General features: G+C 37.2%; 1 protein-coding gene across 1 annotated transcript; it reads right to left on the reverse strand.

Moving 5' to 3' along the window:
* Window positions 1-23,096: 23,096 nt before the first annotated feature.
* Window positions 23,097-36,202, reverse strand: LOC141673045 (uncharacterized). Its single transcript, XM_074479775.1, has 17 exons — window positions 35,814-36,202; window positions 35,669-35,711; window positions 34,664-34,785; window positions 33,533-33,640; window positions 32,127-32,268; window positions 31,921-32,012; window positions 31,230-31,323; window positions 30,618-31,104; window positions 30,212-30,354; window positions 27,895-28,229; window positions 26,699-26,866; window positions 24,989-25,279; window positions 24,472-24,885; window positions 24,349-24,393; window positions 24,175-24,260; window positions 23,893-23,977; window positions 23,097-23,719 (listed from the first exon to the last, which is right to left on the reverse strand). The coding sequence occupies exons 1-17, from the start codon at window positions 35,988-35,990 to the stop codon at window positions 23,645-23,647; spliced, it is 2,907 nt and encodes a 968-aa protein (XP_074335876.1). The 5' UTR covers window positions 35,991-36,202; the 3' UTR covers window positions 23,097-23,644.
* Between the last annotated feature and the right edge of the window lie 35,887 nt (window positions 36,203-72,089).

The raw sequence follows: 72,089 nt of genomic DNA on the forward strand, positions 1-72,089 counted from the left end.
GTAGCTGAAAGATGTTATAGCCAGGCTCTGGTAATGGCTGAGACCCATCAAGACAACAAGAGAAAGGATGTCGTGCTCCGGAAACAGCAAAGTATTAAGAAACATCGCCAACAATCAAGGGATGACGGGAGAAAAGAAGTTCAGGTCATAGAGACCCTCTCAGATCCAAAAGCAACCAAACAAGGCTCAGAAGAGCAAAAAAGCAACCAAGTCACAGAAGGGATTGAATTGTGCCTAGGCATTGACCAAACCAACCCTACTGTGCAAGCAACCAACCCAGAAATGACTGAAGAAAGAAACAATAAAGAGATGACAGCCCAGGCTCAGATTTATATGAAAAAGAACACAGAGGCTCGGATCCAGAAGATGGTATCAGATACGGATCAATCCAAGATAGAGGCCGTTGTTGAAACAGAAACAATTCTGATCAGTACAAGCGATCCTACAAAAAAGATAAAGATAGGATCCGGGCTCGAGGCTAATTTCAGAAAAGACCTGATTTCGCTACTCCAAGGGTACTCTGACATATTTGCTTGGACACCAAGAGACATGCCCGGATTGGATGAATCCATAGCGATGCATAGCTTGGACGTCAACCCAGAGAGGAAGCCAATCAAGCAAAAGAGAAGAAATTTTGCCCCGGAAAGGCAGAAAGCAATCGATGAAGAAATTGAGAAGCTATTGAAAGCGGGAATAATATGCGAAGTCAAGTACCCGGAATGGCTGGCAAATATAGTGATGGTGAAAAAAGCAAACGGAAAATGGAGAATGTGTATCGATTACACAGACCTGAACAGCGCATGCCCCAAAGACCCCTACCCCTTGCCAAACATTGATCAATTGATCGATGCGACTTCTGGGCACGTGATGCTAAGTTTCATGGACGCCTACTCGGGGTACAACCAGATCAAGATGAATCCCAGAGACATTCTAAAGACAGCCTTCATCACCCACAGGGCGGTCTATGCCTATATAATGTTGCCATTCGGATTGACTAATGCGGGAACAACATATCAAAGGGCAATGAATAAAATTTTCAAGGACCAGATTGGAAGGAACCTGGAATCATATGTCGATGACATGATTGCAAAGTCCACAAGCATCCCCGGGCACATAGGAGACCTGAGAGAATGCTTCGACAACCTGAGAAAGTACTCACACAGGCTCAATCCAGAAAAATGCACATTCGGAGTAGGGGCAGGAAAATTTCTTGGATTCATGATAAGCAACCGAGGAATTGAAGCCAACCCAGAAAAGATAAAGGTAATCCAAGAGATGAAGGTCCCCAGAACGTAAAAAGATGTGCAGAAGCTAGCAGGGTCACTGGCTACACTAAGAAGATTCATCTCCAAGCTAGCTGAAAGATGCCTACCCTTCTTTGACCTGTTAAAAGGAGCAACCAACAAGAGAGAAGTTAATTGGAGCCCGGAATGCCAAAGCGCATTTGAAGAAATCAAAAGGTACCTTTCTCAACCCCCTGTGTTAACAAAAGCTCAACCCGGGGAACCCCTATCCCTTTACCTGTCAGCAGGGGCCCTGACAGTTGGAGCAGCCTTGATCAGGGAAGAGAATGGCAAACAGCAACCAGTTTATTATGTGAGCCAAGTGCTAAAAGATGCAGAGACCCGGTACCCGAGGCTAGAAAAGTTTGCTTTTGCCTTAGTCACAGCATCCAGAAAACTCAGACACTACTTCCAGGGAAGGGAGATACGAATTGTAATAAATCAACCATTAAGGAAGATAATACACAAGCCAGATGTCTCAGGGAGGTTGGTAAATTGGGCAGTTGAGCTAAGTCAGTTCAACCTAACTTTCATTCCTAGAACAACAATCAAAGCCCAGGCTCTAGCTGATTTCATCATAGAATGCAATTTCCCAGAAGAAGAGCCCGTGCCCATGTGCATTGACCCTGAGAGAAACACAGATCAAGAAACAGAAGCCTGGCTCTCAACGTTGATGGTTCTTCAACCAATGAAAGATCAGGAGCCGGGCTCATCCTAAAGAGCCCAGAAGGGTTCACAATCCAAACATCAATCTCCTTTGCATTCTCAGCAACAAACAACCAAGCAGAGTACGAGGCCTTGATTGCAGGAATGAAGCTAGCAAGAACACTCGGGATCCAGAATCTCAAAATCTACAGCGACTCCCAGATCGTCGTAAAACAAACAAATGGCGAGTACATAGTCAATGATCCAGTTCTAGCCAAGTACCAGGCTCTGGTCCAAAGCTACATCACCTCGATACCAAAAATACAAGTCATCCAAATCTGCAGAGAGGAAAATTCAGAAGCTGATACACTATCTAAGCTTGTTCAAAATTCATCAGACCTGGATTGCTCTGTCTACTTCGAAGAATTGCAGAAACCAAGCACAGAGTCTGAGGAAGTTATGGAAATAGACAACAGTCCAAATTGGATGACCCCATTCATTAACTACTTGGAGAAGGGAGAGCTCCCGGAGGACAAGGGAAAGGCGCAAAGGTTAAAGGCAAAAGCTTCAAAATTCTTCATAGAAAAGGGAATACTCTATCGTCGGACCTTCTCCTCCCCAATACTCAAGTGCATAGGCCCAGGAGAGGCACAGTACTGCCTCATGGAAGTTCACGAAGGAATCTGCGGGGACCACATGTCCGCAAAAGCACTAGCTCACAAAATCATAAGGCAGGGGTACTACTGGCCTACTATCCATCAGGATTCAATAGACTTTGTGAAACAATGTAAGGAATGCCAACTCTTCAGCAATGTGATACGGATGAGCCCAGTCCTACCTTCTTCAGTCTTGTCACCAATCCCATTTGCTGTATGGGGGATTGATATCATGGGACCCTTTCCAAGGGCCAGAGGAGACCTCGGGTACTTACTAGTCTCAATTGATTATATGATAAAATGGGTAGAGGCAAAGGCAATGAGAACAATAAACCAACAAGACTACATCAAGTTCATGGACAACATATTGATGAGGTTTGGGATCCCGAGGGTACTGGTCTCAGATAATGGTCCGCAGTTCGTTGATTCAGAATTCGAATCCTACCTTCAAGAAAGGGGCATCCGGCACAAGAAGTCATCAGTAGCCTACCCTCAAGGAAACGACCAAGTTGAAGTAACAAACCGAATACTTCTCAGGGGGATAGAGAAGAGACTCAGGGAAAGCAAAACCAAATGGCCAGAAGAATTGCCTAATGTACTTTGGGCATACAGAACAAGCCCCAGAACAAGCACAGGAGAAACCCCCTTCAAGCTGGCTTATGGAACTGAAGCCATGCTACCAATTGAAGTAGGATCCCCCTCCCATCGAGCAATAAACTTTGATGAGATAACAAATGAGGAGGGGCTCAGAACGAATATTGAGCTAATTGACGAAGTCCGAGACCAGGCAGTGGCAAGAATGGAAAAATATAAGCAGAAAACAAGAGAGCACTTCAGCAAGAAGTCCCGGGTCAAAAACTTTCAAGTTGGAGACCTGGTCCTTCGAGACACGGAAGCTTCAGACCCCATCAACACTGGAAAGCTAATGCCAAAGTGGGAAGGCCCATACAAAGTCAAGGAAGTTCTAAGGCCAGGAACATACAAGCTCATGAACATGGATGAGTCTGAAGTACCGAATACATGGCATGGACTCAGGCTCAGAAAGTTTTACCAGTAGAAAAAGCAATCAAACGCAACCAGAACTTGTAGCCTATGGCAAGCAACCAATCTATGATCATATATTTTGTATGAAAAAATTTGCAAATCAATGAAAAGAATTTTCCTTTATTAGAAAGTTATTACTTTTAAATTACCAGTTATGGAAGCAAAAAATAACCCGGGTACCTTATCATACCCGGGTTAGAAGCAAAAAACGAAAGCAACCACTATTTACTTAGAAAAATTCTAAGTAAATAGAGCAATCACCAATCCGGGTTAGACATACCCGGATTGAAAGCAAATTTAAAAGCAAAATACAACCCGGATTAGCATTCAAATCCAGGTTGCAAAAAACCATTATGTACTTAAATTTTCCAAGTACATAAAGCAAAAAAGCAAACATCAACCCGGGTGGGTCATATACCCGGATTGAAAGCAAATTTAAAAGCAAAAAATAACCCGGATTAGCATTCAAATCCAGGTTGCAAACAACCATTATGTACTTAAATTTTCCAAGTACATAAAACAAAAAAGCAAACATCAACCCGGGTGGGTCATATACCCGAATTGAAAGTAAATTTAAAAGCAAAAAATAACCCGGATTAGCATTCAAATCCAGGTTGCAAACAACCATTATGTACTTAAATTTTCCAAGTACATAAAGCAAAAAAGCAAACATCAATCCGGGTTAGACATACCCGGATTGAAAGCAAATTTAAAAGCAAAAAACAACCCGGATTAGCATTCAAATCCAGGTTGCAAACAACCATTATGTACTTAAATTTTCAAGTACATAAAGCAAAAAATTAAACATCAACCCGGACACGGTTCCATACCCGGACCATCCCTGATATGAACCCAATCCGGATTAAGGGCCATAACCAGGATCCAGATTGCTCAAAAAAAACACAGATCGAAGAAAAGCAAATATTTTCTACAACGAAATAAGAGTTTAAAACACAATCCGGATTGCCATCAACCCGGAACGAATCCAAATATTACACAAGGTCCAAATAAAAGTACGACAAATGGGAAATCCTAGAAAATGAAATTACATGGGCTGGGCTCGAGAAGCTTAGCAAAGCTGATCCGGATCTAGAGAAAACTGGGGCTCGGGCCATCGTAGGGTTCCGGTTCCCCTTTGACCCTGCTCAACTGCAGCCTTTGCAGCAAGGAACTCCTGGATGAAGCTCTCCCAGGACGCCAACGGGTCGGTCTTGATGTGCCGCTCAGCACGACCCAGGACCTGCGCACCTCGGGAACCCCGGCCTGAGCGACCTCGAAGTCATAAACATCACTAGTCTTGAACTCAGCAATGATAGCCTCCTTGTTCAGATTTTCTTTAGCAGCAAGCTCGGCCTTGAGCCTCTCCACTTCCTTGGCCAGCCCCTCAGCCCGGGTCTCGGAATCCTTCAGCTTCTCATTCAACCCGGCCTCCACCACACGGAACCCCTCCCGGGCCTCCTCCAGCTCACCCCTCAGGGAATCGGAAAGCATCTTCTCAACTTTAGTCCGGTTGTTGGCCTCCTTGAGCTCAGTGAAAGCAACATCGGAGCAAATGGATATTGCACTCCCAAGCTGAGAAATAAAAAAAACACATGCTATTAGCAAAGCACAAAGTAAATTAGGGGACATAATCCGGAACTAAGAGCATAAAAATTCAGAAATTACCGACCCCCATTGACCTGTGACCCTCTTCAAGCCAGCAGCCATATTGTAGCCCTCAACCTCCTCCCAATCTTCTTCGGAGGGGATACTGGACATGAACCCGGCTAGGTCGATTAGAGTTTTGGTGCCTATCTTCACGGCCTCTCCGTCGGGCCCTCGGCCTTCCGAATCACATATAACCTGGTCGGAAACCACAGCCTTGCCCCGGGGTGGCTTCTTTGGAACAGATTTTCTTTTCTTACTCGGGAGGCCATCACCGCCCGGAATCTCCTTAACCTCGGGCTCAGACTCGTGGCCCGGATCCGGGATATTCTGAGGGACGGAGGACTCGACCCCTCCCTCAATATCTGCGGAACCAGATCCAGGACCAGGGGCTCCCTTGCTTGTCTTAAAGTCCAGCCCGAGGGTGTTGAAAGCAGCAGCATATGCAGAAGAAGACATGATTTTCAGGAAATTGCGGTTGAAATGAGGCAGACTTGTGGAAATGAAACAAAGGGAGATTAAATACCGGATTGAAACTTATGCAAACAGAAAACCAAACTGGACTTTGATCCGGATCATCAAGCTGGATGAAAGAGATCCGGATCAGAGGCAAAATATATTCTAACAGATTAAAAGCAAACTGGACCTTGATCCGGATCATCAAGCTGGGTGAAGGAGATCCGGACCAAAGGCGAAAAACTTATGCAAACAAGTTACAAGCAAACTGGACCTTGATCCGGATCAACAAGCTGAGAGAAAGAGATCCGGATCGAGGGCAAGCATCTTATCCACAATCAGAAAGAAAAAAGGAAAACTTACAGCCTAGATTAAAAAGCAGCTTATGGTTCATAAATGTGTCCCGAGTCGGCTGGAACTCGAGAGATTCACAGAAACATCTAATCTGGGTAACAGCCCGGTCTTCGAGCACAGCCGGGTTAAACTTAGTTTGAACCCCCTCAGTAGTAAAGTAAGGGAGATAGGCCAAGTCATATCCCTTCAGAAGGATTATCTCCCCATTCCAGTACTTCAAAGAAGACTGGTGCATTATGGGCTTAGCTCTACCCGGGCCGTAACCACACTCCGAGGCCCGGAACCTGATCTCATAAAAAAGGTTTCTGACTCGACTTGGAGAGATAAAAAATCTGATGAAAAAGCTTCAAGGTGGGCAAGAATCCGGATTTGTTGCAGCAAGCGATAAACCATGTCATCGACTTTATCCCATTCGGGGTGATTTGCATCGGGGATATCCTGTACACGTGCTTACAGAGGTGCTTGATAAACATATGGCACCGGGGGCTCCACCCGGATCTGAGATGTTCCATCCAGACCGGGACAAAACCATCTTCTGGCCGGTGATAGATCCTCTCATGGGGTTCTGGCCATCTCCACTCAATATCTGGAGTCAACTTGAAAGCAGCCCGGACCGCCTCATTCGTCTCACCCGGATCAGCCTCAGAAAACGAGTCCTTCAACTGGTAGTGATCCCGGCTTATAGGGAACGCAGCGAACATCCTCTCAAGAGCTTCCTGGTTATATACCCCGGGGTGACCGTCAGGCTGTCTATCATATCTAACCCGGCTATAATAGACCTCATTTTCGATCTCGGTTGGTTTCTCAACAAAGTGATACTTGACATCTATCCAGTACCCCTCGGGCGTGAAGGGAACTGAGCCCACAGGCATTTTCTTATACCTGAACTTTGAGATTATCTCGGCGGAAACAGAAGCTTTCTTAGCCATCACTACCCGGATCTGTTCTCTACCAGATGAATCCGGGTCACTCTCCTCTCCAGAAAAGTTTGGGTAGCAGTTATAGACTTTTCTAGCCCGCTCCTTGATCCAGACCATATACCTATTAAAATGAAGGTCAGTTAGCCCGGTCCCTACATATTTTAATTGTTTCACTAAGAGGTCCGGATCAAGTGTGTTATGTTAGTATTAGCATAACCTAATGATCCGGACCACCAATGCAAGTCCAACCCGGAAAAACATCAACGATCCGGATCATGCTAACTATAAGCCAAAAAATATCAAGAATTATAAACCCGGATCCTGGTGGCAAGCACCCCGATCCGGATCCAAAGAAAGAAAAAACAACTTAAAAAACACAAGTCATATAATCCTAACAAAACACCCCCACCCCCCAGGATCCGGATCCTATACACTCAACCCGGATCAAAATCAAAACCCTAACCCACAAACAGTTAACCCAAGAATCAAACAGCGAAATCCGCCCTTTTTACCTATACACACATATGTTTCAGCCAAGAACACGAAAAACACAAACAAAAAACCCAGGAAAACCGAACCCGAAAACTCAGTTTTCGCACAAAAATACAACAAAGACAAGCAAAAATAAACACATCTAAACAAAAAGCAGCCATACCAACCACAAGAAAGACTAAAACACTAATTGTTACCATGGATTCGAAGGAAAAGAAACAAAATTGAAGCATGCAAATTTGGAAATTCTTGAAAAAACTCGAAGATAAAGCAGAAGAAATCGAACAAGGGAAGAATCAACTTACGAGTTACAAAGGAGACGGCGGCACAACAGCGGAAAGATCCAAAAACAAGAGCGGCCCTTCAAGAAACTTTTAGAGAGAAAGAGAGACTGTTTGTTTTCTTTTTAATGGAGAATAAAGAATGAAAATAAGAAGAGAAAAAGAAAGGAGGATGCGGCTTTCATAGGGGAAGGGTGAGAGAAACCACCCCTGCCACGTGGCAGCCAGGGGTTGGTTATCCCAGCAGTTACAAAAAAAAAGAGACAAATATGTATATTAATATATACACATAAAGCACATTTATATCAAGTCATCATTATGGCCCGATTATCTAGCAAAGTAACTGCCCAAAATTCAAATTCGAAGGGGGGAAAATGAGCAAAACCGTTTAAATTCCCAAACCTTTCGAATTCCACAGCCCAGGAACCGGATCAATAACAATAGTCCGGATCATTGTCAACAGTTTCATGTTTGAAACAATTCTACCCTAATCCGGATTGGTATCCACTACACCAGATCCGGATTGGGGGGCAACCAGGAGCAGAAATTTTCCTAAGGCACCAACCATTCTACCTTAATCCGGATTTGCATCTACTACACCAGATTCGGATTAGGGGGCAACCAGGAGCAGAAATTTCCCTAATCATCAACCATTCTACCTTAATCCGGAGCAGAAATTTTTCTAGAAGCAGCAACTATTCTACTTTAATCCGGATTGGCATCTACTATACCAGTTCCGGATTGGGGGGCAACCAGGAGCAGAAATTTTTCTAGAAGCAGCAACTATTCTACCTTAATCCGGATTGGCATCTACTACACCATCCGGATTGGGGGGCAACCAGGAGCCGAAATTTTTCTAAGGCATCAACCATCCTACCTTAATCCGGATTGGAATCTACTACACCAGATCCGGATCGGGGGGCAACCAGGAGCAGAAATTTTTCTCCCAAGCCAACCATGTAATCCTACTCTACTCCCTCATCCAGAAAATCCACATAAGGGAGTGGGGGACAAATGATAGGGTATAAGAGACCCGGCTAGGATGTAACCTGGATCTAAAGGACACCAGGCTCGATCGATGGTCCGAGACTCCCCTCTCCCAGAACAATCAAATCGAGAGACCAGGCCCGACCCCATCACATTACCCTGATCCGGATCCGACAGGGAGCCCGGACCTAATGCCTACCCGGATCCGAATCCGGACTCAGACTGCCATGAGCGGGGTCCCAGCAAACACATGCACATCCTACAACCCGCCAAGGAGGGGTACGTGGGCACGTGCCTATGACAGCTATCAACAACCAACACCCCAGAAAAGCACGGCGGGTGTCAGAGGCCATTAGGACACTCTGGAGGTGGTCCTCCCCTGGACACGTGTAAGCAATCAGCCCAAGCCAGGCGTCCTCCGCTCCCAAGATCCAACGGCCCAGATTTAGAGGTAACTACCCCTAAACCCTACCTTGGGGCTATATATACCCCCAAGACTGAAGGGTTTAGGGGTTGGAAAATATTCACACTCACACACTCTCATACATTTAAAAACACATAGCAGCCATCACATATAAACATCCATACACACACACACACATCAGCCTTTACATTACTTACATAAACCTTCTTCTTCTCCAAAGCCTACTCTCATTCTCACACCGGAGGCGCCGTGGGAGCCAAACCCCCCTTCCGGTGTTGTTTTGCAGGCGCCCAACCAGCAGCTACACCCCACCCCCGCACAGAAGGTCCAGGAACGCCGTCGGACGGAGCCGCCCACTCACCGGAGTTATCACCGGTAGTTTTTAACGTTTGAAATAGAGAGTTCAATACGTATTTTAAAGCTCTTATCTAGTATATTTTTATAATTTATTTTAAGATTTGTTTTTAATAAAAATTTGAATATTTAATTTTTATTTAAAAAAAGTGTTTAAAATAATTTAAGTAACTATACTAAATAAAAATTTTAAAATTGTTGAACTGTATTTTAAATGTTAAGAGTGTATCAAACAGTGATCCAAGTTCTGTATTTTTTATGATGTATGTGATAGGCTGATAGCTTATGATAACTCCGGTGAGCGGGCGGCTCCGTCCGACGGCGTTCCTGGACCTTCTGTGCGGGGGTGAGGTGTAGCTGCTGGTTGGGCGCCTGCAAAACAACACCGGAAGGGGGGTTTGGCTCCCACGGCACCTCCGGTGTGAGAATGAGAGCAGGCTTTGGAGAAGAAGAAGGTTTATGTAAGTAATGTAAAGGCTGCTGTGTGTGTGTGTATGGATGTTTATATGTGATGGCTGCTATGTGTTTTTGAATGTATGAGAGTGTGTGAGTGTGGATATTTTCCAACCCCTAAACCCTTCAGTCTTGGGGGTATATATAGCCCCAAGGTAGGGTTTAGGGGTAGTTACCTCTAAATCTGGGTCGTTGGATCTTGGGAGCGGAGGACGCCTAGCTTGGGCGGATTGCTTACACGTGTCCAGGGGAGGACCACCTCCAGAGTGTCCTAACGGCCTCTGACACGCGCCGTGCTTTTCTGGAGTGTTGGTTGTTGATAGCTGTCATAGTCACGTGCCCACGTACCCCTCCTTGGCGGGTTGTAGGATGTGCATGTGTTTGCTGGGACCCCGCTCATGGCAGTCTGAGTCCGGATCCGGATCCGGGTAGGCATTAGGTCCGGGCTCCCTGTCAGATCCGGATCCGGGTAATGTGATGGGGCCGGGCCTGGTCTCTCCATTTGATTGTTCTGGGAGAGGGGGGTCTCGGACCATCGATCGAGCCCGGTGTCCTTTAGATCCAGGTTACATCCTAGCCGGGTTTCTTATACCCTATCATTTGCCCCCACTCCCTTATGCGGATTTTCTGGATGAGGGAGTAGAGTAGGATTACATGGTTAGCTTGGGAGAAAAATTTGTGCTCCTGGTTGCCCCCCAATCCGGATTTGGTGTAGTAGATTCCAATCCGGATTAAGGTAGGATGGTTGATGCCTTAGAAAAATTTTTGCTCCTGGTTGCCCCCCAATCCGGATCTGGTGTAGTAGATGCCAATCCGGATTAAGGTAGAATAATTGCTGCTTCTAGAAAAATTTCTACTCCTGGTTGCCCCCCAATCCGGAACTGGTATAGTAGATGCCAATCCGGATTAAGGTAGAATAGTTGTTGCTTCTAGAAAAATTTATGCTCCTGGTTGCCCCCCAATCCGGAACTGGTATAGTAGATGCCAATCCGGATTAAGGTAGAATGGTTGATGTCTTAGAAAAATTTCTGCTCCTGGTTGTCCCCCAATCCGGATCTGGTGTAGTAGATGCCAATCCGGATTAAGGTAGAATGATTGATGCCTTAGGAAAATTTCTGCTCCTGGTTGCCCCCCAATCCGGATCTGGTGTAGTGGATACCAATCCGGATTAGGGTAGAATTATTTCAAACATGAAACTGTTGACAATGATCTGGACTATTGTTATTGATCCGGTTCCTGGGCTGTAGAATTCGAAAGGTTTGGGAATTTAAACGGTTTTGCTCATTTTCCCCCTTCAAATTTGAATTTTGGGCAGTTACTTTGCTTGATAATCGGGCCATAATGATGACTTGATATAAATGTGCTTTATGTGTATATATTAATATACATATTTGTCTCTTTTTTTTTGTAACTGCTGGGATAACCAACCCCTGGCTGCCACGTGGCAGGGGTGGTTTCTCTCCCCCTTCCCCTATAAAAGCCGCAGCCTCCTTTCTTTTTCTCTTCTTATTTTCATTCTTTATTCTCCATTAAAAAGAAAACAAACAGTCTCTCTTTCTCTCTAAAAGTTTCTTGAAGGGCCGCTCTTGTTTTTGGATCTTTCCGCTGTTGTGCCGCCGTCTCCTTTGTAACTCGTAAGTTGATTCTTCCCTTGTTCGATTTCTTCTGCTTTATCTTCGAGTTTTTTCAAGAATTTCCAAATTTGCATGCTGCAATTTTGTTTCTTTTCCTTCGAATCCATGATAACAATTAGTGTTTTAGTCTTTCTTGTGGTTGGTATGGCTGCTTTTTGTTTAGATGTGTTTATTTTTGCTTGTCTTTGTTGTATTTTTGTGCGAAAACTGAGTTTTCAGGTTCGGTTTTCCTGGGTTTTTTATTTGTGTTCTTCGTGTTCTTGGCTGAAACATATGTGTGTATAGGTAAAAAGGGCGGATTTCGCTGTTTGATTCTTGGGTTAACTGTTTGTGGGTTAGGGTTTTGATTTTGATCCGGTTTGAGGGTATAGGATCCGGATCCTGGGGGGTGGGGGTGTTTTGTTAGGATTATATGACTTGTGTTGTTTAAGCTGTTTTTTGTTTCTTTGGATCCGGATCGGGGTGCTTGCCACCGGGATCCGGGTTTATAATTCTTGATATTTTTTGGCTTATAGTTAGCATGATCCGGATCGTTGATGTTTTTTCGGGTTGGACTTGCATTGGTGGTCCGGATCATTAGGTTATGCTAATACTAACATAACACACTTGATCCGGACCTCTTAGTGAAACAATTAAAATATGTAGGGACCGGGCTAACTGACCTTCATTTTAATAGGTATATGGTCTGGATCAAGGAGCGGGCTAGAAAAGTCTATAACTGCTACCCAAACTTTTCTGGAGAGGAGAGTGACCCGGATTCATCTGGTAGAGAACAGATCCGGGTAGTGATGGCTAAGAAAGCTTCTGTTTCCGCCGAGATAATCTCAAAGTTCAGGTATAAGAAAATGCCTGTGGGCTCAGTTCCCTTCACGCCCGAGGGGTACTGGATAGATGTCAAGTATCACTTTGTTGAGAAACCAACCGAGATCGAAAATGAGGTCTATTATAGCCGGGTTAGATATGATAGACAGCCTGACGGTCACCCCGGGGTATATAACCAGGAAGCTCTTGAGAGGATGTTCGCTGCGTTCCCTATAAGCCGGGATCACTACCAGTTGAAGGACTCATTTTCTGAGGCTGATCTGGGTGAGATGAATGAGGCGGTCCGGGTTGCTTTCCAGTTGACTCCAGATATTGAGTGAAGATGTCAAAACCCCATGAGAGGATCTATCACCGGCCAGAAGATGGTTTTGTCCCGGTCTGGATGGAACATCTCAGATCCGGGTGGAGCCCCCGGTGCCATATGTTTATCAAGCACATCTGTAAGCACGTGTACAGGATATCCCCGATGCAAATCACCCCGAATGGGATAAAGTCGATGACATGGTTCATCGCTTGCTGCAACAAATCCGGAATCTTGCCCACCTTGAAGCTTTTTCATCAAATTTTTTATCTCTCCAAGTCGAGTCAGAAACCTTTTTTATGAGACTCGGAGTGTGGTTACGGCCCGGGTAGAGCTAAGCCCATAATGCACTAGTCTTCTTTGAAGTACTGGAATGGGGAGATAATCCTTATGACTTGGCCTATCTCCCTTACTTTACTACTGAGGGGGTTCAAACTAAGTTTAACCCGGCTGTGCTCGAAGACCGAGCTGTTACCCAGATTAGATGTTTCTGTGAATCTCTCGAGTTCCAGCCGACTCGGGACACATTTATGAACCATAAGCTGCTTTTTAATCTAGGCTGTAAGTTTTCCTTTTTTCTTTCTGATTGTGGATAAGATGCTTGCCCTCGATCCGGATCTCTTTCGCTCAGCTTGATGATCCGGATCAAGGTCCACTTTGCTTGTAACTTGTTTGCATAAGTTTTTCGCCTTTGGTCCGGATCTCCTTCACCCAGCTTGATGATCCGGATCAAGGTCCAGTTTGCTTTTAATCTGGTAGAATATATTTTGCCTCTGATCTGGATCTCTTTCATCCAGCTTGATGATCCGGATCAAAGTCCAGTTTGGTTTTCTGTTTGCATAAGTTTCAATCCGGTATTTAATCTCCCTTTGTTTCATTTCCACAGGTCTGCCTCATTTCAACCGCAATTTCCTGAAAATCATGTCTTCTTCTGCATATGCTGCTGCTTTCAATACCCTCGGGCTGGCCTTTAAGACAAGCAAGGGAGCCCCTGGTCCCGGATCTGGTTCCGCAGATATTGAGGGAGGGGCCGAGTCCTCCGTCCCTCAGAACATCCCGGATCCGGGCCACGAGTCTGAGCCCGAGGTTCAGGAGATTTCGGGCGGTGATGGCCCCCCGAGTAAGAAAAGAAAATCTGTTCCGAACAAGCCACCCTGGGGCAAGGCTGTGGTTTCCAACCGGGTTATATGTGATTCGGAAGGCCGAGGGCCCGACGGAGAGGCCGTGAAGATAGGCACCAAAACTCTAATCGACCTAGCCGGGTTCATGTCCAGTATCCCCTCCGAAGAAGATTGGGAAGAGGTTGAGGGCTACAATATGGCTGCTGCCTTGAAGAGGGTCACAAGTCAATGGGGGCAGGTAATTTCTGAATTTTTATGCTCTTAGTTCCGGATTATGTCCCCTAATTTACTTTGTGCTTTGCTAATAGCATGTGTTTTTTTTGTTTCTCAGCTTGGGAGTGCAATATCCATTTGCTCCGATGTTGCTTTCACTGAGCTCAAGGAGGCCAACAACCGGACTAAAGCTGAGAAGATGCTTTCCAATTCCCTGAGGGGTGAGCTGGAGGAGGCCCGAGAGGGGTTCCGTGTGGTGGAGGCCGGGTTGAATGAGAAGCTGAAGGATTCCGAGACCCGGGCTGAGGGGCTGGCCAAGGAAGTGGAGAGGCTCAAGGCCGAGCTTGCTGCTAAAGAAAATCTGAACAAGGAGGCTATCATTGCCGAGTTCAAGGCTAATGATGTTTATGACTTTGAGGTCGCTCAGGTCGGGGTTCCCGAGGTGCGCAGGTCCTGGGTCGTTGCTGAGCGGCACATCAAGACCGACCCGTTGGCGTCCTGGGAGAGCTTCATCCAGGAGTTCTTTGCTGCAAAGGCTGCAGTTGAGCAGGGTCAAGGGGAACCGGAACCCTACGATGGCCCGAGCCCCAGCTTTCTCTAGATCCGGATCAGCTTTGCTAAGCTTCTCGGGCCCAGCCCATGTAATTTCATTTTCTAGGATTTCCCATTTGTCGTACTTTTATTTGGACCTTGTGTAATATTTGGATTCGTTCCGGATTGATGGCAATCAGGATTGTGTTTTAAACTCTTATTTCGTTGTAGAAAATATTTGCTTTTCTTCGATCTGTTTTTTTTTTAGCAATCCGGATCCTGGTTATGGCCCTTAATCCGGATTGGGTTCATATCAGGGATGGTCCGGGTATGGAACCGTGTCCGGGTTGATGTTTAATTTTTTGCTTTATGTACTTGAAAATTTAAGTACATAATGGTTGTTTGCAACCTGGATTTGAATGCTAATCCGGGTTATTTTTTGCTTTTAAATTTGCTTTCAATCCGGGTATGTCTAACCCGGATTGATGTTTGGTTTTTTGCTTTATGTACTTGGAAAATTTAAGTACATAATGGTTGTTTGCAACCTGGATTTGAATGCTAATCCGGGTTGTTTTTTGCTTTTAAATTTGCTTTCAATCCGGGTATATGACCCACCCCGGTTGATGTTTGCTTTTTTGTTTTATGTACTTGGAAAATTTAAGTACATAATGGTTGTTTGCAACCTGGATTTGAATGCTAATCCGGGTTGTTTTTTGCTTTTAAATTTGCTTTCAATCTGGGTATATGACCCACCCGGGTTGATGTTTGCTTTTTTTGCTTTATGTACTTGGAAAATTTAAGTACATAATGGTTTTTTGCAACCTGGATTTGAATGCTAATCCGGGTTGTTTTTTGCTTTTAAATTTGCTTTCAATCCGGGTATGTCTAACCCGGATTGGTGATTGCTCTATTTACTTAGAATTTTTCTAAGCAAATAGTGGTTGCTTTCGTTTTTTGCTTCTAACCCAGGTATGAGAAGGTACCCGGGTTGTTTTTTGCTTCCATAACAGGTAATTTAAAAGTAATAACTTTCTAATAAAGGAAAATTCTTTTCATTGATTTGCAAATTTTTTCATACAAAATATAGGATCATAGATTGGTTGCTTGCCATAGGCTACAAGTTCTGGTTGCTTTTGGTTGCTTTTTCTACTGGTAAAACTTTCTGAGCCTGAGTCCATGCCATGTATTCGGTACTTCAGACTCATCCATGTTCATGAGCTTGTATGTTCCTGGCCTTAGAACTTCCTTGACTTTGTATGGGCCTTCCCACTTTGGCATTAGCTTTCCAGTGTTGGTGGGGTCTGATGCTTCCGTGTCTCGAAGGACCAGGTCTCCAACTTGAAAGTTTTTGACCCGGGACTTCTTGTTGAAGTGCTCTCTTGTTTTCTGCTTATATTTTTCCATTCTTGCCACTGCCTGGTCTCGGACTTCGTCAATTAGCTCAATATTCGTTCTGAGCCCCTCCTCATTTGTTATCTCATCAAAGTTGATTGCTCGATGGGAGGGGGATCCTACTTCAATTGGTAGCATGGCTTCAGTTCCATAAGCCAGCTTGAAAGGGGTTTCTCCTGTATTTGTTCCGGGGCTTGTTCTGTATGCCCAAAGTACATTATGCAATTCTTCTGGCCATTTGGTTTTGCTTTCCCTGAGTCTCTTCTCTATCCCCCTGAGAAGTATTCGGTTTGTTACTTCAACTTGGCCGTTTCCTTGAGGGTAGTCTATTGATGACTTCTTGTGCCGGATGCCCCTTTCTTGAAGGTAGGATTCGAATTCTGAAACAACGAACTGCGGACCATTATCTGAGACCAATACCCTCGGGATCCCAAACCTCATCAATATGTTGTCCATGAACTTGATGCAGTCTTGTTGGTTTATTGTTCTCATTGCCTTTGCCTCTACCCATTTTGTCATATAATCAATTGAGACTAGTAAGTACCTGAGGTCTCCTCGGGCCCTGGGAAAGGGTCCCATGATATCAATCCCCCATACAGCAAATGGGATTGGTGACAAGACTGAAGAAGGTAGGACTGGGCTCATCCGTGTCACATTGCTGAAGAGTTGGCATTCCTTGCATTTTTTCACAAAGTCTATTGAATCCTGATGGATAGTAGGCCAGTAGTACCCCTGCCTTATGATTTTGTGAGCTAGTGCTTTTGCGGACATGTGGTCCCCGCAGATTCCTTCGTGAACTTCCATGAGGCAGTACTGTGCCTCTCTGGGCCTATGCACTTGAGTATTGGGGATGAGAAGGTCCGACGATAGAGTATTCCCTTTTCTATGAAGAATTTTGAAGCTTTTGCCTTTAACCTTTGCGCCTTCCCCTTGTCCTCCGAGAGCTCTCCCTTCTCCAAGTAGTTAATGAATGGGGTCATCCAATTTGGACTGTTGTCTATTTCCATAACTTCCTCAGACTCTGTGTTTGGTTTCTGCAATTCTTCGAAGTAGACGGAGCAATCCAGGTCTGATGAATTTTGAACAAGCTTAGATAGTGTATCAGCTTCTGAATTTTCCTCTCTGCAGATTTGGATGACTTGTATTTTTGGTATCGAGGCGAGGTAGCTTTGGACCAGAGCCTGGTACTTGGCTAGAACTGGATCCTTGGCTATGTACTCGCCATTTGTTTGTTTTACGACGATCTGGGAGTCGCTGTAGATTTTGAGATTCTGGATCCCGAGTGTTCTTGCTAGCTTCAATCCTGCAATCAAGGCCTCGTACTCTGCTTGGTTGTTTGTTGCTGAGAATGCAAAGGAGATTGATGTTTGGATTGTGAACCCTTCTGGGCTCTTTAGGATGAGCCCGGCTCCTGATCTTTCATTGGTTGAAGAACCATCAACGTTGAGAGCCCAGGCTTCTGTTTTTTGATCTGTGTTTCTCTCAGGGTCAATGCACATGGGCACGGGCTCTTCTTCTGGGAAATTGCATTCTATGATGAAATCAGCTAGAGCCTGGGCTTTGATTGTTGTTCTAGGAATGAAAGTTAGGTTGAACTGACTTAGCTCAACTGCCCAATTTACCAACCTCCCTGAGACATCTGGCTTGTGTATTATCTTCCTTAATGGTCGATTTGTTACAACTCGTATCTCCCTTCCCTGGAAGTAGTGTCTGAGTTTTCTGGATGCTGTGACTAAGGCAAAAGCAAACTTTTCTAGCCTCGGGTACCGGGTCTCTGCATCTTTTAGCACTTGGCTCACATAATAAACTGGTTGTTGTTTGCCATTCTCTTCCCTGATCAAGGCTGCTCCAACTGCCAGGGCCCCTGCTGACAGGTAAAGGGATAGGGGTTCCCCGGGTTGAGCTTTTGTTAACACAGGGGGTTGAGAAAGGTACCTTTTGATTTCTTCAAATGCGCTTTGGCATTCCGGGCTCCAATTAACTTCTCTCTTGTCGGTTGCTCCTTTTAACAGGTCAAAGAAGGGTAGACATCTTTCAGCTAGCTTGGAGATGAATCTTCTTAGTGCAGCCAGTGACCCTTCTAGCTTCTGCACATCTTTTTGCGTTCTGGGGGTCTTCATCTCTTGGATTGCCTTTATCTTTTCTGGGTTGGCTTCAATTCCTCGATTGCTTATCATGAATCCAAGAAATTTTCCTGCCCCTACTCCGAATGTGCATTTTTCTGGATTGAGCCTGAGTGAGTACTTTCTCAGGTTGTCGAAGCATTCTCTCAGGTCTCCTATGTGCTCGGGGATGCTTGTGGACTTTGCAATCATGTCATCGACATATGATTCCAGGTTCCTTCCAATCTGGTCCTTGAAAATTTTATTCATTGCCCTTTGATATGTTGTTCCCGCATTAGTCAATCCGAACGGCAGCATTATATAGGCATAGACCGCCATGTGGGTGATGAAGGCTGTCTTTAGAATGTCTCTGCGATTCATCTTGATCTGGTTGTACCCCGAGTAGGCGTCCATGAAACTTAGCATCACGTGCCCAGAAGTCGCATCGATCAATTGATCAATGTTTGGCAAGGGGTAGGGGTCTTTGGGGCATGCGCTGTTCAGGTCTGTGTAATCGATACACATTCTCCATTTTCTGTTTGCTTTTTTCACCATCACTACATTTGCCAGCCATTCCGGGTACTTGACTTCGCATATTATTCCCGCTTTCAATAGCTTCTCAATTTCTTCATCGATTGCTTTCTGCCTTTCCGGGGCAAAATTTCTTCTCTTTTGCTTGATTGGCTTCCTCTCTGGGTTGACGTCCAAGTTATGCGTCGCTATGGATTCATCCAATCCGGGCATGTCTCTTGGTGTCCAAGCAAATATGTCAGAGTACTCTTGGAGTAGCGAAATCAGGTCTTTTCTGAAATTAGCCTCGAGCCCGGATCCTATCTTTATCTTTTTTGTAGGATCGCTTGTACTGATCAGAATTGTTTCTGTTTCAACAGCGGCCTCTATCTTGGATTGATCCGTATCTGATACCATCTTCTGGATCCGAGCCTCTGTGTTCTTTTTCATATAAATCTGAGCCTGGGCTGTCATCTCTTTATTGTTTCTTTCTTCAGTCATTTCTGGGTTGGTTGCTTGCACAGTAGGGTTGGTTTGGTCAATGCCTAGGCCCAATTTAATCCCTTCTGTGACTTGGTTGCTTTTTTGCTCTTCTGAGCCTTGTTTGGTTGCTTTTGGATCTGAGAGGGTCTCTATGACCTGAACTTCTTTTCTCCCGTCATCCCTTGATTGTTGGCGATGTTTCTTAATACTTTGCTGTTTCCGGAGCATGACAGCCTTTCTCTTGTTGTCTTGATGGGTCTCAGTCATTACCAGAGTCTGGCTATAACATCTTTCAGCTACCTCATAGTCTCCCTTGATTTCTCCTACCCCGGTTGGGGTTGGGAACTTGATTTTCAAATGTGATATGGAGGTGATTGCTTGGATCCTGGTCAAGGCTGAGCGCCCGATTATGCCGTTGTAAGATGAGGGAGTATTGATCACGTAGAACTTAATCACATGGGTAACTTGGTTTGGGGCCGATCCAAATATCACTGGCAAGTACAAAGTTCCTTGGATCGGGACCAAGTTGTTCCCGAACCCATACAGAGGGTCCTCTCGGCATTCATTTGAGCGCACGCTCCCTAGCTTCATCCGGTCCACAGTATGCTTGAAGAGTATGTTTACTGAAGATCCATTATTAATCAGCATCCTTCTCACTTCATTGTCAAAGATATCAAGTGTTACCACCAAGGCTTCGTTGTGATTTGGGTTGACCCCTTCATAATCCTTGCTGCTGAATGAGATCATCATCTCCGGGTAGGATTGGATTGAGAATACCTCATCTCCTGAGCCCGGGCTCCTAGGGGGAGAGTGTGAGCCTCCTAGGACCACATTTACCACATTCTTACCTTTTTTTTGCCTTTCCTCTCTCTGATTTTTCTCTCTTGAGATGTATTGATTCAGGTTGCCTTTCTTGACTTGATCTTCAATGAAGTATTTTAAAGAGAGACAATTTTCAGTCTTGTGCCCATGGGTTTCATGATAGTCGCACTGCCTGTTGTAAGGCCTGCTCTCTAGGGGAGTCTGCATTGACTTTGGAGGATAGTAGAATGGCTTTCCCTTGATCTCCTTCAGTATGTCTTCCCGGGTCCTGTTTAGTTGTGTCCACTCTGGCTCTTGCCTAGGCTCCCTTTGTTGCCTAGGGGGACCGGGATCACTTTTGGACTCTGTTTTAGGGCCCAATCTTTGGAATATTGGGGTATTTTGTACAACATTTGTTTGTTGGGTTTGGTTGCTTTGTTTGAACTTTTTCTCCTGATGGTAACCCCCTTTCGGTCGGTCATCAGAAGATTTGTTCCTGTTTCCTCCATTCCGAGTTATTCTCATTGCCTGAAGAACATCCGTTTCTTTTATGAACCGGGCTGCCATAGAATAAGCAACGGCCAGGCTTTGGGGTTCCTTGTTTATCAACTCCACAATATATCTCTCGTTGTGTTCTGGATCCAGGTTTCTTCGAAATATGCTTAGAGCCTCCCTTTCATCGAGATTCGAAACTTTGTTGATGGCTTCTTGGAACCTCCGCATATAGGCTGACAGTGCTTCGTTATCATACTGGCGAATTGTCTCCAGGTGGCACATGTGCATTTCATGTGTTTTGTTGGCTCTGAATCTTTTAAGGAAGGCTCCTCTGAATTCTTTCCAGGAGTGGATGCTTCTTGATGGGATTCTGTTGAACCATCTTTGAGCCCCCCCTTTGAGGGTCGAAGCGAAGAATCTGGATCTCGTCAAGTCATTGTAGTAGTATATCTGAGCTATCTGTTCGAAATAGTTGAGGTGCTCTTCCGGATCCCCCAGCCCATCGAAAGAATCGAAGTTGTAGTGTTTGAGATTTTTCTGTCGAGGGATGGCTTCTAGGGAGTGGCTGAAGGGCGTGAGGGTCTCCCCAACTTCCACCCCGGATTCTTTCTCCATTTTTCTCTGGAGCTCGTAAATCATGTCCTTGAGATCTTTCTGACCCTCCTCTTCGTCATCAGAAATAAGTTCGGGGGTAGGGTCCCTCCGAGTTCTTTTGCCTCTTGCTTTAGCTAGGAGCCTCTCCTCCTCCAGTTGCATTATTTTCTGAATTTTTTGCTCCAGCTTTTCCTCCTCTTCTTTTCTTATCTTTTCTCTGATTTCTTCTAACTTTTTCTTTCTGGTTGCTTCTGTCTCCTTCTTACTAGACTCTTTTTGATTCTTTTTTGCCTTAGCCCCAATTCGGTCGAAGACAGATCTCCTGGATTGCTGAGAGTCCCCAGACTCTTCTTGCTCATCATCTTGTTCAAATTCCATCTGAGCCCGGGCTTGTTCATCTCTGTAGAGCCTGATTGCTTCAGCGAGTTCATGGCTTGTTAAATTAGCCATATGCTCCTCTGCAACTGGAACATTGGTGTACTTGTACTGATTTAGCTTTATGACATTTCTAGCATCCCTGATCGGGGTATGCTGTGTCAGTGGTTGCTCCTGGAAGGTCTCCCTGTCTCCTCCAGGTTCTTGAACTTGAGAGGGGTCTTGATCCTGAATATGGGTACTGGCGGAGGGCCTACCAGCTGTACTTTTTCCTACTCTTGCCATCACCACAAATGTACAAACAACTGACCAAGATTTGAGGCTACAAATGTGGATCTGAGGTTGCTTTTTTGAAGATTACAAAAAAATTCCAGAATAACAGCAAGCAAATTTTCTGGGTTTTGCTAACAACAATACTAAACAAGAACAGCAGGCTCTTGAACACAAAAGAAAATATGCAAGCTAAAACAGTTCTCGGTTTTAAAATCACCAAGACTATCAAACCTCAGGCTTCAAGATTACCAAGATTATCAAACCCTAAACAACTAAAACTTAACAAACAAGAGCGGGCTCACACAAACTTGGCCTAAAGCAACAAGCTCATACAAACGTGGCTAAAATGAAAACTCATATTCAAGAAAGGGTTTGGTTGTTTATGTTCTTACAGGTTTGAAAGTGGACTCTCTCAAGAGTTTGCTGATGAAGATGGATCCAGGGGCACCGAGACCCAAGGATGGAGCCCCCTCCTTCTAGCGCCAAATGATAACTCCGGTGAGCGGGCGGCTCCGTCCGACGGCGTTCCTGGACCTTCTGTGCGGGGGTGGGGTGTAGCTGCTGGTTGGGCGCCTGCAAAACAACACCGGAAGGGGGATTTGGCTCCCACGGCGCCTCCGGTGCGAGAATGAGAGCAGGCTTTGGAAAAGAAGAAGGTTTATGTAAGTAATGTAAAGGCTGCTGTGTGTGTGTATGGATGTTTATATGTGATGGCTGCTATGTGTTTTTGAATGTATGAGAGTGTGTGAGTGTGAATATTTTCCAACCCCTAAACCCTTCAGTCTTGGGGGTATATATAGCCTCAAGGTACGGTTTAGGGGTAGTTACCTCTAAATCTGGGTCGTTGGATCTTGGGAGCGGAGGACGCCTGGCTTGGGCGGATTGCTTACACGTGCCCAGGGGAGGACCACCTCCAGAGTGTCCTAACGGCCTCTGACACGCGCCGTACTTTTCTGGAGTGTTGGTTGTTAATAGCTGTCATAGTCACGTGCCCACGTACCCCTCCTTGGCGGGTTGTAGGATGTGCATGTGTTTGCTAGGACCCCGCTCATGACAGTCTGAGTCCGGATCCGGATCCGGGTAGGTATTAGGTCCGGGCTCCCTGTCGGATCCGGATCCGGGTAATGTGATGGGGTCGGGCCTGGTCTCTCCATTTGATTGTTCTGGGACTGGGAGAGGGGGGTCTCGGACCATCGATCGAGTCTGGTGTCCTTTAGATCCTAGTTACATCCTAGCCAGGTCTCTTATACCCTATCAACCGGAACATAGGGAGTAGATAAATGCAAGAATTTAAAAGAAAAAAAAAAACGAAACACAACCCAGCTTCGAATTGTTGTGTTCCTTGAAAAAGTATAAGGTGTCAAGTAAATACGACTACTGTTGGGGATGGGCAAATTATAAAAAAAATCGAAACATAAGCTATTGTTTACCCTGCAAACTGCAAAGCACATGTTTTATAAACCTTTCGGGAAAATAATATTTAAAAAGAATTAGCTTGTGAGAAATTTCTAGTGCATAAATAAAGCACGTTAAATGAAATGGGCTAGTAGCGAAACTAAACTATTATATTTGTTTGTTTGTCCCGTGTTTTTTATTTACTATCTCAAATAAAACTGGCAGAGTTCATGTGAAACAAAAACATGTTGACATTAGTATGCAGACTTGCCAAGTGCTGAAGCATATATCTGTCAGCCCTCTGAACTAGTAAAGGGAAAAACCTGCCTTGTTTTTGAAGCTTTGGTCTCGTCACTTTCATAAGCCCTTTCTTCCATCTTCCTCCCACTGCTGCCCTTGCATGGTTTTACACATCTTCCTATATTTTTAAGACAGTAATGAAAAATTCAAGTCTAACTGATCGGGTCTTTAAAATATACTTGATAACCAAGCTCTTTTCCTTTTTCTCCACCCCCCACCCCCCTCTCCCGGCGCCCACCTCTTTTCTATTTGTCGCCTGGTATCCCTTTTCTGTTCTGCAAATTATGTAGTGGCAAGTGAAGTCAATCTTCACATTGAACTACGTGTTCGGACTCTATCTATAATCATTTGTCTTCCAGATAAATCTTCTTCATACCCAACAACCTGCAATTGAACACGCAAGATAATGAGACTTGACGCACTCTTGTCTTTCGTTTTATGTTACTCGTACTGTGTAACTTTTCTGTTGAATCTTGAATGATTTTGAGTGGTGTTGTGATCATCTTGACATCATTAAAATTTAAATGAAATTGACAATTTTAGGTAATAAAGAAAACCTGGGACTCTGTTTGGGTTTCACTGAAACCATCAAAAATGCTTTTTTCTTGAAAGGAAACGCAATTGTCCTCCTTTTTGTCCGTCCTGAAGCACATTGATAAGAACTTAATAAAAGACAAAACATAACAGATGAGCTTAATTTTTTACTTAAATAACGACACACCCAAGAATAATTCTTAGCTTATACTGCACAAGAAAGCCCAGATTCTGCCAAATTTTATAGTAAATTATGACAGTATATGAACTGTTGACAAGAGTTATAGAAAAGCCTAGAACAAAACCTGTGTATCCAGTTCTTAGACAATGTAAAACCAGATTGCAGATCAGCATGATCTTGACCCAGGATTACGCAATCAGATGAGAAAAGCTGTTGTAACAATTAAGAAATGACATTGCTGCAAACATCAACCATATAAGAAAACAGGTAAAATATTATCAAGTGGATAGAAGGATACACTTTTAACGCATCCAGTTCTCCCAGGTGACTTCTGATCAGGAATCTATAACCAAAAGTCAAAAGACATGAGAAGTATTTATGGTCAAACAATGTCATCGGGCGCAATAGGTTTTGTTATTACCTTGCTCGTTTCCTCCAGCAAATCCTCGATAGCTGCAGCAACATCAGGAACTGCAAAAGACACTTCAACGGGTTTTTCTGTTGGGAAGCTCTCCTTAGTATTAATCTCACATATAGGATTAATCGGGCTTTTGGTTCTAGGCAATATACTATTACAGCGGTCTTTATCAGAAACTTTTGCCCTTTTCTTGGCACGACGTGTGTGATCTGCCTCTGCCTTGTCACTTGTGCCACCAGTAAGTTCAGTCCGTAAGCATTTTAGGTCTAGTGACTGGCTTGTCAGCTGGGAGGAACTGTCTCCAGACACCATTTTAACTGCCTGCGTAGGATACTGGCTCACGGTGCACACTCCTGCCTCACGGTCTTCAGACATAACTTCATTTGGACAAAATGAAACTGGGGCAACAACTTTATTCTGTCCATAAATAAAAAGTATGCGTACTGCATAAATGAATCAAATGCTAGGACAGGCAGGACTAAATGTATATTTAACGAAAACAGAAAGATGGAGAACTGACCTGTTTGACACACTCATAAATCCACTCGCAGGTAACTGGAAGTATCCCCCATTTGCAAGCAGCCTCATACTTTGGGCCACTGGTGAACTTACAGAGTAAATGAGTAACTTTTTTAGTCAATTTTTCTGCAAATTTGGCTCCTAGAGTGAAGCATAGATTTCTTAGTAGTAATCTGTCTTTCTCATCATATTGTGAGATGCAGAAATGAAAGCTTTGGAATCCAGGTAATGGAATCTGACAGGGCAGTGGAGAATAGAGAATGTGACTGCCGATATCAAGAAGCTGTCCATCCTTCAATGACAGTATAACAATCATATATTTAGCATACCATATGAGAGATATATTCAAATAACATGGCAAGGATGGAAAAATGTATGTTCCCACTATATGTCTTTCTCCCTCAGGTTGATATAAAGATACTACCACACCTTCCAAATGTATTTAAAAACATTATATACAATACATTCAGCGACATCTCTTTAAAGTTGGTTCACTGAACTTGTTGTTTATGTTGTTATAAGATTTTTCCTGGTGAACAGTAATAAAGATAACCTAAAACGAAAAGGCCTGCCGGCGTGCATCCAGTATGCTTCGTGAGCACCAGGAAAAATGGATAGGTGAAACATTAGATTGTTACATAACATATCCCAACACAACTCAACTTTTGCAATAAAAAACAACATTGTTTGTTACCATAAAACTCTAAAAGGCCTTTAAATTTTTTTTACTATTTATAGTAAAGAATCGTGGGGAAAGAACATTCTTTTGTAAACAAAATATAACTAATTATAACATTTAGTAATATCATCATTATTATTACTATATTATTCTTATTATTATTACTATTATTATTATTATTATTATTATTATTATTATTATTATTACTATCATCATCATCATAATCATTGATGCAGGGCAGGATGTTAAACAAATATAATAAGCATGGAATAAAACAATTCCCAAGAATAATTATCAATATTATTCCCAGTAAAAATGTATAATCAAATCTTAGTAATATGTGGGGGGATTACATCACTTATATGGAGAATAAAACCCTAGTATCAAACCTAATGGACGAAGGCCCGTAAACAATTGGGCTTCTTTAAAATTAACCTCAATTATTAATAAAATACTGGCCCCACATTTAAAACATATAAAAAAAATTAAATTTTCTCTCTAGTAAATACATACTCCCTCCGTCCCACTGGATTGTTTACGTTACTTTTCGGCACGCTTTTCAATACTCGTTTAAAGTATACTTTCATAACATTTTTAAAAAAAAAAATTCTGAAAAAAAGTTTCATTTTTAAACTTTTATTCAAAAAAAATTAAGAAAAAACATAATGAAACTATACTTTATTGAAGTCTCGAAATACGTGCAAACAGTGTACGTAAACTATCCAGCGGGACGGAGGGAGTATAAACTAACTAATAACATATATATCAATTCTCCATTTCTGTTCCTCATCAATCATCATTATTACAATAATTATAATAATTTTATAACAATAACAATAATCATAATCATTATAATAATTACAAAAACAAAAACTATAATAATAATTTTATTATTATTAAAAAATATAATAATAAATAAATAGTAATTAAATAGTAAAAGGCTATACAATGTTTACATGGGACAGATAGATAGTTCTAAATAATGTTAATAAATATTGAATGACAAAATAAGGAACTGATCTTCGCAAATACCTCTAAACAGGACTTTATCCAGTGGGTAGATACAGTAGTGCTTCCTGTAACGTGAACTTTATGGCACATTGCACCATGACACTCAACAATGAAGTGCACATACATTTCATCCTGGCAGCTTACCACCTCTCCACCCCCGTCAATGATCCACTGAACGATTTGAGGTCTCTGAGCACATAAAACAATTCAAATCTCTTTATAAAACTGAATGGAAGTAAAAAAAGTAAACAAAAAAATAACCACAGTAATTTAAAAGATCATGAAGTACAGTTGCAATGGAACGCAAATATAGCTATTAACATAAAAATTCCAGAATTATCTTCAAAATACTCTCCAAATGTTTTTAGAATTATGGAAGAATGCCAGTCCACAACCGAAGCTTAGATGCTATTACAAAATTCTTACTAATATTAAGAGGAAAGAGTAAAATGGTGGTTTTCGTTGTTCCTACGAAGCGAGGTGATGCATCTATCATACTGCTGAAGCATAACTTTGCTTCGATCTAACGTATTTAGATATTTCATCTTACCAAATTTAAATTTTGTTCTCCAAATTTTAGACAATCCTTTAGCTTAAAGCCTTTACAGGTTTACTTTCTTATATCCCTTGTTATCTTAGTAGGAGTTGGAAGCCACAAGCCTGCTAGGAGTTTAAGATGTAGATTCATGAATGACACTTCTTTTGTCACATTTTATTGCTAAGAAGATAAAGTTTTTGAAAAACACATATATCCCAGATGAAGATCTTAGCATGACAGATAACTAATAAAAGAAATGGACTTGGTCTGTGGTGTAATGAGTCGAGAGTAGGCAATTCTTTAGAATAATTAATGTGTCATCAGCCCCCGGAAAAATTGAATGAAACATTATTAACAATTATATGATATTGACTGAAAACTACCTAGCACATGTATCTGCTCAATATCAAGGTTACAAAAGCTGCACTTAAGCATACGCACATACTTGAATACATATTTGTATATTCCAGCCAATATTTTCTGTGAAGTACAAAGAATTTAAAATTATTAAGTGATACAAAAATTATCATCTGCCTATGTATAAAAGTTAAGGTTTCATCATTTACTGCAGAATTACGGATTTCTTTTTCACTGCATGGTAGGGATTAAACTTTACTAGAGGCTCTACTACCGTATGAAAGCAAAAGTACTCCACAACAAGCTACTAACTAAAGCTTACCCTCTCTTCAGGAAAGTATCTTGAAAACTGAAATAGCTTCGATTTAAAAACTGCTGATTTTGCATCTTGACTTTCATGGCTAGATCCGCACTGAATTTTTCTAGAGCTCTTGTGATTACTTTTACGGGCAGAAGTTTGGCATTGAGTGTTGTCTCTGCAATCAGAAGAAACAGAAGTATCCATATTTATGATAAACTCTGGTGCTCTACTCTTGTCAGACAGTACTGCAGGTCCGGGATTCAAATGTTGTTGAACTTGATCATCGGGGAAGATAGACTTTCCTTCTTTCAGCACTGTTTCGGACCTCGCAGATTGCTTATTGGAAGATACAAGATCTATAAATGAGTGATGCAGTTGATGACATTTTAGAAAGTTTCACATGTTAAATTGAGATGCTGAAAGGTAAAATGGTTAGAGCTACCCAAGAAACTTGAATTATAAAAAGATTAACAAAGTTAATATCAGAATAATGAATTTAATTGTAGAAAAGGATTAAAATGTATGTCATGACTTAACAATTTTTTTCAAGCATAATATTAATGTTATCCAAACATTTCTTTTAGGACTTCTTTTAAAATGGAGCAACATTACATATATTCCAATTCAATGTCAGTTCACGGAACCAATTCAGTAACATAGTAAACTACAGGTTTGGGGGATGCTGCTTGAAAACTTTTGCAGAGGATAACAGTTAATGATCTCTGATATTTCCAAAGCACCAGAGTCATCAATTTTATGTTATCAAAATCATATTTAAAAAAATGTGATAATTGAGCATAAAATGCTAGGTTAACAAATTGTCACAATTATATGAATATACTACTGAATATAGAGAAAGAAGGCAGAGAAAGATAATGAGCACAAGAGTGCAGTGAACTGTGTGTATTGTCTATTCTACTACTTTGCTCCAGTTTCTGATATGCCGTGTTATACAAGAAGGAAGTCTAAGTCTCTTTAAATAGACAAACTTAGTTTCTCTTTCAAGCCTGCTACAGTAACTTACTTGGTGGTTACTCTTGCTACAGTAATTATGATGTCAACATAGTGACATCATCTTACTTATGTCATCTCCTAGCTAATATTTAACATGCCTCCTCACTCGAAATCCCATCGTGGGATGAAAGACCTACCTTGGGATTAAAGAGTGAAACACTAGGAGCCCGTGAGCATAACCCGAGTGTCCAACTAGACCCATTTTAGGATTTGAAACCCATCTTAGGAATTGACCCATCTTGAGATTTACTCATCTTGGAGTTAAAGATCCATCTTGAGATTGCCAATCTTGGGATTGTCCTATCTTGGTTTATATAATTGAGAATTTTGGGATACCGGGACTTGAACTTTCGACCACACGGTATATTTTAGGCCATGTTTAAATATAGGAGCTGCCTTCACTTCAGTAGATAGCCACCTTATTTTTGGGGTTCCCGAACCCTTTTACCACTTCCATGAATTTTTTTTGTCACCTGATTCTGCATGGCAGAATTGGCGGATGAAGATCCTGGAGAACGAATCTCCATTCGAGTTAATAGCTGGCTGGTATATTTGAATACCTTGATTTGGATTCTGTTATAAGGATTTTGTTTGGTAAAAAAACAGAGTCACCAAGTTTCCCGTGAGAAACTTGTTATCTTGCAGATTCCCTCACTGATATCTCTTTACAAATAGACCCGCACTGATACCATGTCACAATTATATGTATATACGACTGAATATGGACAAAGAAGGCAGAGAAAGATAATGAACATAAGAGTGCAGTGAACTGTGTGTATTGTCTATTCTACTACTTCTCCTGCAATTTCTGATATGCCGTGTTATACAAGAAGGAAGTCTAAGTCTCTTTATATAGATAAACTTAGTTTCTCTTTCAAGCCTGCTTCAGTTTCTTACTTGGTGGCTACTCTTGCTACAGTAATTATGATGTCACCATAGTGACATCATCTTACTTATGTCATCTCCTAGCTAATATTTAACACATATTGATAATTGTGTACTTAATGGTTGTAAGCAATGAAAAGTTTGAGTCCATTGAGCTTAAATTACCAACAGTATGTAAGGGTACCATGTTGGGTCCACAAGTAACGACAAGTGATTTTCCAGGTCATTAAGAAAATTTCATAATCCTGAGTAAAACAAGGTCAAGAGGGGATATACACTGGCCCTAGTGTACATTATAGAACTTTACTTTTCCTACTAGAGACTACTTATACATGTGAGAAAAATTTTCGTGTTTTTAAAAGAATGTGTCCAGATATACTTTAGTAACTTATAAATAAAAAATAGCCACATACTAAGGTTCGGGATATGGTCAACATACCTTTTGGAATAAGCAAATCATAACCAGTGTGCCTCCGTAGTACAGGAACTTCTTTCTTCTCACGATCACATTCTTCAAGCCATGTGGTTTTAACAACAGATATAACACCAGCAGCTGCATGGCCCCTTGCTTCCTTTTTCTCACTGTAAAATATATATGATCTTGTAAGAATAAAATTGTTATGTGAATCGTCCATAATACTACCCTGATCAGTGATCATATGAAATGGGGCACATAAAGTATCAACTAAACAACTTAAAGTAGATATGTTAACCATAGATACATATACTATAAACTTTGTTATCTCGCAGTTTATAAGTTTCCTTGAATATACTGGCAGAACAAAAATGAATATCGAAAAATCCTTTAATCAAGGATTATATAGTATATACTTGAAAGAACTTACATTTCCGAGGGAGTTCCAACAACTATGTGCGTCAATTTTTCATTTAGTGACATATAGCGAGAACCTCCACCTCTGCGGATCATGCTGACTAACTTACGCATTTCTGAAGCTTCAAACCCAACAAGAGAAATCCTACAATCTGATAAGTACAAATCATTGTCATCTTTTTGAGAGTCATCTGCAACACAGCCATCAAAATTTGTATCACCGTCAGGGAGCATAGCAGGTTCTCCAGCATCCTCCTTTTTAACATTGACAGGGTCGTCAGGGAATTTTGAAGACATATTCTGTGAGAGAGTAGCTTCGACATCCGAACCCACCAGGCCACTATATGTAGGAGTTCTTAAGTTTGTATCTGTGTCAAGGGAAGACAAGCTGCATATAGAAGGTTTGCCAAGCTTGTCTTGGCTATGCTGTACCTTCAAGGAAAACTTAGAAGTACTGGTAGTAGTAGCCTGAACAGCATATGTTTCCTCGCTAAGACATGCTAATGGCCAAAGAAAGATATCCTGTCAGAAAGCATGCTAAAAACCTCCCACTGGAAGTAGAAAATCATTGATATCTTAACATTCATACACCATAAATTATAGCTAGAATTTATTGCGGCAGTACCTTTTCTAGAAACAGACTGGTCAAACCATTTTCTGGTAACAATATGAACGTGGCCCCATCTCTTGGCAACTTTGTATTTGTCACCTTCAGGAACGTATTAACAGTCAAGGAATTTAATTATGCCTACTTTAGTTTTTGAAAAAAAAAATTGAAACTTTGAAGATGTGACTGCAACCAAATGAGAGGACTTCAAAATGAAGAAGCTACCTCATTATATAAGCACATCACACAGCATTTAACACAAACAAAATTGATTGATAAAACCATTAAATAAAAGAGCATATTGCAAAATGTAATGACCTGGAAGGCTGGAAGAAAACCATCAGCTATGTTATTTTATGAAACAAAAGCTGAATGCATTAGAAAATTGCATACAGGACATTAACTTTGTCTTTAGCCTAATTATTTTCCTGTCAACCATTAAATTTTTGAGAAAGTTGGAAAAATCGATACTTCGGTATGCCAAACAAGCCCCATATCCTGAGAGGGAAAATTGAGGCAGGGAATAGCAACTAAAGATGACATTTAAGCAGACAGGAACAATGGTAGCCTACACTTTGAACATTTAAAAGTGACATTTCAGTGAAGACAATAACTAACAAGTGAATTACACATATTATAACTGTGTACAAGATAGAAACACATATAAATTCATAGTCCTGTATCTTTAAGCAAATCATTTGTAGGATATATCACAGACTAGGTGTGTGCACTTCTTGTTCAGTTCAGCAGAATATGTGCCACCATTTTGATTGACTAACTTCTCCATCTCCTTCCGCTCATCTGAGTAAAACGCACATGTTAGTTTAATAATCGGTGGCATGCTCATGTAGTCATGCAGAGACGAAAGACTGCGAATAATAATATATAAGATTAACTTATTCGCTATTTGACAACCTGCAGGAACTTTAGTGACGCATATTATTAATCCTGAGAATGGAAGAACCCTGAATGAATCCTGTGGAACAACGCGATGCTGTTTCCAACATTGATATAGCCAACTTATAGTAACAATCGGCTTGAGAGTCTTTACAGCCCACTGCAATTATCAAGACAAAAAAATAAAATTCATCACGAGCAGTTTTAGACGTATATTCTATAAAAGAAGAGAGTACTAAAACAAAAACTGAAAAGAGCTACGAGACTAGCAGATGTATATTGGCTCTGGATAAGTTATGATACCAAACACTAACATTACAAGTATGGAGACAGGTGATAACTGTCAAATTAAGGGTAGTGAATCATAAGGTTTTTTAAGAACAAAAAAAATTCAGGAATGCATTGAATATACCACTATATATATATTTTTATAATTGAAGAGGTCAGTTTGGACGGAGGGCATAGACATAAGAAATTTACGAACAGAATGACTTTTGAAACTAAACGAGCAACATCGAGTGGCAGATAATTACACAATGAATAAAAAGGAAAAAGGATCAATGTAATGAATTGACTTCAAAATGATAAATCAATCTATTCATGTGAAGCAAAAAAAAAGGCACACCACATCCATAGTTGGTATTTAAAGAGACATGAAAATAGAGCAGGTATCTGCTCCACAGACGATAGGGACGCTCAAGTTTCATCCACCTTCTACTCAATGCCCCCCCACCCCACCTTCCCATTTTTTATGTATATTATAATAATGGATTGGGGCTCCTGCGAGCCTCGCAGTTTGCTTCATATCACAAAAAAAAGGGTAATATGTGCAAGGCATGTGTTTCCATAATGTCTAATTTTTAAAACATACCAAGCATAAACAAGGACAAATGTTCTATTGATAAAGGATCTAAGCCTTCTAGAGATAATATTAATCTAAAGAAATTGAGATCAAGAGGAATATTGACCGAGAAACTGTAGAACAACCAATACGAGAGAACTCTTAATTGTCAAATATCGAGCAGGGTTGCATTATCAAAATATTATTATTACTTCACGTAAAATGGTAATAGGTTCTTTCACGAGCCATGATGAACTCAAGAAACCTCAGCCGTGGACACCTCTATATATTCTCATGAAAGTTTGTGTAACAGACAATGATATCATGAGGGGAGGGGGACAATTTATTGTTACAGCAACATATTGGCATTGACTAAAGTACAATTCAATCGGATGAAAGTGTAAGTTGATGCTGACATTGAACTAAAAGAAGAAGGAAAGGTTTACATCTATCTATGCCATTAGTAAGAAAGACATCAAAAGTAAATATCAAAAAGTGATGCTTTAGGTGGAAAGGGGTAACCGGGTAGGGTATGGAAATCAATAAATGAAATTTTGTCGCTGCAAGAGATAGAATTTGAAACCTTGTATTTTGCAGCTAGGACACTCTTTACAATTACAAAGCTAACATCTAATGATGCTTTCATGTGCAGCACACCTCCCATTGCTGTCACCAATTTACCAATCTCATTCTGCAAGGAAAATTATAACATGACACATTAGAAAGCAAGATCTGGAAAAGGGTAAAAGGTGGTGGAAACTGAAGAATGCCTATACTTGGAAATAAAAAGAATAAAAATAACATAAAAACACATTGATATTATTAAACGTGTCAAGAATCTGTGTGAAACACCAAAAATTTGGGTATGAAAAACATTAATGATGAGCCCTCAAACATGCAAGAAGCACAAGTTTAGAAATCAAATAAAACATGTGACTGCCCTAGACTTCTACTAATCAATTAAGCTCAACTTGCGACTTTATTTTTTTTTTATTTCTCTTGACATGGAATTTGGTATATGGTAGAATTAGTAATGAGGTTAATAGTTAACTTACTGCACCATTTTTTCCATATAATGACAAAATTACGGACATAATTGTATATTGAATCTCTAGCTATACTTCAGAGCTGTGCATAAAATGAATTTTAATCTGTTTCACTTCTCTAGAAATATCTAAAAGATAATATCCTGACTATATAAAAGCAAATTGGGTCGTATAAATGAAGTTGTAGCTTTTGCAGCGTAAACTAACTGTTAATCAGTTGACAACTTTAAGTTAAATAAATTCCATTACACACCAAGAGTTTGATCTCAGTATCTGGGGCTTTTGCGCTAAAAAGCCAAGCCAATTTCCAATTGAACCTTTATGTGGAGATAATCTAGAAATAATTGGATAAAGGTGGTATCAAATAGGAAATTAATTATATATCTAAGTATAAAGTCATCAAGCAAATCTAGTTACCAACATAAGTCCACTTAAAATGGAAAAAAAATAAGTTTTTGATAATTAAATATAATTATTATTTTAAAAAACAAGCATGTAACTGGTAAAAGGCAGAATTAAACAATTTAATCAATTAGTATATACTGGCCTTTGTTTATAGAAAGAGTTTTGGGAACACAAGAATATAGCTTGATGCAATGTTCGTGTGTGTGATGATAGATCTGAGAAATAGTTCCCAAAAATGTAAAACAACTAAACAAGCATAATACCTTCTCCTTCAAGTCAAAACCAGATGCTAGTACTTTGACCCCATCTAGTGCGAGACAACAAGTGTACCCTTGTTTAGGCAGCACCCGACGTTCTTTTGCACATGAAAGTACACATTGAGGACCTAGGCGGAGGTAAAAGAACTCAATAATAAGTAACTGAGTATAGCAACATCTCTCTGACTCGATTCTTAAACCATTAAACAATGTCGTTGCAAACTAAGAACTCTGTAATATCTCAACCACCTAGTTACATAACACATAACAAACTAAACTACTCCTACATTTCCGATAAACAAACAACTATAGCCTCACCAATTAGCAATCGAATTATTGAGAGGCCTTGTCTTGAACATTGTAGATTTCAAATAAATATCTAATATTGTAAAATTGCAATCCTCAAAATATATGTAAACCGCTCATAATTTAAGTAGTCATTAAGCAGGGGTACAAGTTCATACAAATTTGGAGATACTTAATTTATGATGCCTAATTATACTATCGAATTACACTAATAAGAAGCTCAAAAAAACTAACGTCAACTCCAAAAAAAAAAAGGGGAACAATCATTAACAACATTATACCTAACAAATTATATCCTTTACGTCGAAAAGATCATCAAACTTCTCCTACAAACTAAGAACTCTGAAATATTCCAAACACCTCATTACATGATACATAACAATTAACATATCAAACTACTCCTACATTTCCGATAAACAAATAGCTATAGCCTCAACAATTAGCAATCGCATCATTTAGAGGCCTTGTCTTGAACATTATATATTTCAAATAAATATCTAATATTGCTTGCAATCCTCAAAATATACATAAACCGCTTATAATTTGTGTAGTCATTGAGCAGCAGAACTTCATTTACAAGTTCATACAAATTAGGAAATATTAAATTTATTATGCGTAATTATACTATTGAATTACACTAATATGAAGCTAAAAAAAACTAACGCTGACTCGAAAAAAAAGAGCAATCACTAACTGCATACATACCTAGCAAATTACATCCCTTACTTCGAAGATCATCGAACTTCTCCTACAATCCAAAAAATCAGAATCACAGTCAATTCAACTTAAACGGAATCAATGACAATGTACATACATAAACAACATTTAAAAATATCAAACAGGTCTATACATGATCATTAGATGAGATAACATGATAATCATTGGCTCCGTTACGCGACGGATCGCAACAAAGGAAGATATCAGCTCCGTTTTGCTTAAGAGCATCGTGAAGCGTGTCGAAAAGCTCAGGCGGAACTAAGTTCCGCGACATGAACACGTTTGTTCCTTTGAATGTTTTGGTCATCATTTTTGTGGCTGTTTGAGATGAGTTTTGTGTGGTAAAGGTTGGTTAAGTGTCCATTTGAGAAATGATTTGATGTAATTGGAGGAGTGTTGTGTGTGAGTGGTGAATTGTTAGTTGGATTGGTTTTGATTTGGGGGGTTTTAGTGAGTTGAATTGGGGGAGTGGGGAGATTTGGGTGAATTAGGGTTTTTTTTTTGTTTGGAAATTTAGGCGGGAAGGTTTCTGGGGTTTTATCACGGTTAATTATAAATACGCAAGGGAGTTATTCATTACAAAACTGAATTAAATGAATCACTCATTTAAAATTTTGTATCAAAAATATCAATTTATCGTTAGTTGAAATTCTTAAAAATATTATATGCTGAGTTTTACACATTTTTTATAAATGATATTAATCCAAATGAAAGGTTTCGAGTTCTATTATTTTAGATAATATTGTTAGATTTTTAAAATTTTATCAACTCTTTATTTTTAATTTTTTGATTGTTTTATTTGATTTACAAAAAATAGTAGATAAATTTTTAGAAATCTAAAAATATTATCTAAAATACTAGGACTCGAAATCTTTCATTTGGATATAATGTCATTCATAAAAATGTGTGAAACTTAATATATAATACTTTTAAGAATTTCGACTAACGATAAAATAATATTTTTTATACAAATTTTCAAATAAGTGACTCATTTGAGTCAGTTTTGTGATCAGAGACTCGATTGATATATTTGGACACAATAAGTGATTTACTTGATAATTAACCCTTTTTTATTACTACTAATCGTGGTTATTGACGCGGCGTAGGGATAAATTTTAAGGGGGCTCGTCCTACAAATTTTGAAGTCTTAGGCGAATTTTTTTGCAAATATCATTCTTCCATCACTTTCAATTAATTTAGTATATAAATACGCTTTTTTAACTTCAATGTTACCTCTCTGAAGATTTCTCAACTTAAAAAAATAAAATTTCTACTGAGCGACACTATGTTGTTATATTACCCGCTTAAACCAAAACTACAATCTACCGGATTATACACTAACAAGCATCACGTAATACTAAGAACAGTGAATATAGTGATATACAATACGCTAATTAGTAATGAAAAAGAGAGATCCAAAACTTCTAATATACAATTTAGGTTTACTACTTGTGTTATTTTAAAATATATATATATATATATATTATAAAAACTCACGGAGGGCCGGTGCACACTCTAGCCACCCCTTACCTCCATCTCTGATTGTGGTTCAAAAAAATTACTGATTTTACTCATTAATCACCTGAATAATTATTATAAAGTACTATGTCGATTAATCAATGCTTGTTTTTCCTAAATTAATATTTATAAAGCTTAATAAATTAAATATTGTTGCATTTTATAAATATATCTTATCTATATTCAGATTAATCACCTATTATCGATTAATCACCTATTATTCGAGTGATAACTATAATTTGTCTCTATCAACTAATTTTGATTCTTGTCTAAGACCGCTAATAACCATCTTTTATGTTACATCTCGTATGTTGCGAGGGTCCTGCTAATATTGATATAGTAAGGCCTGCTTTTTTATTTTTTAAAACTTGTAAAATTTATTTCTCGTGCCATCTTTAATACTTTTAAATATATTAATTTTAAAAATTATACTCGTGTTTTTTATCCTAATTGATGAATATTATGGAAAAATAATAAATGGTTTATGCTTTAATTATTGCAATAATACTAAAATAAACATTATCATTATAAGCTGCTTAAAATGAGGTAGGTAGGATAAGATTACCGCATACTATGCTCGTATCCTAAAGAATAAGGGGTGTCGGCCCTAATTATCACTTTGGGCTAAAAAATGGTCCAAAATGTCATTTCTAGAAATAATGACCCATAATGTCACATGACCACGGCACTTCGCTCAGTGTTTTGATGTAACGCTACTTCGTCAATCGTTTTACCTGTTTTTCATTTTTTTAAGTTAGACTAGCAAAGCGCTACACGAAAATACGTTTGCAAACGCGACATAAACAAACGTTTACAGTGATTTTTTTATTAATTAAAAAAAGGGTTAAACGCTAGGCGACGTAGCGTCTTCTCTAAAACGCGACATAAACTATCGTTTAGGTTATTTTTTAAAATTTCAAATATCGTAAAACGCTACACGAAATTCCGTTTTATGTGCTTTTCTGGCAAAAAAAAGAGTAAAACGCTAGACGAAATTCCGTTAAATCAAAACGCGTTTTTATAATCCTTTTCATTGTTTTTTCTGAAAAATGAAAAAAATAAGGTAACATGTCAGACGACATAACGTCCAGTCCTAAACGCCGGTGCATATAGCATTTTGTTCCTTAAATCATATAAGCTACCGCTCTTTTCCTTAGCTATTGTAAGTTTAAAAAAAATACAAAAAAAACTATGAAAAATTGGTAAAATTTTCCTAATTTCCGAATTTAAAACACTACAGTTAACTTAACAATAGTAAAACGCACATACACAAAAAATTGATTAATAAAAATCTCCAAATTCAACAAATTGATTCAACAAGTTCCACTAATAAATGTTTAAGAATGCAATATAACATTAATTTAACTCCTCATTTTTCCCTTCGGTGCTTGGAAATCCGTCGCATTCTTGTACCTCGTGGACTTTTTTATTCTCTTCTCTTTCTAATCATCTTAGCCATGGATCACATTTGGAAAGTTAATACTCGTCGGCCAACGCACATATCCTTTGCTCGGAATGGGTTCTAATACACTGTTATAAACCATCGATACATTCTATAATCTGTATATTTTATCAACCGACGTTTCAAGGCTCAACTTCAAATTCGCGCAACAAACAATGACATGTGAACAAGGAATACAATTAGTTTTTCATTTCCCACAAGAACATAAATACTTGTGAATCCTAATGATATGCATATTACCTCCTTTTTGGTCAATTTCCTAGTGACTACTTCAAATAACAAAGAATTTCGATCATAGAAGTTGACACTATGACCCCTAGCACGAACAATCGACCGACTCAATATCTTGCTTGCATGATTAGTAAACACTCGACCTTTAGATTACTTGGTTACAATTTCCAACCGCCTTTTATCAAAATACTCAATTGTCTTCAAATAGAGTGTTTCAAGAATTGCGTTGTTTCAACTTTCCGCATGATTGGTGGTCATCATGCCAAAATGTTTCCCTTCATCATGTGCTAAAGACCATTTATTCAATGGTTTATCCTCAAATCATTCGGTCGCCCGGGGCTCCTTAATCAATAGTTGGTCCCATATAAAATTAAACTTCTTCTCTTGCATTTGAGAAGCCAACTCAACTACCTTATTCTTCAATCCCTATCTCCTATGTGCATTAGCAAAATTTGTAGCGAAGTGTCTAATGCAGAATCTATGGTGGTCAAGAGGCTCTAATCATCCTATCTGTTGCATAGCTTCTATAATCCTGATATGTCTAGCAGAGATGAAAAATCCCATGTCTCCTACCTGCCACAAGCATCCTCAATATATCCACAAACCACTCCCAACTAGACACGTTCTCTGCTTCGATAATAGCAAATGCCAAGGGAATAATATGACTGAAGTCATCCACTGTCACAACACTCAATAGTACACCAAGGTATGGACCATAAAGGTGAGTTTCATCCATATGTATGACAGACATACAATACTCAAATCTATCAATGCATGGCTTCAAAGCAGAATATCCTTTTGAATGTCACATCCTATTACAAATATAGACACAAATTACTCAATAACTACAAAATATTATAAAAAAATGAAAAAGCATATAAACATAAATACGAGACTATTATCAAAACAGAAGAATACCCATAAGCTCTAACGATCTTCCATCTCATCCTTCTTAAAAATCCAATCAACCTTGGTTTCCACATTAAAACATTGTAACACTTCCATAAAAAATGGAGGTCTTCATATGATCCTTCCCAAGATCCATATTTTTGATCCATTGTTAGCTTTTTGGCATCTTTAATCTTTTTTCTTCCCGGTTGATAACCAAAAACACTTTTCACCGTCGTTATTAACACTTTTTCCTTAACTGTGGGATCGACTATGATTTGATCATTAACTAGTTCAAGAATATCATGAGATGCCAAATTAGGATGGTCTTGGATAACAGTGGTGCGCAAACATGTGTGTGGTCCCGTAATTACCATAATTTGAAATTTTCCAAGTGATTTTCACAAACTAGCATTTAAACTCCATTCACAACCACTATCCTTATTCTTACAAACCACATTCCAATACACCGGACTTGATCTAATCAACTTAATCTTTTGATGATTTGGGATATGAAACTCTTTAACCATATGCATCAACACATCTTTTGAATCAAATATCATCCCCTCCCTCAACTCCATCGGCTCCGATGTCTCCTCCCGTGTAATCAAATCCGACTCAACAACATCATAAACATCAAAACCTCTACTACTACTTGTATCACCACCAATATACATACTACCAGTAGTTTTCCAATCAAAACCCCTACTCCTACCCCTCTCGGAAACTCTCGAACTAATTTCCACAACTCTCGAACTAGTTTCAATCAATTGACAACTTGAATTTTTTTGTAAATAAATTTCAACAAAGAAAGGAAGTCCACTTTAAGCAATAACTCCAAACATCATCTCAACATCATCATCAGCAACCGAGATAAAACCAAATTGCATATCGTTGAAATTTTTCCATCGATAACACAACTTAAAATCATACAAACTCCTATTAATTTTCAATTTCAAAAACAATACATCACGCAAATTATTAAAATTCATACTAGGATCGAGTTTTAGTTGCTTAAAAATGGGTTTAGCATATATGTAACCCTTGAATTGAGTTTGTCGTATATTACTATATGTTTAAATTGTGACGGCCTCAAATTCCGGGGTCTAAAACTCTGGGGTCTAGAGTTTAACGTCATAAATACTAACAAAACATAAATATATAACCATTAAACTGAAATTATATATACAACCACAATAACTATGACCCCCTGACCAAGATCTTGCCAAGTTTAAGTATGAAATTAGGTTATACAAAACATTACACTAATTAGACTTAGGATAATCCCGATATAGGACTACCTAGAACAAAACTACATCTGATATACAACTCAACAGAGCCTAACATCCAACCTATCTAGACTACTGAACCCACCTCATATGATCCAAACAAAAGAAGAAACTGCACTCGGCCCTGAGTGCGACCAACGGTGGTCTTCCTAGCAGGAACGCGGTTTCTAGGCATCTGAAAAGGATAAATATAGAAATTTGAAAAAATGAGCCAATGAACGCTCAACGGTACCAGATATACAAATAAACAGAATATATAGATTTCTTTCTAAACAGTTATAAGAATAAAATATTTGAAATCATCAAGAACCGGAGAACCACCATACACTAGCATGCTCTTTTAAAACGTAACACAATACGTAGATTAATGAATTCCAGAGTTTTAATTTAGCATGTTATTTTCCACTTGAATAAACTAACTTTAAACATTTTAGAAATTTGAATTAATCAGATTTATTGGACGTTCAAACAGGTGAAGATAGCTGATCAATCTATCAATCACCGGATAGCTCGACTGGCTATCCTAGAATATATATGTTCCGAAACTTAAAGACTAGCTAGGTCTTTATCAACGCTGGACTAATAGGTTAAAAAATGTGCACAACCGACTTAGCCTCTTACGCCACCAACATGCTAGGCCGTTAACGAATAACGGACTTCTTACGCAACTCCAATAGAATATCTCTTTCCTATTATTCCAGTTCTAAAGTTTTGATTTAATTATACCCATCTCTTAAAAATTTTAACGACATAGGTTAAAAGAATTTTATTCCAAATTTAACTTTTTATCATAAAATTTAGTAATGACGGATTACTAAATATTTTATGAATGAAAAACACAATTTAGATATATGTATCACTACAAGTTACTCTCCCCTAAAATATTATTAAAATAATCAGAAATTTCTGAATAAGGGGATACGCAACTTAAATCATATTGATCAAGTATGAATACATTAATCAAACAGTTCATCCATATATATATTCCAAAATATTAAACCATGAAAGATATGGTCAGAGATACTTTCCTTCATGTGCTAAGGTACAAGGACACAAGATTAATCCTAGTTTGACTTTGAATTTGCCTGGAACCTACATAATCGAAATACCATAGATTAGATATTCGATTATGCTAGACATATCCTCGCTATTTAATTCTACCCGCTAAAATAGAGGTGAGGCTATAACAATAAATCACGTATCGGATTTTTATAACGATCTCACGTAAAACGAGTATTTTTAGAATAACAATACGATAACAAATACATATATATTTGAGTAAATACAATTTCCCGAAAAAATTGAAATACTGAATTTAGAATGTTCAAATTTTGAATAACACTCGACTAATACTTATATTATTTATTTATTCCAAGTCAACCAATATAACTTCAATTATTCAATTTCCGATACATATAAAATTAAGTTATTATGAAATGTTTTATTTGCATAGAACCACACCAATACAATAAAACGTATGATCGGTTCGTATAAACTGGGTTTTCGGTTTTCGGGACCTCCCGCGCATCATGGCAACGGTGACCGGAATGATACCTGGCACAGAACCGGCATCAACAATTCACAACAACAATAATTTCTCTAATCATATTCTAACCCAACAACAACAACCAAATTTTAGAATTTAATATCGATATACTAATTTTAACTCGAATCTTGTACTACAATATTGCATAAATAATATAGAGGCTCACGAATAATCATAACCATAAATTTGTCAGCTCAACGATTTTATCGCCGACGATAGCATAACTATGACGGTGTCCATGGGTTTCCGACCGGAGTTTTGCCATTAATTTTAAAAACCCCGAGTAATTCAATAATCAACAATTCTAATAATCACATAAATTAATCAGTCGAATCATATAACCAATACAAACAATACCCAACAGTTAACACCAACAATCAACAACAGTCACCACCGTACAAAACACACACGCACAGCCTTGCCGGAAAATACCGGCGGCTAGGAATAAAACAAACAGGGGCGGCGGGGAGATTGTTATCGAGGAGAGGGAGAAGCACGGAGGAGAAGGGGATGGTGAAGAGGGAATTGAGAGGGAGAGATATAGAACGAAAGAGAAAACGCGAGGGAGAGAAGAGACAGGGAGAAGAGAGAGTGAGAGAGAGGAGAGAGAAGCGAGAGAGATGAGAGAAAGAGGGATTAAGAGAGACTGCGAGAGTCTTTTTTTAGAATAAAAGAAATACCCGCAGAGACACGTATGCACCCCTGGATGTGCCACGTGTCCCCCTTCTGCAAGTCTAATCCTGTCTCACGATTTTATATTTTAACGATACGATTTGTGAACGATAATAAGACGAAATATTTTCAAAATAATTTTAAAATTTATAAAATATTTGAAAAATAATAAAATGAAATTTTCAAAATTTTAAAATCATTTTGAATTTAACACTAAATTAGCAAATAATTAAAATCAGAAAATAATTTGGAATTGAATACTTGACGAAATATTATTTTCTAAATTTTATAAATTCCTATAAATAATTTGTTAGGAATATGTTGTATGCTTGATGATATTTTATCAAAACACCTTAGTAGATTTAATTAAGTGTATTTGTAGTTTTCAACGAATAATCTTATTTTGTCATCCGTTGAAAGAGTAGTTTATGTTTAAATAAGTTTTTGTAGCACATTCATGTGTACTGTAATGCCTTAGAAAACTAGAAATTGTAGGATATTCTAAGTAATATTGACTACAAGAATGATATGTAAAATAGGTTGGCTAATTGTATATATTAGATGCCTTATAATTTTGCATAAGTGAAATTGAGTCAACTGCTATGGAAATACTTTTAACGGATATTTCTACAAGGCTTCGACGGATGACCCAAGTCTCATTCAATGGATGATCCAACAGAGTCTCGACGGATGATCCAACAGAGTCTCGACGAATAACAAATTCAAATAGGAGTTGATAGTGACTTGATAGTCACATGGGTTGATTGTATACAAAAGGAATGTGGCAGCCTGTTAGCAGGATTTTGAGAACAAAGAAGCATTTCCATTTTCATGCTAACTTGAAGAAATACATAGATGCTGGATGGAGAAATATGTAACTTGGTGATAGATAAACCAAGAGTAGCAAGTAGAAAAAATATCGATCGAAAGAACTAAGAAATAGATAAGGCATAACCTGTTAAGAATTTTTTACTTCTCTCTTAAAAAATTTACTTGTAAGCAGTTGTGTACATTCTTGCATCACACAGAATTGAATCAATATATATCTCTGGTGGAAAGTTCAATCCACCAGAAAGTTTTAAATCTTTGTGTTTCGTAACTTTGTGTTTTGAATACATTCATATTTCATTCCGCCCCCTTGCATATTCAAACACTGATATATTTTGATAAAGTAGTTTCTTAAATTTCGGAAAGAAACCTATAATTACATTCAACCCCCCTTCTGTAATTCCATTGTTAGATTGTTTGGGAATAACATAATTATTGCAATTATGAAGCGATAAAAATAGTTTAAAAAACATTCATAGTTATGAAAATTGCACTTTGATATTTCTATTAAAATGTAAAACTTTGAAAGAATTTTATCCACTGATTAATATATTGTTATGAATTAAGTATGAAGAATATTTTGAAGAATAGTTATTGTTTTGAATTAAGTATGAATATTTTTTTAAGAATAATTTGCAATTTATCTTTGTTTTGTTAGTAGGTGTTATTCGTGAGCCTCTACATTATTTATGCAATATTGTAGTACAAGATTTTATCGCCGACGATAGCATAACTATGACGGTGTCCATGGGTTTCCGACCGGAGTTTTGCCATTAATTTTAAAAACCCCGAGTAATTCAATAATCAACAATTCTAATAATCACATAAATTAATCAGTCGAATCATATAACCAATACAAACAACACCCAACAGTTAACACCAACAATCAACAACAGTCACCACCGTACAAAACACACACGCACAGCCTTGCCGGAAAATACCGGCGGCTAGGAATAAAACAAACAGGGGCGGCGGGGAGATTGTTATCGAGGAGAGGGAGAAGCACGGAGGAGAAGGGGATGGTGAAGAGGGAATTGAGAGGGAGAGATATAGAACGAAAGAGAGAACGCGAGGGAGAGAAGAGACAGGGAGAAGAGAGAGTGAGAGAGAGGAGAGAGAAGCGAGAGAGATGAGAGAAGGAGGGATTAAGAGAGACTGCGAGAGTCTTTTTTTAGAATAAAAGAAATACCCGCAGAGACACGTATGCACCCCTGGATGTGCCACGTGTCCCCCTTCTGCAAGTTTAATCCTGTCTCACGATTTTATATTTTAACGATACGATTTGTGAACGATAATAAGATGAAATATTTTCAAAATAATTTTAAAATTTACAAAATATTTGAAAAATAATAAAATGAAATTTTCAAAATTTTAAAATCATTTTGAATTTAACACTAAATTAGCAAATAATTAAAATCAGAAAATAATTTGGAATTGAATACTTGACGAAATATTATTTTCTAAATTTTATAAATTCCTATAAATAATTTGTTAGGAATATGTTGTATGCTTGATGATATTTTATCAAAATACCTTAGTAGATTTAATTAAGTGTATTTGTAGTTTTCAACGAATAATCTTATTTTGTCATCCGTTGAAAGAGTAGTTTATGTTTAAATAAGTTTTTGTAGCACATTCATGTGTACTGTAATGCCTTAGAAAACTAGAAATTGTAGGATATTCTAAGTAATGTTGACTACAAGAATGATATGTTAAATAGGTTGGCTAATTGTATATATTAGATGCCTTATAATTTTGCATAAGTGAAATTGAGTCAACTGCTATGGAAATACTTTCAACGGATATTTCTACAAGGCTTCGACGGATGACCCAAGTCTCATTCAATGGATGATCCAACAGAGTCTCGACGGATGATCCAACAGAGTCTCGAAGGATAACAAATTCAAATAGGAGTTGATAGTGACTTGATAGTCACATGGGTTGATTGTATACAAAAGGAATGTGGCAGCCTGTTAGCAGGATTTTGAGAACAAAGAAGCATTTCCATTTTCATGCTAACTTGAAGAAATACATAGATGCTGGATGGAGAAATGTGTAACTTGGTGATATATAAACCAAGAGTAGCAAGTAGAAAAAATATCGATCGAAAGAACTAAGAAATAGATAAGGCATAACCTGTTAAGAATTTTTTACTTCTCTCTTAAAAAATTTACTTGTAAGCAGTTGTGTGCATTCTTGCATCACACAGAATTGAATCAATATATATCTCTGGTGGAAAGTTCAATCCACCAGAAAGTTTTAAATCTTTGTGTTTCGTAACTTTGTGTTTTGAATACATTCATATTTCATTCCGCCCCCTTGCATATTCAAACACTGATATATTTTGATAAAGTAGTTTCTTAAATTTCGGAAAGAAACCTATAATTACATTCAACCCCCTTCTGTAATTCCATTGTTAGATTGTTTGGGAATAACATAATTATTGCAATTATGAAGCGATAAAAATAGTTTAAAAAACATTCATAGTTATGAAAATTGCACTTTGATATTTCTATTGAAATGTAAAACTTTGAAAGAATTTTATCCACTGATTAATATATTGTTATGAATTAAGTATGAAGAATATTTTGAAGAATAGTTATTGTTTTGAATTAAGTATGAATATTTTTTTAAGAATAATTTGCAATTTATCTTTGTTTTGTTAGTAGGTGTTAGTACTGTTAGGGTTAGTTGCAGTGGTATAAAGTTTAAAACATAAACTTTTGTTTTATCTTCTCTTTTCTAAAAGTTATTAATAAAATTCTTTATCTTTTTTTAAAGTTGTTTTGTGCTAACTTTTTTTTTGTAATCTTAATTTGTTTACTTTAGGTTAACACTAGTTAAAAGATTTTAAATGCACTTTATAAAATAATCATGTTTTACCTCTAAATATTTATTTTAATATTTTTATATAATAATATTTTATTATGTGACAAAGAATAACTAAATATATAAAATTTATGTAAAATAATTGTATAAAATAATAAAAAATTTATGTTTTTTTCAATAATTATGTAAAATAGTTGTATACAATAATTATAAAATATACAATAATAATGCATGTTGTTTTTTCTTGCATTTGCATACTTTATTGACATGTGATTATAATTATTTTCAGCTTTACAGTGGAGGGAGGAGAATAATTTGACGTAAGTATTTAAGTATGTCAGCATATCTTAAACTCAAATTTATTATATATATTAATTCTACTGTTTATATTATTCTTTAAAATTGCATGATATATATTTTGATTTTACTTCAAGCAATTTGGAGGATGTTGCTAGAAACATTTGTCAGATAAGTTGGGAAAACAAATAATATTGGCATAGTCATTATGAATTCTAAATGAGAGAAATGCAATGGATAGGGAGATGCTTATGTCTATTTTGGATCTGAAAGATCGTAAAGTTATCGTCAAAACAAGAACAAAAGCAGTGAACCTCAAGTTAAAAAGTGTACAAAGTGGGACAAAAAGATGTCAAAGTCCTTTTCGTCTTAGAGGAAAATAAATTTATTGTGGAATGTGGAGATTGTTTGTAATTGACGGGAATCAAAAATAATTTGTCTGTGTACAACGTTGGTCGTTCAATAATGAGCAGGTTGTCTGAGAATGAGAAAATTATAACAAAAGAAATGACAAGAGCTTATGTGCCTCCGTCTCAGATTTTGATTTCCATAAAGAATGAAAATAAGGACAATTTGACAACAATGAAGCAGATGTACAACTACAGGCAGAAGATTAAAAAGGAATGTTAGATATATTTGATAATATCATGACTAATGTGATTTATGTTTAGTTTTCAGATCTTACTTAAACAGGAAAAATCAGTATTTAACTGAAATCAGCACTTATACTGAAGTCAGAACTTAAGTCGTCAGTACTTAAGGTTTATGAGATATTTATCAGAAGATAATATCAGGACTTAAAGGAAATGTTCAGATAAGGAAGGCAGCTGATTTACAGGAAGAGAAGATCGAGACAAACATAAGAAGAGATATGCATGAAGAAGGAATTCTATGAAGAATAGAATACTTGGAAGAAAAGATATCTGATTGATATATTTTAGGAAGCAGAATTATATTCCATATCAATTAGCGATTATCTTGTAACTGTGTAGTATATAAACACAGATATAGGATTTACACTATAAGTGTTATCATTATCGAGAAGATTATTCATTGTAACCCTAACAGCTCTCGTGATATTTGTTCATTACTGAGAGATGACAGTTTCATACTGTAACATAGTTTATTGTTTTCAATAAAGTTTGTTTTCTGTTACTTGAGTTATTAAAGTTCGATTTAATTGTGCTATACACTGTATTCACCCCCCTCTACAGTGTGTGTGTGACCTAACAAGTGGTATCAGAGCCTATCTGTTAACACACAAACAGTTTAAGATCCAAAAACAATCATGTCTGAAGTAAAAACTCCAACTAAGCCCACCAAAACTGAAGAACCTCCAAAGACACAAATCCAAAGCCGATATGAGACAATTAGAGTTCCCATATTGAGACCATCTGAATATCCCATATGGAAGGTGAGGATGACCATGTTTTTGGAAGCTACAGATCCAGAATATCTCGATAGAATTAAGGAAGGACCTCACAAACCAACCATGCTCGCAGTTGCAGTTGCAGGTGAAGCAGCAAAGTCTGTACCAAAGGAGAAGAGTGATTACACTGCTGAAGATATCACATCAATTGCTAAGGATGCTAAGGTATGACACTTACTGCATAGTGCCATTGATAATGTAATGTCAAACAGGGTAATAAACTGCAAGACTGCAAAGGAGATATGGGATGCCTTGGAAACAAGATGTCAGGGAACTGATACGATTAAGAAGAACAGAAAGACAATACTTACTCAAGAGTATGAACACTTTGACTCAAAGGCTAATGAGTCATTGACTGATTTATATGATAGATTTGTCAAACTCTTGAATGATTTGTCACTGGTTGATAAGGAGTATGATCTTGAAGACTCAAACCTTAAATTCCTGTTGGCTCCTCCTGAAAGCTGGGATTTGAAGGCAACAACAATAAGAGACAGCTATAATCTTGATGAAATTTATGGGATGCTCAAGACTCATGAACTTGAGATGGAACAAAGAAGCAAGATGAAAGGAGGAAAGTCAAGAACAGTTGCTCTTAAGGCTGAAGAAGAATCCCCCAAGGAAGCTACCTCAAAGAAAGGCAAGGGTAAAGCTCTCTTCACAAAGTCTGATACTGAGTCATCAAATTCTGATAGTGATGATGACTCAGAATCTGAAAGCTTGCCTGAGACGGATGCTTATGAAGAGATGATGAAGCTGTGTGCTCTTATGGTGAAAAGAATCACGAAGATTGCATACAGAAAGTTCAGGAAGGGAAAGAAGTTTTCCAGGAAAGGTGCAAGTTCTGATAAGAAGAATTTCAGAAAATCTGAGGGCAGAGGAGGAAAGTCTGACAGAGGAGATTATACAAATGTCAAATGCTACAACTGTGGTGAGAAAGGCCACATATTTCCTGATTGCAAGAAAGTAAAGAGTGACAAAGGCAAGGCTCTTGTCACAAAGAACAAAAGCTGGACAGACACCTCAGATTCTGAAAGTGAGGAAAATTATGCCTTAATGGCAAATGCTGATATGGCAAGTGCTGAAAGCAGTTCTGAAGCTGTTGAGTTGAAGGTACCTCAAACTACTTATGCCTTTCATACTGATGATATTAATGGGTTGAGAAGATATCTTAAAACCATGTTCATTAGCTATAGAGATCAAACTTTAACATGTGAAAGATTAACTTCTGAAAATCTTATTTGCAAAAAGAGGAATGATTATTTAGAAAAAGAGTTAGTCATGTTCCATCAAACTCAGAAAGATAGAGATGATGCTTTCTATGTTAGAGATGAAGTGCTTAAAATGAATGAATCTCTAAAAGCTGAGTTAGAAAAGGAAAGAGAGATTATCAGGACTTGGACTAACTCTGGCAGAATAACTCAAAATTTGTTAAGTAGTGAAAACTGGAAAGAGGGCTTAGGTTATGGAGAGGATAAGAATTATAAAGGAACTATATATATTAAGCCTATAGTTGTCAAACAAAAGTCAAAGTTAATACCTATTAAGTTTGTAGCTGTAAAGTCTGATACTGAGAAATCAGATGTTAAAAAGGAATTAGCTTCTGACAAACTAAAACAGGAAAAGACAACTGAAGTAAACGTAGGCTTAATGACAAAGAAGCAGCTTAATCATAAGCTAAAAGATGTTAAGAATGCAAACAAGATAAAATCACCTAGGAAAAATAGGAATGGAAAGGAAGGTGTGAATTAAAGCAATGATTATAATCCTATTCATGATACTCCTAGAAAAACATGTCATAACTATGGAAGTTCTAACCATCTGGCTTCTTTTTGCAGGAAGAATAAGAACATAAACTCCTTACCTTCAAAGTCAGGAGTTAAGAGTCAGTCTGTTTGATATAAGCCACAAAATCCTTATTTTCATTGTGGTAGTTTATGGCATTCCATTTATACTTGTAAGGAATATCATAGTTTGTACTATGATTATTATCAAATGAAACCTTCTTTAAAGAAAGTTAGCATTGTTCCTTCTAGTGTAAGTTCTGATTCAAAGTCTGATAGTGTAAATTCTGATAAGAAAAATATTAACATAAACTCTGATGCTAAATCCGCTGCAAATGTTAACAAACTTAATAAGGCCAAAGGATCCAAGCAAATCTGGGTCCTTAAAACTAATCATTAGTGGTCTTTGTGATTGCAGGGCAACAGGAAAAACATCCTAGTTCTGGACAGTGGATGTTCAGGACATATGACTGGAAACAAAGCCCTGCTATCAGACTTTGTGGAGAAGGCTGGCCCAAGTGTTTCTTATGGAGATGGCAACATTGGAAAAACATTGGGATATGGCAATATCAATCTCGGGAATGTCATCATTAAAGAAGTAGCTCTGGTCTCGGGACTTAAACACAATATGCTGAGTATCAGTCAAATCTGTGACAGAGGTTATCATGTGGATTTCTATGAAGAACACTGTGAAGTTGTAAGTAAATCTACAGGCAAAGTTGTTCTGAAAGGATACAGGCGTGGTAACATTTATGAAGCCAAACTTTCAACAAGTACTGATGGTTCTGCAATCTGTCTGATAAGTAGAGCATCAATTGAAGAAAGCTGGAATTAGCACAAGAAACTCTCTCATTTAAATTTCAACAATATAAATGAACTAGTCAAGAAAGATCTTGTGAGAGGACTGCCAAAGTCAGTATTTACTCCTGATGGCCTTTGTGATTCTTGTCAGAAGGCTAAACAAAGGAAATCCTCATTCAAGAGCAAGACTGAATCATCAATTCTTGAGCCTTATCACCTACTACATGTTGATCTATTTGGTCCAGTAAATGTCATGTCTATTGCAAAGAAGAAATATGCTATGGTCATAGTGGATGAGTTCACCAGATACACATGGGTGTATTTCTTGCACACAAAAAGTGATACATCTAACTTGATTGATCATGTCAGGCAACTGGATAAATTGGTCAAAGATTCTGTGAAAATAATAAGAAGTGATAATGGTACTGAGTTCAAGAATTTGATAATGGAAGAGTTCTGCAAAAACCATGGAATCAAGCAGGAATTTTCTGCTCCTGGAACTCCACAGCAAAATGGAGTTGTTGAAAGAAAGAATAGAATTCTCATTGAACAGCTGCACGTACAATGCTTGATGAAGCAAAGCTTCCAACCTATTTCTGGGCTGAAGCTGTGCAGACTGCTTGTTTTACTCAAAATGCTACACTAATTGACAAGCATGGAAAGACACCATATGAGATGGTGAAGAAAAAGAAGCCAAATCTGAAGTATTTTCAGGTATTTGGATGCAAGTGTTTTGTTCTTAAGACTCATCCTGAACAGCTATCCAAATTTGATCTAAAAGCTGATGAAGGAATCTTTGTTGGATATCCACTTTCCACAAAAGCCTTCAGAGTCTATAACTTGAGAAAAAGAGTGGTCATGGAATCTATCAATGTCTCTTTTGATGATAAGAAGATTACTGGAATTGAAGATTTTAATGATCATGATCAGCTGAGATTTGAAAATGAAGACTTAAATTCTGATACTGAAAATCCTGACAGTCTAAATTCTGATACCGCAAACTCTGATGGATTAAACTCTGATGTTATTGAAACTGTGGTGACTACGCCAAAAGAAGATGCACCTATGCAGGGGGAGCATACTCAAGATACAACCACATCTCAAGAAGCATCAGAACATAAATCTGGCTCTTCAAGTTCTGATTCGTCAAGCTCTGATAAGCCAAGTTCTGATAATTCTGAAAACTTAAATTCTGAATAATCCAACTCAGAGAGCATAGTTTCAAGGGGAGCATCAGAAAATGTTGATGAAGATAGCATGGATCACGGGGGAGCATCCAGTTCTAGAGAAAACCTTCCATCTGCAAGGAAGAGAACTAAATCACATACACCTGACTTAATAATTGGAAATCCTGATGCAGGTGTCAGAACTAGAACAGCTACTTCAAGTGAATGTCTTTACAATTCTTTTCTCTCTCAGACTGAACCAAAGAAAATGGAAGAAGCTCTTCAAGATGCTGATTGGGTGCAAGCAATGCAGGAAGAGTTAAATGAATTTGAAAGAAACAAAGTCTGGACCCTAGTGCCAAGACCAAAGAACAAATCTGTTGTTGGTACAAAGTGGGTATTCAGAAACAAAAATGATAGTGATGGCATAATTACAAGAAATAAGGCAAGGTTGGTTGCAAAAGGATATTCTCAACAGGAGGGAATTGACTATGATGAAACATTTGCACCAGTTGCTAGATTGGAAGCCATAAGGATATTTTTGGCTTATGCTGCTCACAAAAAGTTTACTGTCTTTCAAATGGATGTGAAAAGTGCTTTTCTCAATGGAGAATTGGAGGAGGAAGTATATGTTGAACAACCTCCAGGCCTTGTAGATTCCAAATATCCTAATCATGTCTACAGGCTTGATAAAGCACTTTATGGCCTTAAGCAAGCTCCAAGAGCATGGTATGAGACTTTAGCTCAGTTTCTTCTGGAAAGTGGATTTAACAGAGGAACTATAGACAAAACACTGTTCTACCTTAACCATGGAAAGGACTTACTTCTGGTTCAGATATATGTTGATGATATCATCTTTGGTTCTACAAATAACAGACTTTGCAAGAAGTTTGCCAAACTGATGCAATCAAGATATCAAATGAGTATGATGGGGGAACTCAACTATTTTCTGGGCCTTCAAGTCAAGCAGAATGAAGAAGGCACTTTTATTTGTCAAACCAAGTATACCAGAAATTTGCTGAAGAAATTTAGAATGCAAGATTGTTCAAGTGCATCCACTCCCATGGCCACTGCAACAAAACTAGATAAGGATACTGGTAAATCAATAGATATCACTAATTACAGAGGTATGATTGGCTCTCTACTCTATCTAACTGCTAGTAGACCTGATATCATGTATGTTACCTGTCTATGTGCAAGATTTCAAGCAGATCCAAGAGAACCTCACTTAACAGCTGTGAAAAGAATTTTCAAGTATCTTAAGGGAACAACTGATCAGGGATTGTGGTATCCCAGAGAATCAGATTTTAAATTAATAGGTTACTCAGATGCAGATTTTGCAGGTTGCAAAATTGACAGGGAAAACATAAGTGGAAGCTGCCAATTTCTTGGAGGCAGATTGGTTTCTTGGTTTAGGAAGAAACAAAAGTCAATTTCCACATCAACTGCAGAAGCAGAGTACATTGCTGCAGAAAGCTGTTGTGCACAGATTCTTTGGATGAAGAATCAGTTACTGGATAATGGGTTAACATATTTTAAAATCCCTATATACTGTGATAATTAAAGTGCTATTGCTATGACAGGTAATCCAGTTCAACACTCAATGACAAAATACATCAGCATTAGGTATCACTTCATAAGGGAACATATGGATGAAGGTACAGTGGAATTGCATTTTGTTCCAACAGATCAACAACTAGCACATATCTTTACAAAACCACTGTGTGAAGCTACTTTTACAAGATTGGTAAATGAACTTGGAATGGTTTCAGGTTCTTTCTCTAAATCTGCTTAGTTTTTGTTCTGATGCATCAAACTTTATGATCAGTATTTACAGAAATTACTCTCTTTGTGTATTCTGCGCTTAATTGAAAATTGCCTAAGTACTGATTGTTGTCTGATGTGTATTTCTAAACTCTGATAGTGACATGACTGTTTATATGCCTATTCAATCCTATGAGGATAACTGTGCTAGATCCTGACCTAGTAGTCTTCAATATACTAGAGATCCCATATTAGAAGTAGTTATTTATGTGGAAATCCATTGACATAAGCAAATTCTGATATTGAGCTTAGTTAAGTTTACTTTGTCTATCTTATTACTAAGTCAAAAACTAGAAGAATGCTTCTCATCTGTTAAGTTCTGATGTTAGTAAATCTGTTGAATGTAGTAAGTGCTGATAAACCTCACTTATCAAAAGAAAAAGAAAAGAAAAAGAAATAAAAATCAGGTACTCCTTTGAGGTCTAGAGTAAAAATATGGAAGGGACGACCCAAGTGCATTGCTGATATTAAGTAATATGCATCAGAAAATCAAATAATTACTTTTCTTGGTGGCTTTTCACACTCTATGATTACTGGAGAAATACTTTGTTAATAGCATAAATTCTGATAAGCAGTCGTGACTCACTTACACTGAGAAGCCACAGTAAAATGGAATTTCAAAAGATGCATAAAATAAGCATAAAACATTTGAGGTGGACTCATGCATGAACTTATTCAATAGTAGGCTTCAGGATAATGACAGATTTTAAGTAAAGTTTTAGTTATGCCTTATTTCTAAGATGTACTGCAGTGAATCAGACCTTACTCTTTGTCTGATATTTTGCTTAATGCACACACTTACACTCCATATGAATAATGAAAATTACTGTGGTGATCAATGTTGTTTTAGATGAACAGTTTATGTGTCAGATTGCATAAATTCTGAGGACAAGTTCTGATGGAAGTTATGATTAATAAGTTCTGAAGAACCGAACTCAAAATTTGTGTGAAGAATCACAAAGATAGGCATTCGTTTTTCGAGTTAAGAAATCATGTTCTGATGACTGTTAAGTTCTGATATAAGTCTAAGTGCTATTATTAAATTCTAATCCTCTACTTGACTGTTAAGTTCTGATATAAGTCTAAGTGCTATTATTAAATTCTAATCCTCTACTTGACTTATTTATGGTTAAAATCTGAAACAGTCCTATTTTTACTCCGAATATGAACGGGTAAGATATTAACAGTCAATACAATTAGGGTTAGTAGAAAATGTACATGCACAGTAATTTTTTTTTACTTGTTTGTTGTGCGCATTAAACCCTGTTTTACTTTTCCAATGACTATTTTTCTTCTTCCCAGTCTAGGGAGACGAGGTAGAATTATTTCTACCTGTCAGTATTAAATTTCCTTGCGTCTCCTGGCATTCTCTTGCCTATATAAACCAACACCTCAAATCAGTCTACACATCATTTCTTTTCTCACATACTCACTCTTCTTTCCTTCATACCACCACAAACATGGTCAACTACAATATATTTTTGAACTATGAGACCTTCAACATGGAGCTGAGCTGTGAGGACTGGCAGCAGGAATGGCACATAACTGTCATTCCTGATGAGATTTGGGACTCAGTTCCCCAGGAGGTTCTCACACACCTCCTGTTCTTTTACATGGACTACCATCGCCATCTGGAGCGATTGGAGGAAGAAAGGTTGGAAGCTCTCCGCCAACAAGAGCGAATAATTCGACTCGCTATTCTTTTTGTAGAGAGTCGGAAGAAGAAATAATTTGTTTTCTTCTTCCTGTTTTTCTTCATCGTCAGCCTTGTCCGGCATCTTAGCCAAGGACAAAGGCTGTTGATGTTAGGTTTAGAAGCTTAGGACAATCTTGTAATGCTCTGATGTAATTTCAATTTCATGGATGTATTCTCTTAATATATTAATGGAATTTCTTATTTTTGCAAGATTCTGTTTCTGAGATGTTTGCAATTTTGCTGCACTGTCAAATCCTGATATATCCATATTCTGATGACCATTTTTAATTTTTGATTTAAATTAAGTTCTGATTTTAAAATATCAGTACTTGTTTACTTGATTTTTTTTTTGTCATTCTCACACTTGATTTTTTTTGCAGTAAAAATAATTAAATGAGTGGGAACAGTTTAAATTTAGAATTAAAACTGACTTACCTCAATTAATGGGATTACTGGGTAAGTGGAACGGTTTTTCCTTGAAAAACTGCATGTGATAAGTAATGATTACTGTTTTCCCGTGCCCATAAACTATTCTTTATTGCTGCATGTCTGACAGGTGTCCAACGATTATTTTTTTTAACCAAGTATAAGTAAGATAGAGAGAAGATTATACAATCTTTTATTTACTTTTACAGTTTATCTCTCTTTCTTTGCTTTTACTCTCTCTCTCATCTCCCGAAGTTGGTTTTTCATACAGACATTTCATCAAACACCTTACAGGCAATCTTAATTTTCAATTTTTCTCATAGTACCTAAGGATTTGATCATCGATGGGGCTAAGTTCGTTCCCAACAACTATGCTGCAATTCTAAATCATGATGAAGCGCCGTCTGAGTTACATTTTGTGCAAGATCTTCTTGCACACAGTGAAATTGGGTATGCATTGACCCAGCCTTCAGTCTTTTAAGCCAACAAGTTCTGACATTTTGGCGGACTGGGCATTTTGATAATGGTGGTACAACTGGTACTCCCAGCATTGTTTTTGAAGTGGATGATTTTGAACATGTGATAACTCCTGGAACAGTTCAAAAGGCTTTACATTTACCAGAAGGCTGCATTTTCTCAACACCGGATGAACCAGCTCTACAGCAGCCCATGGCCAGTTTGGGGTAACACCCCCAAATCCGGGGTCGGGGATCCGGGTTGTCATGAGTTGCATTTCCCTTAATAACACACAATCTTAATAAACAATCAACTACTCCGTACTGTGACCCCACAATAAACACACACACCATAAGTTATAGTCTCAGAGATGAATATCCAAAAATAACACGAGTCATTTTATTCCACCATTATTTGCCATTACACCTTAAAAGGGTTTCTGAATAAATTTATATTTTCCTTGCCATTATTACAATTCATAAATATACATAAGTCTGGTACATCAAGAGTTGAAAGCCTAGCCTATTGGTAGATCCTACCTCAGCTACAATGGCATCAACGCCTACAGGAAACTGCGGAACGTTTCCTATCCGCTCGCGAATTGGGAGCTTGATCCTGTTCATCTTGTCTATCTGATGTTGTGTGATGAAAGAAGAAAGCAAGGGTGAGCAACAAGCCCACCAAAATAATATGTATAATAATTTACAATATATGAGCATTCTCATAGTACTCCTGAAAGTCTTGGTCAAAAGAAATGAACCAAGTTTGATATCTTAATGCGATGAAGTCGCAAAATATTCAGTATATATACATATATACTTTTCAAAATCTTGGAAGTCCTCTTCCATGCATAATATACACAGAGTTCCAGTTTATAACTGTATAAAACTATCGTTGCAAGGTGATCTCATATATCTAACCTTGTCTCAATGTTTTTCTGAAAATCTTTGACATGCATAAGATAATCATTTACTAGATATAAGTTTAAAAGATGAAGTTACAAGATACTCCAATATACTTATATATTTTCCAAATACTACTTGAACTACCACCGTTCAAGTTATAATTAGTTCAAAAGTTCATCACATAGATGAGACTACAAGATAATACTTGAATAGATTCAATCTTTAAAATATCATCAAGATAAAATGAAGTTATGGGATACTTCATTTGATGCAAACATCATTTTGAAAACTTGACCCTGCCAACACTCAACAATCGCCCAACCGTAGCCTTTTTATCGAAGTGCTCTGGGTAGTGTTACAGAAATATCTAATTGGATGATGAACTCATTACGGGAGTTTGCCGCGCTAGGAAGACCACTTACGATGATCAGTCGTAGTAGTACAACCCCACCATTTTCTACATGTAGAGGAGAACCTGTCGGATTTACTTGTCAACCGAACACTGGACTCCTAAGGAATGGACCGTCTTAGCGGAACTTCCAGGCCATTTTGGGCCAATATAATAAGGCTGGGCCGGCGCCACTCGACCACTTACGCCACTCCTAGTTCAGATGAAATTCATGACTCTGAAACGTAAAGTTCGTTCCCCCTTTCCCCAAGTAGAAACTTGTTGATACGGCTCCACCAAGAAGTCGTATCTAATTGGAAAGGAGAACTCACCGATATTTCCCAGGCGATGCCTGTTAATGGATTAACTTGTTCCAAGAATTTTACTTCCCGAGTGTTGGGTAAGTAATCAATTTATTTATCAAAACAGCAACCTTGTTGCGAATATAAAATACACCACAGAGCCGGATCCCTTAGATTTTTGAGCGAGTATTTAAATCCCCTTCGAAAGGAGGATCTTAAATATAAAAATGAGTTTTGGGATCCGCTCTAACTTTTAAAAATCATTTTGAAGACTCGCAAAACATTTTTAAGAATGTTCGGAGTAATGCTGATTTAATAAAATAAATCAGTCCCGATATATTAGGAAATATCTGAATATTATTATTTAAATAATATTCTCATAAAGATAATCCTTATAAAAATATTCGAAGTAGAAGTTGTAAAACTTATACTTGAAATGAGTATTAAATAACCAAAGATATACTTATACGAAAGTACTATCTTTATTTGAATAATCAAAAGTAAGTTTGATTATCGACACATTATTCTTTAATAAAATAAAGAATATTAATTAGTTAATAAATCGGAGTCATAAGCCCTCAAATGAATATTCAAAATAATATTCATTAATAAAATAAACGGAGTCATAAGCCCTCGAATGAATATTCAAAATAATATTCATTAAATAATATAAAAGAGTCATAAATCCTCGAATGAATATTCAAGTAATATTCAATTAATAAAATGAAGTTATCGAATAAACCTTATTCGATTAATAGTTTTGAAAACTATAAACACATATATATAAATATATATATATATATATATATATATATAAAATCTACTCGGAATCCTCGACTCCCGGTTTTAGAAAATGTTTTCACCTTTGGGTCCCTATACTAAGGGTATACACAACTACTGCTTATCTCTAGCATAGGTATTATGCAACTTTATAAGCAATTGAAACAACAGATATATAATCAAGAATATGAAACATGCATGCATATATACCATATCACATGCTACAATATATCGCAAAAATTTGCTAATAACAAATATGCATTTATCGTAAGATCATGCATATACACATATACATCACAACAACAGTATAACGGGTAGAAAACTTGCCTGAGCGCTCCCGGATAGACTTAAGCTTAGAGCGGGTCCGATAACCTATGAATAACAACATAAGTCGAAATTAGACTGTAACATCCGGGAAATATCGTATAATTTTTTATATCAATATATTATTCTTATATGAATATTATATGAATTTTTGGTGAATTTTCTGGTGTTTGATAATAATATTTGGATGTTTGTATGTAATAAAATGTGAGTATGTTAATTTTAATATGTCCAGAATAAAATATAGATAATTAAGGTATTTTTCTGGTAATTTTTGGAATATTAGATGATTTTATAATGATTTATGAATTATTAATTATTTTCTGATTAATTATAAAAATTATTTTATAAAGCCGGGAATCGTCCGACTTCAATCGTTTTTACGTTTTTACAACCCGAAACTCTTCCGAAAACCCCTTCCTAACCTAATCTGGTAATTCCGAACATTTTCCGTGTTTTGACTTTTTCGATCCGGATTACGGTTTGACCCGTGCGCGGCCCGGTGCAAAATTTTCGATACGATAATCATTTCGGTAAATCAACGAAACCCGTATTTTCAAAAGACGAGATATTATCACATTATTTTTGTATAGAGTATTTTATAAAAAAAGCCCGGTTGAGATAATTATCCAGAATTGATAACAAACCGGATCGTTATTGCAGTTACTTAGCGGCTAAGCAACTAATTTAACGATCCAAAATGATCCAGAACGATCCAATATTTCATAAATATAAATAGCCTATTTCTTATGTTGTTTATTCCGTTTATTCATTTGCAACCAGTAAATACAGAGAAAACCCTAGAAAACCGATACGTTTCCGAGAATCAAACACACGAACGAAGGCGTTATCGAACTCCGATTCGGGCGTGCAGCATATCAAAACGAAGCTCTCGAAATCTTCTTTCTGAATCAATCATCAATTTCTGCCCAGAAATTATGGTAATTTTCATATTTATTTAATTATATTCGAATTATTTGATGATTAAATTACGAAAATTTGTTCTTGATGTTATTGATGTGATTTGATGCTTCCATCGTGTAGATAATATTTTTCTGGTCAATTTGGTATATTATACTTCAAAAATAGAGCTCAACATCATGTAGAAATTAAGGTTTGATTCTCTGAAAATTCTTTGAATATGTGTTCTTGGTGTTCTTGAAGAATTCTGAAAATCAAGGTCAAATTTGAAGGTGATGCAGATTACAGAATTTGAAGTATGAGTAACCAAAACGTTCAGATTTCTATTCTCTTTCTGTTTATGCCATTAAATCATTCGAACAATAGGTGAAATATAAATTCCGTTAATTAGGGTTTATATCGAAATTTGGGGATTTTAATTTGGTTGATTCTGGGGAGATTTGGAGGTTACAGGAGTGTAGATCGTGAAGTTTTAAGTTGATTCATATATATAGTTTCTGTGTTGGAACCCCGAATCGAGTGGCCGGATTTTCAAGCACCTCGCCGGCGTTAATGGCGATGGTCGCCGGGAACAGGGTTTCAGGGGGTGCCTGTGATCGATTAAGCCGTATTATTGTTGCTATGACGAGTTGGAATTGGTGGGTAACAGAATTCGCATCAAACCATCTGTTTATGGCTGTGAATTAGTTCGCCGGAGTTCGTTCCCGGCCGCCGGAATCTGCACCGGCCGGCCTGTTCTTCAACGACCCGGTCGGGTCAGTTTCAACCCGGGATATAACCCGGCTTTAATCCATATTTTCCCTAAATCAAAAATCAGAAGTTGTTTCTGAATTCTTTTATTTTAAAAATTATTTTAAAATTCTGTTTTAATCATAAAAATCTATATTTAATTTCGAAAATTATTTTAAAAATCCAGAGAATTATTTTTAATTATTTAAAAATAAATCTGATTTATTTTAATTAATTAGTTTTAATTATTTTAATTAATTGATTAATTTATAATTAATTGATTAATTAATTTAATTAATTATTAATTAGTTTTAATGGATTTAATAATTAGATTTAATTATTTAAAACTGATTTAGAAATTCCGAAAAATAGTTTCGAGCTTTAAAATATTATTTTAAATTATTTTCGAAGCTCGATAATTATTATAAAAGTCGTATTTAGGTATTCGAACCCTATTATTTAATTATAAAATGATTCGGACACCGTTTTAATTCCGAAAAATGTTCAAAAATTCATAATAAATCAACCGTTCGTCCGTTTAATACGAAACGAACGCCTCTAGACTCAGAAAAATATTTTGCTTCTATTAAAATATTTCCGAGACCTAAATTCCTTTGTGTCTAAAGGACGTTTGTTTTATGGATCATTCCGAGTCAATAATTGATTGATAAAATATTCTTTTTGACCCAACTTCAACTCTAAACATATCGAGACCTATCTTTTGACGATTCAACTTATGTGCTACATGAATTACGTGATTATGTGTTATGTGGATAATATGATTAAATGCTCTATATGTACGTATTATGCAAATAATGAGTCAGCGTGTCTTTTGAATGTTATCTAAATGAGATGTAATTCTTATATATTATTATCGGGCGGGTAGACGATAGGGATAAGAGTATAGACTAGTTAATTATATATTGTCAGTTCATTGAATAGTATTATTTGTGATAGATGCACATAGTGCGAGACGTTCAAAGCCAGATAGAGATTGTAGAAGTAAAGCCTGATTGCGTGTAATACTGAAACGAGTGGATTCAGAATAAAGATAAACCTAAGAGGGTAAATGATAAGAAAGGTCAAGTAGCCCGTCAAGGGTAATACAGATGCGACAGGACTGAGTGATATGGCAGCTAGTTAAAGATCGGAGGATTATTAATTGAGGCAAGTATTCTTAATTTTCTTTTAAATACTGCAAGTATTCTTAATTTTCTTTTAAATACTGCAAGTATTCTTAATTTTCTTTTAAATACTGCAAGTATTCTTAATTTTCTTTTAAATACTGCAAGTATTCTTAATTTTCTTTTAAATACTGCAAGTATTCTTAATTTTCTTTTAAATACTGCAAGTATTCTTGATTTTCTTTTAAATACTGCAAGTATTCTTAATTTTCTTTTAAATACTGCAAGTATTCCTAACCTTTCTCCTTAAATACTGTAAATATTTATTCGCTCCTATTATAAATTCAGAATAGTTAACTATTTTATATTTCGCTGCAATTACTCTTATTATGCCAGTTCTTTTCATTATTGTTCCTATAATTCAATTACTCTCTTGAGCAAATACTCATTCTTTCGGGTTATTTGCGAACCCTGAATTGGGATGTTTGAAATCAAAATAATTTGACATCAAAATACTCCACAGACTGGATGGTTACGATACGTGCTCGATTTTACTCAGACCTTTAATTAATAGGCCATAGTTGCCTGAGTACTCCTTATGTTGGTTGGGTCTATGCAGTTGGGTATAGATCCGCACCGTATCCTGACTGATCAGCAGGTTATAGTGCATATGTTGGTTTCTAGTGTCCAGTCCAATTTGTTGTTGATCGCCATTAACGGCATTCTCTCTCGAATGATTTTATGATTCCAAATTCGGACAAAACCCTGATTCGGGAAATGAATCGGGAAATCGCTTGGCATTTTTGGATTTTAGTTAAAGGCTGATGACAGCCAATGTTTATTCACTCACTCCCTTAAATTAAATCGAATTGTGTAAACTTGTTTTGAGATGTTGTCCGGAAGTTTTCTTTTGATATTAATGTTTGAAACTCAATATATATATACTTGCTGGGCATTTTTGGCTCACTCTTGCTTTGTCAATTCTTATTTCTGCCAGAAACAGATAAGGATAAAAATGAATAGCTTAGATAGACAACAGAAGATCGAGGAATCTCCGTTGCGAGAGGTTGAAGAAGTTAGAAAAATATGATTCGAGTGTTAGTTCAAAGGTATTTATAATTGTATATTGATTGTTGTAAGTTAAAAAAAAATTAGATTCTTGTTTCATACCATAACCTGTAAATGATCCGGATTTAAGGGTTTATTTATTTATTTCTTTATTTTATGTAATGATTGTTTAGTGACACCAAATTCTGACCCCGGATTTGGGTTGTTACAGTTGGTATCAGAGCTACAGGTTATTGGTCACTGAAATAAGAATAGGTGAGAGTAAGATAGGAATGATAGGCCGTACAAGATAGGAAAGATCCTAGGCATATTCAGGATAAATTGAATTGAGTACGAATTAGGGTTAGCAGATCCGATAAGGAGATGTTAAGATAGGATTGCTGAGAAAGTGTAAGGCGAATATCATAACATTATAGATATATTGATACTCAGATTCTATAGAAATGAGAAATCGACAGATCGACGGAGACTGGGTATGTTACCCTACTTTCATGTGGTTTTAAGGAAAATACGATTGAGTCTTGTGAGAACTTCATGAGTTTCAGTACGATTTAACTTAGAATTAGGGGTAAGACGAGCTCTACGCCGAAGGCAATTAGTTGATGGAACCTGATGAAGAACCAACGTTGCGCGTTTCGAAGGCACCACCGTTACGAGAAGATTCTTATCACTTATTGGGAGCTGCGCACGGAACAATATTTACCTTACTAGGTATAGGTACGACTAGCAAGAAGATGCGCCCTTATCTACAGACAGAACATCGAATCGAATGCATGGTTGTAAGCATAACGTCAAGGACGGCATCAGGAAGGTCAAAGATAGTACTAAACATCAGCGTTGCGATAGAATTGTGAATACACTGATTTATGACGGTGAATAAAGTTTATGCGACTAATAACAGAATCCAAGGAAAAGTGGGGGAGGTACCAAAATGGAGAGACCCTTATTTGGGCACTATTTTAATTAGACATTTCATTGGTAAATCAGGAAAATAGCAGGTAACTTATATAGTGATGATGACTAAATATTTGATTTTCAAAATTTTAAAATGAGTTTTCGAAAAGGATTTTCTTAATAAACTTTCAGAAAATTTTTGTACGAAATAAGTTTTACAATTTGGTTGTCGAATTACTATTTATGTTCTTGTTATTAAAAAAAAAAGAAGAAATGACTTAAAAAAAAAAGATAATGGATATAGACTCAGTGTTGTTAGTTCGAGGGACTAAGTAGATTTCCCCCCCAACAGGGAGAAGGTTTAAAATTTTCTTGAAAGACAAGAGTAATCTTTGTTTAAATAATATCAATAATTGAATCAACATGTTAAAACATTATTCGTGAAATTATTAAAACTTAACAAAAATTGTGATTCGAACGGACCGAGGATGATTGAAGGAAATGGAAGACTCTTCCAGAAGATTGGTGAAAAATAATAATCCTGATCGTCGAAGTTGAGGCAATGCGTGATCAATGGTTATTTTATGCGGCATAAATGGAAATCTGAAGCAGTAGTTATAAATTTCGCAAGGACGCAATTATGATCAAATCATTGAAGCATTTATTGTGGAGGCTTTTCCAGACAACATTTCAAAAGTTATAATGTGACCTAAATTGTGAATCTCTCATTCGATTAGTTTTGAAGGCAAAATTAGGTGAAGCGTGGAAGGTGATCAACATCAAAATTCCTCTTCTTAACATAATAGCATATGTTCCTTTTGATTCTTGAATTCATATAAAGTTTCTTTTGTGGATAAATCATATGTGGTGAAGACGAAAGAAAATTGTTGTATTCCTTTTGAATTGTTTCTCTCCTCAAATCACTGATTTCTGATTAAGACAAACAGTGTTGTGGTATGACGCTTTGTCGAAATGATGAAGAGTCGGGTGGAACGCCACCGAATCATGTGTTGTATGCCATATAGTATGAAAGACTGGCCATCTTGAGTACGAATATGGTTGTCTCATTCACATCTAAATCTTCAGTCATTCTTCTTCCTTCAATTGACTTACAGATTCTTCCAACTGTTTATTGTAATTGTTATTCCTTATCCTTCTTTTCATTCAAAATCCTATTCACACACTCTCTTCTTGCGTAGAGTCTGTTCTCTGACGATTTCAAAAGAAATGAAATAGTGTGATACGTGGAATTATACAACGAACATAGATACGATTGCAAATCAATAAATGGTGGACATCTGCGAGCAAGGAAAATATATGTACCGACAAATATGGACGTGGCGAAGACATCAAGTCAGACAGTGGTTTGTGTTACGAGGATCTCATCAGTACGATAGATTGTGGTAACATGACGCGCATCAAATCAGAGGATCTCGACGTGAAATGAATCATTAGTGGACCGTAATAATTAGATCAATTACAAAATAAGGAAGTAAGTTGTGTACGTCAGACGGAGCAAATGAGTACCAGGACGACGATCAAAGATAAAGGAAATTCTGAACAATTACTCAGACATGCAATTACTACATGAAACATCCCTTTGTCGCGGGAAGATATTTGTCGTGAAGATTCAAGATGGAAGAAATCTTAAATGTAAGCAGACTTCGAACATGCTCTTCAAGAAATTGTGAGATTATCTAACTTGCGTAAATAAGTGATGGTGAATTCAATGTTTATACCCGGGTCAATGACGAAAGTTTGATGCAGAACCATAAGTAGAGATGAAGCAATGATGATTCGACGGTGACATTTTTTTTAGAAGTAGCGAGATAATGATTAAGGTTTTACCAGATTACGACGATAGTAATGAAAACCGTGCGTGGTTATTAAAAGATAGACAAATTAGTTAATGAAATTAAGTGTATATCGTCAATAATAGATGATTGGTGTGACCAATGGAAGGATGCAGTATACTTTTAAGAGTAACTATACGTAATTAATAACGACAATAAATAAATCAAAATACTCGCGGAATAAAATTTTGTAATATTCTGAAAGAATTGAGAAAAGAGTGGTTATATTAATCCTTGTTGATTTAAGACCTTAAGTCTCATTTCAAAAGATATATGTTATGCCAGTTAATCATACCTATACTAATCCGAATGATATAGTCTGAACTACGGTGGATGGATGAATTTGGTTGATGGATATGGATGGATATAATTGTAAATGATTTGGTAGATTGATGGTATCGATTTAAGTCCAATTGGTAGTTGATGGTATAGGGGAGGTGCTGCCCAAATTTTCAGAAATTACCCTACATGTAAGGATAAAGGAGTGTGTTCTCGCTCCCAGTTGTACTCCAAATGGTTGTGATTTTGGTTCTTGAGAAAGAATGTTATGATCGAACTGACTTTATATAATTGGTCTTTGATTCTAGTTAGCAAGTCTTCACTTGATTTAAGTGATCGGTTAAAAGAGTTAATGGATCAACTTTACCAACTAATGGTTAGTTAAAAAGAGATCGATTCCAATTAGATTAAGTCAAGCTCTAACATGATTTTCAGATCCAAAATCAAAGCGGTTGGTAAGTTAAAGGAAGTGATAGCATTAGCAGGAATCAAAAGTTTAGTAGAATTAGCATGATGTTACCACAGACATGTGCGAGACTTTATCTAGATGAATACGCTCTTTTCGGTAAACAAGAGGAACAGAAAGCAATTGGTACATGCTAGTAAGAAGAAAATTTTCCAGAATTGAAGGTTCAAGATAAAGCAAAGAGAATTTATCATCTATAATAGCATTCCAGGAAGGACTTGAAAGTATACCCATATCAAGCGGCGATTGAATAAAAGTTTTCGAAAGCTCGCGAATCCAATTATCTGATGTAAGACGAAGACTAACGAAGTACACATGTGAACTTGGGAATAAGAAATGTTGACCAATTGGAAAAAGCCAAATATGCGATCAATGATGATTTAAGTGAGGCTAAGAAAGTAACCATCAATGAATTTGATAATTCTGTCATTAAGAACTTAAATATTATAAATAAAAGCCTTTTATTAGTTTCAGAAATGGCTTAGCTAATAATACATATATTAATATTATCTAGAAAAAGACATTCTTATGTTAGAAGAGTTAAGGAGTAATAAAAATGAAGAACTAAATAAGAAAGGAAGTGGAATCAAAAGGATGATAAAGAAATTTTATAAAATAGTTCCGGATATAAGTGGTGACTGTCAGCTTTGTCAAAAACGATAGGAGAATAAAGTGAAGTGCCGATAATTGAAGATAAAAATTTTCATTCAAGGAATATGTATAAACAAGGGAGACCAAGTTGAACACCCGAAGATATGCATGCGAAGGGTGAGAGATTAGCAACTGCGTTCGAAGCTTCAAAGGTATGAACTTTGGTTATAATTAATTATGAGCTACGAAAGTATGGTTAATTACCAACCAAGCAAGATTTATTCAGAAAAAGATATCTTAAGAAGAAAAGAAAGAGTGAATATCACTAAGATTGCAGGGGAATGGGTAAAGGGATAGGAAATGTTAGAAATTGAGAGCAGGTTTTGATCCGACTTCTGGAATATACTGATACTTATTTTACTGTTAAATATCAAAGGTGGTATTAATATAGATGATTGGTGTTGAATTCAGTATGGAATGTTGTTAGCATCAAAGTTCATATTGATATCTAATTTGATATGACAATAAAATTAGTATTAGTACCAAGAGTTCGGTTTTGAATAAAGTTATGGTTCATTCTATTCCAAATTAATATTTCCTTTCAGATAGTAAAAGAGTTCGCTCGATGAATATACGTGTTAGTGATTGAAAAGAAATTGAAAAATACTACAAAACAATGAATTAAATACAATTGTCAAGATCTTCCTTTAATTTTTAGTTTTGAATATATTTAGAACATTTCGAAGTATCAAACGCCATGAGCTCAGTATATCGGGCGCACACGGATGAGAAATTCAAGAGATCAACTAAAGGTTCTCGAATACGATTAAAAAAATGATTATAGGCCAAACTAACCCAACAGAAGGAGACGCGAGGAGTAAAGTAGAACAGTCAGGAAAATGGAAGGTGCACAATCGTAAATTATTAAAATTAGAAAGAAAATCAGATTGGTATAAATCAAGTTAGTCCATCAAGACAATGAGATAGATAGATAGAACGGTTACGAATGAGTTGACCCTGTAGTTACAGGCATAACGAGTTCATAAGATGTTTAAATATATATGGCTAAGAAAGGTAATTTAGCTCCCTACGTATAAAATGAAGGTTGATTCGAGTTACGAGAATGACAGAAAATAAATACGCCCCGGTCTCAGTGCATCATTTACAAATGAAGAAGAAGATTACAAGAACGGTTAAAAAGCCTCCAATGCGATGGGATGTAATTACAAATTAGATTATTTGAACGAAGAAACATATGAGGACAAGATTCAACACTGAATAACAATTGGAAACGCATGTAGGCACGAGTTACTAGAATTAGAAAGAAAAAAAAATAATAAGATGTGTTATGTTGTTCCTCCTAAGTAGTAAATAGACAGGATAAGTAGAAGTGAGTTGGCTTCACCGTTACCCAAACAACGGATTCATAAGGAGTTTATCTGTATATATTCAGAAGGAGTAGGTTAGCTCCATTATATATAGGAGATGGAGAGTTAAATTGAGTCATGCCAGCAACAAATAGAATATGATGTTAGCGAGAGGCTATAGAGGAAAGATTGGTATTATACGTTAAAGTTATGAAAAATTATGAGGTTGAGAGATTAACCTGAGAAAATGAAAGTTATATACTTGAAAAGTATTAGTATTATTCCTTAGCGTGATTCTGAGGACAGAATCCTTTTAGGGGGGGAAGGATGTAACATCCGGGAAATATCGTATAATTATTTATATCAATATATTATTCTTATATGAATATTATATGAATTTTTGGTGAATTTTCTGGTGTTTGATAATAATATTTGGATGTTTGTATGTAATAAAATGTGAGTATGTTAATTTTAATATGTCCAGAATAAAATATAGATAATTAAGGTATTTTTCTGGTAATTTTTGGAATATTAGATGATTTTATAATGATTTATGAATTATTAATTATTTTCTGATTAATTATAAAAATTATTTTATAAAGCCGGGAATCGTCCGACTTCAATCGTTTTTACGTTTTTACAACCCGAAACTCTTCCGAAAACCCCTTCCTAACCTAATCTGGTAATTCCGAACATTTTCCGTGTTTTGACTTTTTCGATCCGGATTACGGTTTGACCCGTGCGCGGCCCGGTGCAAAATTTTCGATACGATAATCATTTCGGTAAATCAACGAAACCCGTATTTTCAAAAGACGAGATATTATTACATTATTTTTGTATAGAGTATTTTATAAAAAAAGCCCGATTGAGATAATTATCCAGAATTGATAACAAACCGGATCGTTATTGCAGTTACTTAGCGGCTAAGCAACTAATTTAACGATCCAAAATGATCCAGAACGATCCAATATTTCATAAATATAAATAGCTTATTTCTTATGTTGTTTATTCCGTTTATTCATTTGCAACCAGTAAAAATACCGTAAATACAGAGAAAACCCTAGAAAACTGATACGTTTCCGAGAATCAAACACACGAACGAAGGCGTTATCGAACTCCGATTCGAGCGTGCAGCATATCAAAACGAAGCTCTCGAAATCTTCTTTCTGAATCAATCATCAATTTCTGCCCAGAAATTATGGTAATTTTCATATTTATTTAATTATATTCGAATTATTTGATGATTAAATTACGAAAATTTGTTCTTGATGTTATTGATGTGATTTGATGCTTCTATCGTGTAGATAATATTTTTCTGGTCAATTTGGTATATTATACTTCAAAAATAGAGCTCAACATCATGTAGAAATTAAGGTTTGATTCTCTGAAAATTCTTTGAATATGTGTTCTTGGTGTTCTTGAAGAATTCTGAAAATCAAGGTCAAATTTGAAGGTGATGCAGATTACAGAATTTGAAGTATGAGTAACCAAAACGTTCAGATTTCTATTCTCTTTCTGTTTATGCCATTAAATCATTCGAACAATAGGTGAAATATAAATTCCGTTAATTAGGGTTTATATCGAAATTTGGGGATTTTAATTTGGTTGATTCTGGGGAGATTTGGAGGTTACAGGAGTGTAGATCGTGAAGTTTTAAGTTGATTCATATATATAGTTTCTGTGTTGGAACCCCGAATCGAGTGGCCGGATTTTCAAGCACCTCGCCGGCGTTAATGGCGATGGTCGCCGGGAACAGGGTTTCAGGGGGTGCCTGTGATCGATTAAGCCGTATTATTGTTGCTATGACGAGTTGGAATTGGTGGGTAACAGAATTCGCATCAAACCATCTGTTTATGGCTGTGAATTAGTTCGCCGGAGTTCGTTCCCGGCCGCCGGAATCTGCACCGGCTGGCCTGTTCTTCAACGACCCGGTCGGGTCAGTTTCAACCCGGGATATAACCCGGCTTTAATCCATATTTTCCCTAAATCAAAAATCAGAAGTTGTTTCTGAATTCTTTTATTTTAAAAATTATTTTAAAATTCTGTTTTAATCATAAAAATCTATATTTAATTTCGAAAATTATTTTAAAAATCCAGAGAATTATTTTTAATTATTTAAAAATAAATCTGATTTATTTTAATTAATTAGTTTTAATTATTTTAATTAATTGATTAATTTATAATTAATTGATTAATTAATTTAATTAATTATTAATTAGTTTTAATGGATTTAATAATTAGATTTAATTATTTAAAACTGATTTAGAAATTCCGAAAAATAGTTTCGAGCTTTAAAATATTATTTTAAATTATTTTCGAAGCTCGATAATTATTATAAAAGTCGTATTTAGGTATTCGAACCCTATTATTTAATTATAAAATGATTCGGACACCGTTTTAATTCCGAAAAATGTTCAAAAATTCATAATAAATCAACCGTTCGTCCGTTTAATACGAAACGAACGCCTCTAGACTCAGAAAAATATTTTGCTTCTATTAAAAGTATTTCCGAGACCTAAATTCCTTTGTGTCTAAAGGACGTTTGTTTTATGGATCATTCCGAGTCAATAATTGATTGATAAAATATTCTTTTTGACCCAACTTCAACTCTAAACATATCGAGACCTATCTTTTGACGATTCAACTTATGTGCTACATGAATTACGTGATTATGTGTTATGTGGATAATATGATTAAATGCTCTATATGTACGTATTATGCAAATAATGAGTCAGTGTGTCTTTTGAATGTTATCTAAATGAGATGTAATTCTTATATATTATTATCGGGCGGGTAGACGATAGGGATAAGAGTATAGACTAGTTAATTATATATTGTCAGTTCATTGAATAGTATTATTTGTGATAGATGCACATAGTGCGAGACGTTCAAAGCCAGATAGAGATTGTAGAAGTAAAGCCTGATTGCGTGTAATACTGAAACGAGTGGATTCAGAATAAAGATAAACCTAAGAGGGTAAATGATAAGAAAGGTCAAGTAGCCCGTCAAGGGTAATACAGATGCGACAGGACTGAGTGATATGGCAGCTAGTTAAAGATCGGAGGATTATTAATTGAGGCAAGTATTCTTAATTTTCTTTTAAATACTGCAAGTATTCTTAATTTTCTTTTAAATACTGCAAGTATTCTTAATTTTCTTTTAAATACTGCAAGTATTCTTAATTTTCTTTTAAATACTGCAAGTATTCTTAATTTTCTTTTAAATACTGCAAGTATTCTTAATTTTCTTTTAAATACTGCAAGTATTCTTAATTTT

The sequence above is a fragment of the Apium graveolens genome, chromosome 7 (genome assembly GCF_009905375.1).
Source record: "Apium graveolens cultivar Ventura chromosome 7, ASM990537v1, whole genome shotgun sequence".
Taxonomy (NCBI): domain Eukaryota; kingdom Viridiplantae; phylum Streptophyta; class Magnoliopsida; order Apiales; family Apiaceae; genus Apium; species Apium graveolens.

Bases quoted from the DNA above. Each gene is read 5' to 3' on its own strand.
- LOC141673045 (XM_074479775.1), bottom strand. From the start codon at position 35,990: ATGATGACCAAAACATTCAAAGGAACAAACGTGTTCATGTCGCGGAAC. The intron at 24,394-24,471 runs GTAATAACAAAA...TTTTGGTTATAG, and splicing joins TGCTGGAGGAAACGAGCAAG to ATTCCTGATCAGAAGTCACC. The intron at 24,261-24,348 runs GTATCCTTCTAT...TTGTTACAACAG, and splicing joins GAACTGGATGCGTTAAAAGT to CTTTTCTCATCTGATTGCGT.